Source organism: Somniosus microcephalus, unplaced genomic scaffold (genome assembly GCF_052327205.1).
Source record: "Somniosus microcephalus isolate GS21.2 unplaced genomic scaffold, FLI_Smic_1.0 unresolved_chr2, whole genome shotgun sequence".
Classification (NCBI taxonomy): Eukaryota; Metazoa; Chordata; class Chondrichthyes; order Squaliformes; family Somniosidae; genus Somniosus; species Somniosus microcephalus.
The window spans coordinates 90,507,975-90,579,286 of record NW_028225180.1 but is presented as its reverse complement, the minus strand read 5'-3'; the positions used below and the strand labels follow the sequence as shown (position 1 = coordinate 90,579,286).

Here is a 71,312-nt window from a genome sequence, read left to right as displayed (position 1 = left end):
TAAATGCGAGGTTATCCACTTTGGGGGTAAAAACAGGAGGGTAGATTATTATCTAAATGGCAATAGATTGGGAGATGGGGAAGTGCAGAGGGACCTGGGTGTTCTTGTGCACCAGTCACTGAAGGAGAGCATGCAGGTGCAACAGGCGATTAAGAAGGCAAATGGTATGTTGGCCTTCATATCAAGGGGGTTCGAGTATAGGAATAGGGATACCTTACTACAGCTGTACAAGGTGCTGGTGAGACCGCATCTGGAGTATTGTGTACAGTTTTGGTCGCCCCATCTGCCGAAGGATGTTCTTGCCATGGAAAGAGTGCAACGGCGATTCACCAGGCTGATACCTGGAATGGCGGGAATGACCTACGAAGAGAGATGAAATAGTTTGGGCTTGTACTCACTGGAGTTTAGAAGATTGAGAGGGGATCTCATCGAAACATATAAAATTATGGCAGGCCTGGACAGGCTGAATTCAGAGAGAATGTTTCCAATGGCCGGGGAGCACAGAACCAGGGGCCACAGTCTAAAAATAGCGGGCAAATCATTTAAAACAGAGATGAGGAAGAATTTCTTCACTCAAAGAGTGGTGAGCCTGTGGAATTCCCTGCCACAGAGGGCTGTGAAGGCTAATTCAATAAATATTTTCAAGAGAGAATTGGATATATTTCTGAAGGCTAAGGGGATTAAGGGTTACGGAGAAAAGGCGGGGACGGGGTACTGAACTGGTAAGATCAGCTATGATCTCAGACGAAGATCAGCCATGATCTCATTGAATGGCGGAGCAGGCTCGAAGGGCCGAATGGCCTACTCCTGTTCCTATCTCTATGTTTTTCTATGTTTATTACCATCGCCGAATCCCCCACCATCAACATCCTGGGGGGTCACCATTGACCAGAAAGTTAACTGGACCAGCCACATAAATACTGTGGCTACAAGAGCAGGTCACAGGCTGGGTATTCTGTGGCGAGTGTCTCACCTCCTGACTCCCCAAAGCCTTTCCACCATCTACAAGGCACAAGTCAGGAGTGTGATGGAATACTCTCCACTTACCTGGATGAGTGCAGCTCCAACAACACTCAAGAAGCTCGATACCATCCAGGACAAAGCAGCCCGCTTGATCGACACCCCATCCACCACCTTAAACATTCACTCCCTCCACCACCGGCGCACCGTGGCTGCAGTGTGGACCGTCTACAAGATGGACTGCAGCAACTCGCCAAGGCTTCTTTGGCAGCACCTCCCAAACCCGCGACCTCTTCCACCTAGAAGGACAAGGGCAGCAGGCGCATGGGAACACCACCACCTCCAAGTTCCCCATCAGTTCACACACCATCCTGACTTGGAAATATATCGCCGATCCTTCATCGCCGCTGGGTCAAAATCCTGGAACTCCCTCCCTAACAGCACTGTGGGAGCACCTTCACCACACGGACTGCAGCGGTTCAAGAAGGCGGCTCACCACCACCTTCTCAAGGGCAACTAGGGATGGGCAATAAATGCTGGCCTTGCCAGCGATGCCCACAGCCCATGAATGAGTAATAAAAAAAGGGATGGTGGAAAACAAGTGTGACAAATCCGAGGGAGTGGAGATTAAACTTGCCCTGCCCGCTTAAAGTTACATTGTCCAACTGCCTTAAACAAGCCAAGGAGGAAGCAGTCAGATTCTCCTTGCTATCAACCAGACCGAGATCAGGGACTCGCTGTGCAATGAATGGGGAGCCAGTGACTTGCTGTACAACCCTGTGATGGAATGCCAAAACAACGTGTACATAGAATGACATAGAATCTACAGCACAGAAACAGGCCATTCGGCCCATCTGCTCCGTGCCAGTGTTTCTGCTCCACACGAGCCTCCTCCCAACTCTCTTCATCTCCCCCATCAGTATATCCTTCTATTCCTTTCTCCCTCGTGTTTATCCAGCCTCCCCTTAAATGCATCTCTGCTATTCGCCTCAACCACTCCCTGTGGCAGCGAGTTCCACATTCTCACCACTCTCTGGGTAAAGACGTTTCTCCTCAATTCCCATCAGCCTTCTCTGTTCTAGAGAAAAGAGCCCCGGCTTGTTCAGTCACAATTCACAATTCACAATTCAAATCGCTTTATTGGCATGATAAGTTACATCTTATGTTGCCAAAGCATCAAAATACATTTATGGTTTAGCACATAAACGCAGTTCTATTCATACAGTGTATAAACAGGTATATCCCTGAGTGTATAAATATACATTCGCATTGTTTATATATATTCTTTTCTTAGTTTACTGGTTGTCCCTCTGTCTCTCCTGATAGTTAGAACCTCTCAGTTCTGGTATCCTCCTAGTAAATGTTTTGCACCTTGCCCAGTGCCTCTATAATCGTGTAGCCAGAACTCTGTTACTGTACAGATCAGGGGCTCAGCTCTAACTCCAGCTCTGTTTCCATTCTCTAGCTGGACAAATCCAGCAGCAGGTTTCCAAAGGGAGTCAGGAGCACAGTGTTACAGCCGCACTCTCCTGCGATGAGAACAGTATAACTGCTAATGAAGAGCGCAGCCAGACAAACAGGTATAGCATCAAACTGTCGGCTGGTAAAACACGGGGTGGGGGCAGGGGAGGGGGGACCAGAGTCAGAGGGGGAAGGGGGGGACGAATGGGGGAGGGGGAGACGGATGGGGGAGGGGGAGATGGATGGGGGGAGGGGGAAACGGATGGGGAGATAGATGGGGGAGGGGAGACGAATGGGGAGACAGATGGGGGGAGGGAGGACGGGGGAACGGACGGGGGAGGGGGTGGACGAAGGGGTGAGGGGGGAGGGGGGGACGGAGACGGACGGGGAGGGGGGACGGGGGCGGGAGATGGATGGGGGGAGGACGGACGGGGGAGGGGCGACAGACGGGGATGTGGGGATGGGAGGGGGGACAGACGGGGGGGGAAGGGGGGACGGACGGGGGGGGAGGGGGATGGGAGGGGGAGGGGGAGGGGGGATGGACGGGGAGGGGGGACGGACGGGGGGGGGGACGAGTTTCTGTCTGATCCACTTATGTTTCACTCCCTCCTCCAGCCGTGACCCGGCGATTCTTCGCCTTTGGGGAGACGGCCGTTTTGCCAGCCAGGTGCCAGCCGCCTCGCCCAGCGGAGATCACAACTACAGCCTGGTGAGGGCGGGCGAGTGGGAGCTCTGGCCCCCGGCGGCCAGCGACCGGGAAAGGCAGGGCACCGTCTCCGCGAAGCTCGACTGCGAGGAGGACGACGAGGACAGCGAGGGTTTCCTGAGCGGTGGCGAGTGGGAGATGGACGACAGTTCGGAGGACGAGGGGGCCGAGGACTCGCTGGCGGACAGCGGCTACGTCCCCCTGAGCCTCCGGGACCCCCCGGCTGTGGAGGGGTCAGAGGGCAGCCCGTGCCCCGGGCGGCGGGCGGCGTTGGGTTTCTCGGACATTGACGAGGAGTTGAAGGAGGCGGCGGGATCCCTGCTCAACCTGGCTGGAATTTGCAGCTGAAGGGAGCTCGGGCTGAGCGTTGTGGTGTGGGGGGAGCGGGTGAGGCTCACCGTTTCCCCCCGGGGCTCACAGCGGTGCCAACTCTTCCCCCTCCCTTCCTGCCCTGGACTTGCCGCGACTCCATGGATCAGTCGGCAAAGGCCGGGTGTTACTGAGCCACACTGGACCAGGAACGGTCCCGGCTCTGTGGGGCTCAGTGCCACACCGGGCGGTGCACTCGCCCACTGAGCCTTGTTATTCCAGCTCACACTACCTTGTAGTATTTCACTTTGCAGTGAATCGCAAACAGAGACTAATCTGGGAAAGCTTTTAAACTTCTGATAAATCATTGTTTTCAGGGTCTCATGTTTCCTTCTAGCTGTGGCCTCCTGGCTGAGGAGAACGGACATGTGGGAGGGAGTATGAAGGAGATTAGATACACACACATGTGATCAGACACATACATACATGTACACACGGACAGACATACACCTACATGTACAGAGACACGTACACACATGTAGAAACACACACATGTAGTTTCATGGGCATTCAGTGGACACACTGAGTGATCAAGAGATTCCTGAATGTCCTGTAGCTTTACATTCGGATTGAGCGCGAGGCTCCATAGATATCCTGCTTTTAGTTCAACTGAATGATCTAACCAGTCAGACAGGCACAAAGCGAGACGCCTCTCACAGTGTAAAAGCAAAAGGTGCCATCTTTGGGCCAATTGGTATTTCTGTTTATTAAAGTATTCATGTTCCTGAAATGAATGAAAGATTTTTGACTGCTAGCTCCCTCTGTGTGTGTGTTAACCAGGGGTAGTGGGAGTCCTGTCACTGTAAATCTGCACACACTGCTGTCACTGGTCAGTGAGGAAGGAGGTGAAATGACTTGCTGCAACAAAACAAGGCAGTGGTCAATTGTTTTATACACCTATGGGTAGCTGATTGGCTTATAGAATCATAAATGATGAGACATTAAACCGAGGCCCCGTCTGCCCTCTCAGGTGGATGTAAAAGATCCCACAGCCACTATTGGAAGAAGAGCAGGGGAGTTCTCCCCGGGGTCCTGGGGCCAATATTTATCCCTCAACCAACATCACTAAAACAGATGATCCGGTCATTATCACATTGCTGTTTGTGGGAGCTTGCTGTGCGCAAATTGGCTGCTGCGTTTCCTACATTGCAACAGTGACCACACTTCAAAAACTGCTTCATTGGCTGTGATATGCTTTGGGACGTCCGGAGGTGGAGAAAGGCGTGGGAGAAATGCGAGTCTGTCTTTCCTTTGCTCCTGGGACAGATTGCCCACTTGTCCCTCTGGCTGCTGATGTGGGTGTTTGGCGGGTGGGCCGCCCCCGCCCCGCCCAGAGCCTCCGGCCTGCTCACCATTCCCTCTGTTGGTCTTTCTCCTCTTCCTACGAAAGCGCAAGTACAGGGAAATCCCCATTGGAAACCTACTGCGACACCTCCTCAAGAAAATCTGCTTGGGAGGTGAGCTGTGCAGCCCTCTTAAAGACAAATCCTTTTCATTCAACTGACCAAGCTGGGTGACACGTGTGTCCAATGGGATCAACTCTTTTGGCGTCAATCAACAACAACTTGCATTTATCGTTCAATCATAGAATGGTTACAGCACAGGAAGAGGCCATTCGGCCCATTGAGCCTGTGCCGGCTCTCTGCAAGAGCACTTCAGCTAGTCCCACTCACCCCGCCCTCTCCCTGTAGCCCTGCAATTTTTTTCCTTCAGGTACTGATCCAACTCCCTTTTGAAAGCTGTGATTGAGTCTGCCTCCACCACTCTTTCAGACCGTGAATTCCAGATCCGAACCACTCGCTGCGGAAAAAAGTTTTTCCTCATGTCGCCTTTGGTTCTTCTGCCAATCACCTTAAATCTGTGTCCTCTGGTTCTCGACCCTTCCGCCAATGGGAACGGTTTCCCTCTATCTACTCTGTCCCGACCCCTCATGATTTTGAACACCTCTATCAAATCTCCTCTCAATCTTCTCTGCTCCAAGGAGAACAACCCCAGCTTCTCCAGTCTCTCCACGTAACTGAAGTCCCTCATCCCCGGAACCATTCTCGTAAATCTTTTCTGCACCCTCTCTAAGGCCTTCACATCCTTCCTAAAGTGCGGTGCCCAGAATTGGACACAATACTCCAGTTGGGGCTGAACCAGTGTTTTATAAAGGTTCATCATAACTTCCCTGCTTTTGTACTCTCTGCCTCTATTTATGAAGCCCAGGTTCCCGTAAGCCTTTTTAACCATTTTCTCAACCTGCCCTGCCACCTTCAATGATTTGTGCACATATACCCCCAGGTCTCTCTGTTCATGCACCCCCTTTAGGATTGTACCCTTTAGTTTATATTGCCTCTCCTCGTTCTTCCTACCAAAATGTATCACTTCACACTTTTCTGCGTTAAATGTCATCTGCCACGTGCCCGCCCATTCCACCAGCCTGTCTGTCCTGTTGAAGTCTATCACTCTCCTCCTCACTGTTCACTATACTGCCAAGTTTTGTGTCATCTGCAGATTTTGAAATTGTGCCCTGTATTCCCGAGTCCGAGGCCTAGAAACTTGTCTCAGGCGGTGGTGAAAGACGGGCGCTATCGGACCGGCCGCCTGTTATACGCCGCGGCTGAAATTCACTTCCACTGACTGCAATAGAACTGAATATCAGGTGTTGCGTATAACGGGCGGCTGGTCCGATACCGCTCGTTTTCACCACTGCCCGATATGAATTTCTCGCCCCAAGTCATTAATATACAGCGCCTTTAACATAGTGAAACATCCCAAGTTCTCACCATTCCATAAGTCTTCAAATTTAGTGAGGCGGAATCCTGAGACATGCCGAGCTCGACTTTTTGAGCTCTCCTCCCTACCTTTCAAATCTTCCTGTTCAGACAGGACCCGATAACATCAGACCTCAATATTCGGGTCATATCACTGGGAAGGAATGTTCGGTTCCAATAATCATCCTCCTAGCTTTCAGTTTTATCAATGGATTCCATGTTGTGGGGCCGCTTTTGAGCCGAAACTCCATTTTGTGAATGTATTTGAGTGATTTACTGGGCACTTACTCTGCAAATGCTCCCATCAATCTTCATCCCAGGCTCTTTAAACCCACTTCTGCAAAAACTGCTCAGTCCAGCACAGAGGCAGGCCATTCGGCCCAACTGGTCCGTTCCTGCTCCACACGAGCCTCCTCCCACCCTGCTTCATCTTACACTATCAGCATAAGTATCTGTCATAGAGTCATAACGGCACAGGAGGAGGCCATTCGGCCCATCGAGTCCCATAAACAAATAAAAAAACATGATCTGGTCATTTATTTCATTGTTGTTTGTGGGATCTTGCTGTGTGCAAATTGGTTGCTGCGTTTCCCACATTACAACAGTGACTCCACTTCAAAAGTACTTCATTGACTGTAAAGCGCTTTGGACATCCTGAGGTGGGGGAAGGCGCTGTAGAAATTGGAGTTCTTCCTTCTCAAAGTGAAGGATACATTGAGGACGGACTTGCTTGTGCCTCGGGACCACAGGAATGTGCATCACCCCGAGGGGAGGGAGACGACGGGGGTAGATGGAGTTCGGAGTCCCCTAGACTTCACCCACAGGACACCTCAATCCTGACTACAGATCAACATCTCACCAACGCCTGTGTGAGTTGTTCCCTATTCCACACACCAGTCACCGTGGCTTCTTCCCTGAATGAAAGCTGCCCGTTTAATGCAGGAGCCATTAGCTTGTTCTTGAAGGCACAGATTTCCCTGGGAATTTCCTTAGGAAATGCAAAGTTGTTTGGAAAAAACTGATTGTCCCTGAGATTACTGGGACAGGTGGAACTGAGGATTATGGGGATCAGACCGCTGTACCGTCACTGGTCACTGGAGGGCAGCAGTGAGCCTGGCCCAGAGCAGCAGCTGATCGCAATGGCCAGGTGAGTTGAACAACAACAACTTGTATTTATACAGCGCCTTTAACGTAGTAAAACATCCCAAGGCGTTTTTAGGGAGGGAGTTCCAGAGCTCAGGGCCCAGGCAGCTGAAGGCACGGCCGCCAATGGTGGAGCGATGGAAATCGAGGGATGCGCAAGAGGCCAGAATTGGAGGAGCGCAGAGATCTCGGAGGGGTTGTAGGGCCGGAGGAGGTTACAGAGATAGGGAGGGTTGTAGGGACTGGAGGAGGTTACAGAGATAGGGAGGGTTGTAGGGCTGGAGGAGGTTACAGAGATAGGGAGGGTTGTAGGGCTGGAGGAGGTTACAGAGATAGGGAGGGTTGTAGGGGCTGGAGGAGGTTACAGAGATAGGGAGGGTTGTGGGGCTGGAGGAGGTTACAGAGATCGGGAGGGTTGTAGGGGCTGGAGGAGGGTACAGAGATAGGGAGGGTTGTAGGGGCTGGAGGAGGTTACAGAGATAGGGAGGGTTGTAGGGGCCGGAGGAGGTTACACAGATCGGGATGGTTATAGGGCTGGAGGAGGTTACAGAGATAGGGAGGGTTGTAGGGCTGGAGGAGGTTACAGAGATAGGGAGGGTTATAGGGCTGGAGGAGGTTACAGAGATAGGGAGGGTTGTAGGGCTGGAGGAGGTTACAGAGATAGGGAGGGTTGTAGGGCTGGAGGAGGCTACAGAGATAGGGAGGGTTGTGGGGCTTGAGGAGGTTACAGAGATAGGGAGGGTTGTAGGGCTGGAGGAGGTTACAGAGATAGGGAGGGTTGTAGGGGCTGGAGGAGGTTACAGAGATAGGGAGGGTTGTAGGGGCTGGAGGAGGTTACAGAGATAGGGAGGGTTGTAGGGGCCGGAGGAGGTTACACAGATCGGGATGGTTATAGGGCTGGAGGAGGTTACAGAGATAGGGAGGGTTGCAGGGGCTGGTGGAGGTTACAGAGATAGGGAGGGTTGTGGGGCTGGAGGGGGTTACAGAGATAGGGAGGGGTGTAGGGGCTGGAGGAGGTTACAGAGATAGGGAGGGTTGTAGGGACTGGAGGAGGTTACAGAGATAGGGAGGGGTGTAGGGGCTGGAGGAGGTTACAGAGACAGGGAGGGTTGTAGGGACTGGAGGAGTTTACAGAGATAGGGAGGGTTGTAGGGGCGGGAGGAGGTTACAGAGATAGGGAGGGTTGTAGGGGCGGGAGGAGGTTACAGAGATAGGGAGGGTTGTGGGGCTGGAGGAGGTTACAGAGATAGGGAGGGTTGTAGGGGCGGGAGGAGGTTACAGAGATAGGGAGGGTTGTAGGGGCGGGAGGAGGTTACAGAGATAGGGAGGGTTGTAGGGGCTGGAGGAGGTTACAGAGATAGGGAGGGTTGTAGGGCTGGAGGAGGTTACAGAGATAGGGAGGGTTGTAGGGGCTGGAGGAGGTTACAGAGATAGGGAGGGTTGTAGGGGCGGGAGGAGGTTACAGAGATAGGGAGGGTTGTAGGGGCTGGAGGAGGTTACAGAGATAGGGAGGGTTGTAGGGGCTGGAGGAGGTTACAGAGATAGGGAGGGTTGTAGAGGCTGGAGGAGGTTACAGATATAGGGAGGGTTGTAGAGGCTGGAGGAGGTTACAGAGATAGGGAGGGTTGTGGGGCTGGAGGAGGTTACAGAGATAGGGAGGGTTGTAGGGGCTGGAGGAGGTTACAGAGATAGGGAGGGGGACGAGGAGGCCATGGAGGGATTTGAACACCAGGATGAGAATTTTAAAATCGAGGCGTTGCCGGACCGGGAGCCAATGTAGGTCAGTGAGCACAGGGGGTGATGGGTGAACGGGACTGGGTGTGAGTTAGGACACGGGGCAGTGAGCACAGTGGGTGATGGGTGAACGGGACTGGGTGTGAGTTAGGACACGGGGCAGTGAGCACAGGGGGTGATGGGTGAACGGGACTGGGTGCGAGTTAGGACACGGGGCAGTGAGCACAGGGGGTGATGGGTGAACGGGACTGGGTGTGAGTTAGGACACGGGGCAGTGAGCACAGGGGGTGATGGGTGAACGGGACTGGGTGTGAGTTAGGACACGGGGCAGTGAGCACAGGGGGTGATGGGTGAACGGGACTGGGTGTGAGTTAGGACACGGGGCAGAGGCAGAGTTGAGGTGAATCATCCTTGTTGAAGAAAAATTATCATCAGATTAGAAACTAATTAGAAGCATCATCGACTGAGTGTAGAGCTCTTTCAAAGAGCCGGCACAGGCACGATGAGCCGAATGGCCTCCTCCTGTGCTGTGTGATTCTGTGAGAATGGAATTAATTTGTTACACCTTGCTCATCCATCTATCAATACCTACACAAGCCCCTGGTAGCTAACTGTTTGAGGTTTTATTCTGTGAGCCTGAAGTCCAGCCCAGGGAGTCAGCATTCCGTCTTGTGAAGTGCTTCCTGAGCTCTGTTCTAAACCCACTGTGTTAGCTTCTGCCTCCTTTTCTCTTTTACTGGTTTCTCCCTGTGTCCCAGTGTCCTGCAGTTGTATTGTGAGTTAATGGTGTTCAGGATTCAGCTTTCCTATTGCCCGCTCGATCCTTCTATCCCTCCTTGTGCTGCACTGACGACACAAGGGTAGACTCGGTGTGAAGTGATCTGGCTTCGGAAACTCCCTAACTGGAGCGTATCAGGAGCTGGGAACCTTATCGGAGCCCCGGGAACCGTATCGGAGCCCCGGGAACCATATCGGAGCCCCGGGAATCGTATTGGAGTCTGCGAACCGTATCGGAGCCCCGGGAACCGTATCGGAGCCCCGAGAACCGTATCAAAGCCCCGCAAACCGTATCAGGAACCTGGGAACCGTATCAGAGCCAGGAACCATATCGGAGCCCCGTGAACCATATCGGAGCCCCGGGAACCGTATCGGAGCCCCGAGAACCGTATCGGAGCCCGGGAACCGTATCAGAGCCCCGGGAACCGCATCAGAGCCCTGGGAACCGTATTGGAGCCCCGGGAACCGTATCAGAGCCCGGGAACCGTATCGGAGCCCGGGAACCGTATCAGAGCCCCGGGAACCGTATCAGAGCCCGGGAACCGTATCGGAGCCCCGGGAAACGTATCAGAGCCTGCGAACCCTATCGGAGCCCCGGGAACCGTATCGGAGCTCCGCGAACCTTATCGGAGCCCGGGAACCATATCGGAGCCCAAGAACCGTATCGGAGCCCCGGGAACCGTATCGGAGCCCCGGGAACCGTATCGGAGCCCCGGGAACCGTATCGGGGCCCCGGGAACTGTATCGGAGCCCCGGGAACCGTATCGGGGTCCCGGGAACTGTATCGGGGCCTGAGGGAAGTTGCCACATTTCCCACATTATAACAGTGACTAATCTTCAAAAGTACTTCATTGGCTGTAAAGCGCTTTGGAACGTCCTGAGGTCATGGAAGGCGCTGTAGAAATACAAATCTTTGTTTTGTTTAATGGAGATAATTTAACGAAATTCTTTAGTTTAATGAATGATTGCAGAGAATGTAGATTGAGAGAGATACATCACAGCACGTGGTTTCTGCTCCAGTGGTTTCATTAATCACATCTTCAAGATGCAAAATTCTTTCAATGGCGCAACAGCCGGGCAATTAATCCAACAGCAACACCAGCTGGAACAGTAACAGCTGGAATAGCAACAATACCAATAGCAACTACCACAGCAACAGAAAGAACAGCACCAACATTCAGAATGTCTTCCTCGACCTGTGGAGAGAGATTGTATCAGTCAGAGATAGAAACAGACACGGCAGTGAAGATGTTTCAGTCACTCTGAGATCCCAGCTGCAGATACTCTGCCGCCTCATTGATTGAATGACCTCTGGTGACCTTCCCAATGTGCCTTTGTATCCTCTTCCATTGAACATGTACCTCGGTCTCCATTCTCATTGCATGGAATAACCAAGGAATTCTGGCCTAACCCCCTCCCCCCAGTAGTGTTCCCCGACTCTCTCACTGCCAAACCGATAGAATGCCCCCATTGACCCCCCCCCCCCCACAACACCTTGTGTCAACCTGCCTCAGACACTTGGAGGGACACCTGCTGGCAGGGAGGCCAAAGGCACATCAGATCTCCCCAGTGTATCATTACCTGTTCATCATGGGATGTACTCACCTGGGGCGATTCTCTTTCACCGTACCGAAGCTCATTGACAAAGTGTTCACTGTTTGCTGTTAGTTTGTAGTTCACTTCGTCTCCAACCTTTTTATTATCTGCTCAATCTCTGAATGTTTCAATTTCTTGTCAGATCTGTTGTTGACACGGTAGCGATCACTTCCAACTACCTCAGAGAGACGCTCTCTTCTAACCTCACCATTTATCGTAGAGCTGGACAATGCACGGCTCAAGCCCACACCAGAGCCTCCATCTAGAAAATATATTAAAGGGACGGTTTATTGAGGCTGATGGAATACGCAGGGTGGATACAGTTAAAGGGATGGAACCTGGGTTAGGTACAGTTAAAGGGATGGGTTATTCAGGCTAATAGAATACAATTAAAGGGATTGCTTACTGAGGCTGATACGAAACCTGGTTAGGTACAGGGTTACAGAGGCTGATAAAATACCTCCGATATACAACTTACAATTCTCTGGCACCGTTAACAGTGTGCCAAGGTGCTTCAGAGAGGAGTGAAGTGAGCAGCAGCGGTTATAGAGTTCGGGGGACTGACCTTAGCTTTGGTCACAGAGGGCTTGAGACAGCTTTTGAAGTTGGGGAGAGAATGTCAGGCAGTGGCAGGGCTAGGGTAGAAGGAATGGAGGGGTTGTGTCCGGCTGGTCCCTCAGTTTTGGCCAATTTAGCCTATAAGAAGTCCAAATTTGGCTGACCTCCAAATGATTGGGGGTGAGGGGTCATGACCCCCACTGGCTCCGCCACTGGTGGCGGGTGTGCGGGTTTAGGGAGGGAATTCCAGCGCTTGGTGCCAAAACGTCTGCTACCAACGGTGGAGCAAGGGGATCATCAGGAATCTGGGTTCAGAACGGTGCCACGCTGTCATTACACCCTCCTGCCAGTGGTGACACTGCAGCACCCCCACTGGTGAAAGGTTGTAATTACAGCGTGACGTTTACATAGGCAGTCTCCATTGTGAATAATGGACCGTGGGCAGACTTCAGATTGATACCTTTATTGCCTTAATAACTTTATTCTGTCAATATAAAAACATTGAATCTAAGTACTAACACCTGGTAGCACTTACCTGAAGTTAAGTGGATGACATCTCCATCTCCGTCATAGATGGCCCAGTGTGAAAACCCAAATCGGAATCATTCAATCAAATCTCCAGGCTCGGGACAACGGGATGACTGGAAACAAGACAGGTTTTACATTAGAAGTCAGCATGGCCGTTTGAACGTATTTATTGAAAGTTCCTTGGGTTCTAGTGTTTAGGCCATGGAATAACAAGAACAACTTGCATTTATATAGTGCCTTTATTAGTGTCAGCTGTAGCTCAGTTGGAAGCACAGTCACATCTGAGTCAGAAGATTGTGAGTTCAAGTCCCCACTCCAGAGATTGAGCACAAAAATCTAGGCTGACACTCAAGTGCAGTACTGAGGGAGCGCCGCACTGTCGGAGGGGCGGTACTGAGGGAGCGCCGCACTGTCGGAGGGGCAGTACTGAGGGAGCGCCACACTGTCGGAGGGGCAGTACTGAGGGAGCGCCGCACTGTCGGAGGGGCAGTAGTGAGGGAGCGCCGCACTGTCGGAGGGGCAGTACTGAGGGAGCGCCGCACTGTCGGAGGGGCAGTACTGAGGGAGCGCCGCACTGTCGGAGGGGCAGTACTGAGGGAGCGCCGCACTGTCGGAGGGGCAGTACTGAGGGAGCGCCGCACTGTCGGAGGGGCAGTACTGAGGGAGCGCCGCACTGTCGGAGGGGCAGTACTGAGGGAGCGCCGCACTGTCGGAGGGGCAGTACTGAGGGAGCGCCGCACTGTCGGAGGGGCAGTACTGAGGGAGCGCCGCACTGTCGGAGGGGTAGTACTGAGGGAGCGCCGCACTGTCGGAGGGGCAGTACTGAGGGAGCGCCGCACTGTCGGAGGGGCAGTACTGAGGGAGCGCTGCACTGTCGGAGGGGCAGTACTGAGGGATCGCCGCACTGTCGAAGGGGCAGTACTGAGGGAGCGCCGCACTGTCGGAGGGGCAGTACTGAGGGAGCGTCGCACTGTGAGAGGGGCAGTAGAGAGGGAGCGCCACACTGTTTGAGGGGCAGTACTGAGGGAGCACTGGACTGTCGGAGGGGCAGTACTGAGGGAGCAATGGACTGTCGGAGGGACAGTACTGAGGGAGCGCCGCACTGTCGGAAGGGAAGTACTGAGGGAGCGGCGCACTATCAGAGGGGCAGTACTGAGGGAGCGTCGCACTGTCAGAGGGGCAGTACAGAGGGAGCGCCACACTGTTTGAGGGGCAGTACTGAGGGAGCACTGGACTGTTGGAGGGACAGTACTGAGGGAGGACGGGACTTTCGGAAGGACCGTAATGAGGGAGCGCTGCACTGTCCGAGGGGCAGTACTGAGGGAGCAATGGACTGTCGGAGGGACAGTACTGAGAGAGCGCCGCACTGTCGGAGGGGAAGTACTGAGGGAGCGGCGCACTGTTGGAGGGGTAGTACTGAGGGAGGGTCGCACTGTCGGAGGGACAGTACTGAGGGAGCACTGGACTGTGGGAGAGGCAGTACTGAGGGAGCGCCGCACTGTCGGAGGGGCAGTACTGAGGGAGCGCCGCACTGTTGGAGGAATAGTACTGAGGGAGCAATGGACTGTCGGAGGGACAGTACTGAGGGAGCACCGCACTGTCGGAGGGGCAGTACTGAGGGAGCGCTGCACTATCAGAGGGGTAGTACTGAGGGAGCGCCGCACTGTCGGAGGGGCAGTACAGAGGGAGCGCCGCACTGTTTGAGGGGCAGTACTGAGAGAGCACTGGACTGTTGGAGGGACAGTACTGAGGAAGCGCCGCACTGTTGGAGGGGTAGTACTGAGGGAGGGTCGCACTGTCGGAGGGACAGGACTGAGGGAGCATTGGACTGTCAGAGAGGCAGTACTGAGGGAGCGCCGCACTGTCGGAGGGGCAGTACTGAGGGAGCGCCGCACTGTTGGAGGAACAGTACTGAGGGAGCGCTGCACTGTAGGAGGGATAGTACTGAGGGAGCGCCGCACTGTTGGAGGGGCAGTACAGCGGGAGCGCCACACTGTTTGAGGGGCAGTACTGAGGGAGCACTGGACTGTCGGAGGGACAGTACTGAGGGAGGACGGGACTTTCGGAAGGACCGTACTGAGGGAGCGCTGCACTGTCGGAGGGGCAGTACTGAGGGAGCAATGGACTGTCGGAGGGACAGTACTGAGGGATCGCTGCACTGTTGGAGGGGCAGTACTGAGGGAGCGCCGCACTGTCAGAGGGGCAGTACTGAGGGAGAGCCGCACTGTCGGAGGGGCAGTACTGAGGGAGCGCCGCACTGTCAGAGGGGCAGTACTGAGGGAGAGCCACACTGTCGGAGGGGCAGTACTGAGGGAGCGCCGCACTGTCGGAGGGGCAGTACTGAGGGAGCGCCGCACTGTTGGAGGAACAGTACTGAGGGAGCGCTGCACTGTAGGAGGGATAGTACTGAGGGAGCGCCGCACTGTTGGAGTGGCAGTACAGCGGGAGCGCCGCACAGTTTGAGGGGCAGTACTGAGGGAGCACTGGACTGTCGGAGGGACAGTACTGAGGGAGGACGGGACTTTCGGAAGGACCGTACTGAGGGAGCGCTGCACTGTCGGAGGGGCAGTACTGAGGGAGCAATGGACTGTCGGAGGGACAGTACTGAGGGATCGCTGCACTGTTGGAGGGGCAGTACTGAGGGAGCGCCGCACTGTCGGAGGGGCGGTATTGAGGGAGCACCGCACTGTCGGAGGGGCAGTACTGAGGGAGCGCCGCACTGTCGGAGGGGTAGTACTGAGGGAGCGCCGCACTGTCGGAGGGGCAGTACAGAGGGAGTGCCGCACTGTCGGAGGGACAGCACTGAGACAGCGCCGCACTGTCGGAGGGACAGTACTGAGGGAGCGCCGCACTGTCGGAGGGGCAGTACTGAGGGAGCGGCGCACTATCAGAGGGGTAGTACTGAGGGAGCGCCGCACTGTCGGAGGGGCAATACTGAGGGAGCGCTGCACTGTAGGAGGGATAGTGCTGAGGGAGCGCCGCACTGTTGGAGGGGCAGTACAGAGGGAGTGCTGCACTGTTTGAGGGGCAGTACTGAGGGAGCACTGGACTGTCAGAGTGACAGTACTGAGGGAGGACGGGACTTTCGGAAGGACCGTACTGAGGGAGCGCTGCACTGTCGGAGGGGCAGTACTGAGGGAGCAATGGACTGTCGGAGGGACAGTACTGAGGGAGCGCCGCACTGTCGGAGGGGCAGTACAGAGGGAGCGCCGCATTGTTTGAGGGCCAGTACTGAGAGAGCACTGGACTGTCGCAGGGACAGTACTGAGGGAGCGCCGCACTGTCGGAGGGACAGTACTGAGGGAGGGTCGCACTGTCGGAGGGACAGTACTGAGGGAGCACTGGACTGTCGGAGGGGCGGTACTGAGGGAGCGCCGCACTGTCGGAGGGGCAGTTCTGAGGGTGCCTTGCACTGTCGGAGGGGCAGTACTGAGGGAGCGCCGCACTGTCGGAGGGGCAGTACAGAGGGAGCGCCGCACTGTTTGAGGGGCAGTACTGAGGGAGCACTGGACTGTCGGAGGGACAGTACTGAGGGAGCAGTGAACTTTCGGAGGGACAGTACTGAGGGAGCGCCGCACTGTCGGAGGGGCAGTATAGAGGGAGCGCCGCACTGTTTGAGGGGCAGTACTGAGGGAGCACTGGACTGTTGGAGGGACAGTACTGAGGGAGCAGTGGACTTTCGGAGGGGCAGTACTGAGGGAGCGCCGCACTGTCGGAGGGGCAGTACTGAGGGAGGGTCGCACTGTTGGAGGGACAGTACTGAGGGAGCACTGGACTGTGGGAGAGGCAGTACTGAGGGAGCGCCGCACTGTCGGAGGGGCAGTACTGAGGGAGCGCCGCACTGTTGGAGGAATAGTACTGAGGGAGCAATGGACTGTCGGAGGGACAGTACTGAGGGAGCACCGCACTGTCGGAGGGGCAGTACTGAGGGAGCGCTGCACTATCAGAGGGGTAGTACTGAGGGAGCGCCGCACTGTCGGAGGGGCAGTACAGAGGGAGCGCCGCACTGTTTGAGGGGCAGTACTGAGAGAGCACTGGACTGTTGGAGGGACAGTACTGAGGGAGCGCCGGACTGTTGGAGGGGTAGTACTGAGGGAGGGTCGCACTGTCGGAGGGACAGTACTGAGGGAGCATTGGACTGTCGGAGAGGCAGTACTGAGGGAGCGCCGCACTGTCGGAGCGGCAGTACTGAGGGAGCGCCGCACTGTTGGAGGAACAGTACTGAGGGAGCGCCGCACTGTTGGAGGAACAGTACTGAGACAGCGCCGCACTGTCGGAGGGACAGTACTGAGGGAGCGCCGCACTGTCGGAGGGGCAGTACTGAGGGAGCGCTGCACTGTAGGAGGGGCAATACTGAGGGAGCGCTGCACTGTAGGAGGGATAGTGCTGAGGGAGCGCCGCACTGTTTGAGGGGCAGTACAGAGGGAGTGCTGCACTGTTTGAGGGGCAGTACTGAGGGAGCACTGGACTGTCAGAGTGACAGTACTGAGGGAGGACGGGACTTTCGGAAGGACCGTACTGAGGGAGCGCTGCACTGTCGGAGGGGCAGTAATGAGGGAGCAATGGACTGTCGGAGGGACAGTACTGAGGGAGCGCCGCACTGTCGGAGGGACAGTACTGAGGGAGCGGCTCACTGTCGGAGGGGCAGTACAGAGGGAGCGCCGCATTGTTTGAGGGCCAGTACTGAGAGAGCACTGGACTGTCGCAGGGACAGTACTGAGGGAGCGCCGCACTGTCGGAGGGACAGTACTGAGGGAGGGTCGCACTGTCGGAGGGACAGTACTGAGGGAGCACTGGACTGTCGGAGGGGCGGTACTGAGGGAGCGCCGCACTGTCGGAGGGGCAGTTCTGAGGGTGCCTTGCACTGTCGGAGGGGCAGTACTGAGGGAGCGCCGCACTGTCGGAGGGGCAGTACAGAGGGAGCGCCGCACTGTTTGAGGGGCAGTACTGAGGGAGCACTGGACTGTCGGAGGGACAGTACTGAGGGAGCAGTGAACTTTCGGAGGGACAGTACTGAGGGAGCGCCGCACTGTCGGTGGGGCAGTACAGAGGGAGCGCCGCACTGTTTGAGGGGCAGTACTGAGGGAGCACTGGACTGTTGGAGGGACAGTACTGAGGGAGCAGTGGACTTTCGGAGGGACAGTACTGAGGGAGCGCCGCACTGTCGGAGGGGCAGTACTGAGGGAGCACTGGACTGTCGGAGGGACAGTACTGAGGGAGCAGTGAACTTTCGGAGGGACAGTACTGAGGGAGCAGTGAACTTTCGGAGGGACAGTACTGAGGGAGCGCCGCACTGTCGGAGGGGCAGTACAGAGGGAGCGCCGCACTGTTTGAGGGGCAGTACTGAGGGAGCACTGGACTGTTGGAGGGACAGTACTGAGGGAGCAGTGGACTTTCGGAGGGACAGTACTGAGGGAGCGCCGCACTGTCGGAGGGGCAGTACTGAGGGAGCGCCGCACTGTCAGAGGGGCAGTACTAAGGGAGCGGCACACTATCAGAGGGGCAGTACTGAGGGAGCGCCGCACTGTCGGAGGGGCAGTACAGAGGGAGCGCCGCACTGTTTGAGGGGCAGTACTGAGAGCACTGGACTGTCGGAGGTGTTGTGTATGTGCCTTTAAGAGAAGAACTGATTCTATACTGCAGTACCGGCAGTGACCACCCCTGTATATAAAGCCATAGCAGGCTTCTGTATTTCAGACTTGAATTACTCTCTGTTCAGTAAATACCTGTTTTATTGTTCTCCTGCAGTCTGAGTATTAATTATACTCGGACATTACACTGGCGACGGGCAGGTTTGAACTCACCTGCAGTACTGCATTACCTCACAGGGATCTTTTGCCTAAAGAGAAGCTTCTTGGAGGTCGAAGTCAGAACGGCGGGCGTCGACCGCTGGCAACCGCCCAGGGATCCATCGGGGAGTTGCAGGGGAGGCTGTGGAGAGCTGGGCCTGGCTCCCCAGTCGAGGTGTTCCAGCAAGTCGTGCTGGTAGCAGGTAGTGCGCTGACCCTTCCGGACTGCGGCGGGCTTGGGCTCGATCGAGCGGTTCTGCAAAGGGGCTGTGCAGCGTTGTCGGGAGGAAGAGAGAGAGAGAGGGTGGAGCGCACAGGGCGCGGTCGGTGCTCAAGAACAGGGCAGCGTGGAGAGTCTGGAGCGTTCGGGTGTGCTGTCCAAGGTGGACTGGAGCGAGTGGGCCACACCCATCGTTCCTGTAATGAAGAAATCATTGAGCAGCACGCCTGGGGAACCGAAGAAGGTTTGCATTTGTGGGGACTTCAAGGTAACTGTGAACCCAGTCCTGCACACAGTACAATATCCACTTCCACGGATAGAAGATATTTTCGCCTCACTATCTGGAGGGAAACGCTTTACAAAGATTGATCTGGCCCAAGCGTATCTACAAATGGAGGTGGAAGAAGCGTCTAGGAAATACCTCATGATAAACACTCACAAAGGCCTTTACCAGTACAATCGACTGGTATTCGGGGTAGCATCAGCCCCGGCTATTCGGCAGAGGGCAATGGAACAAGTCCTGCAAGGGATCCCGGGGACCCAGTGTTATTTGGACGACATCCTGGTTACGGGCGAAAATGACAGTGAACACCTTGCCAACCTGGAGCAGGTGCTCACGAGATTACAGGAATATGGGCTACGAGCCAACCGCCCCAAATGCGAGTTCTTCAGGAGACAAATCTCGTATTGTGGCCACATGATTGATGAGGAAGGGTTGCATAAGTCGCCGGACAAGATTGAGGCTGTAGTCAAGGCTCCAGCACCAGAAAATGTATCGCAACTGAGGTCGTTCCTCGGGTTGGTGAACTACTACCATAAGTTCTTGCCGAATTTATCCACAATTCTGCACCCACTGAACGCCCTACTGCAAACTGGAGTAACATGGAAATGGAGTGATGAGTGTAAGCGTGCCTTTCAGAAATGTAAATGCCTAATCACTTCAAAAGAAGTATTGGCCCACTACAATCCAACACTACCGATTCGGTTAGCATGTGATGCGTCTCCCTACGGCATCAGAGCGGTTCTGTCACACAAATTCCCTGACGGTTCAGAGAGGCCAATAGCCTTTGCGTCGCGCTCGTTAACCTCAGCCGAGCGTAACTACGCCCAGATTGACAGGGAGGCCCTCAGCCTGGTGTGGGGGGTGAAGAAGTTCAATCACTATCTGCACGGGCAGAAATTCACCCTACTGACTGATCATCAGCCCCTGGTCTCCATTTTTAACCCAAAGAAGGGCGTTCCGGTGATGACGGCGCAACGGCTGCAAGATGGTCACTTTTTCTAGGGGCACATCAGTATGACATAGAGTACAAGGGTACGAAACAGCATGGAAACGCTGATGGGCTGTCGTGCCTACCGTTGCCTACGGTAGAGGAAGCACCTGCAGTGGACCCTGTTGAGATATTCCATGCGACCATAGTCGAATGTCTACCTGTTACAAACTCAAGTATAGAGAAGGAAACCCGAAATGACCCGACACTCTCTCGGGTCTATGATTTGACGGTGAAGGGATGGCCAGCACATGGCGACTCACTGTTGCCAGCATTCTCGCCAAGGAGAGAACAGCTGTCAGTGTGCTGGGGGACCTTGATGTGTGGATCCCGAGTGGTAATTCCACCCAAGTTGAGAGATAGAGTGCTCAATGAGCTTCATGAGGGTCATCTGGGAGGGGTAAAAATGAAGAGCCTAGCCAGGGCGTTTGTGTGGTGGCCGGGAATCGATAAAGAAATCGAGGATATGACCAAGAGATGCACAGGATGCCAGAAGGTCCAAAACGCTCCACCACAGGCCCCGCTACATCCATGGGAGTGGCCCTCATCTCCATGGCAACGGGTACACATTGATTTTGCTGGTCCATTTATGGACTCAATGTTCCTAATCGCTGTGGACGCCCATTCGAAATGGCCAGAGGTCATCAAAATGTCCTCCACCACCACGGAGAAAACTATTGCAGTCCTACGGACCATCTTCACCAGGAATGGCTTGCCAGAACAGATTTGCACCGACAATGGGCCACAGTTTGTGTCCGAGGATTTCCGGAGGTTCCTGAAGAATAATGGGGTGAAGCATTACACATCTGCCCTGATATACCTATCAATTCGTCCAATAAAAGGCGACGAGTTAGGAACGTAACTAAAGGTTTTTATTGACTAAATAACAGAGCCCACCCTCGTGGGTGATCGGGTCCAACAAGGAGGAATACCAGCCAGTCGACCACCTTTATACCTGGGCAGGTAGGTGGAGCCATGGGCGGAGTCGGAGGTGGTCAGCCCAGGTATAACAGCGCGACAAGAGGCGACCTCGTATAGTGATACAACAGTGAGAACAGTGATAACAATACAACAGTGATAACTATAGTGTAACGATAGTGAACGATAAAAGTGGTTTACCACATTCACCCCTTGTTTAGATTTGAGTCCGGCGGGGTGAAGTGTACTACCAGTTCTGGTATGTCAGTCTGTCCGGAGGCCTCGTAAGCCTCTCCGATCGTCGCAGCGGCGGTGCTGCATTATCCGGTGTTAATGCTGGTGTCTGCGTGGTCGGCGAAGGCTCGTGGGGTTCCGGCATGCCGTCTACCTGGGCTGGAATTGGGGGGGTGGTGGGGGGGGGTAAAGGTGGTGTCTCCGGAGTGCCCGAGGGTGCGAGGTCTCGTAAGGAGACAGTGTCCTCCCGCCCGTCTGGGTAAGCCACGTAGGCGTACTGGGGGTTGGCGTGCAGGAGGTTCACCCTCTCGACCAGGGGGTCCGTTTTATGGGCCCTCACGTGCTTTCGCAGCAAGACGGGCCCCGGAGAGGTCAGCCAGGTTGGTAGAGTGGTTCCCGTAGTCGACTTCCTGGGGAAAACAAACATTCGTTCATGGGGGGTGGCGTTAACGGCAGTGCAAAGTAGTGACCGGATGGAGTGCAGCGCTGTCGGGAGGACTTCCTGCCAGCGGGAGGTTGGGAGGCCCTTAGACTTTAAGGCTAAGAGGACGGCCTTCCATACCGTCGCGTTCTCTCTTTCCACCTGGCCGTTCCCTCGGGGGTTGTAGCTGGTGGTCCTACTTGCTGCAATACCTCTCGCTAGTAGGAACTGACGGAGTTCCTCGCTCATGAAGGAGGAGCCCCGGTCACTATGTATATAGTTCGGGAACCCGAACAAGGCGAAGAGGTCGTTCAGGCACTTGATGACCGTGGTACTGGTCATGTCTGGGCAGGGGAAGGCAAAAGGGAAACGGGAGTACTCATCAACGATGTTGAGGAAGTACACATTGCGGTCAGATGACGGTAGAGGCCCCTTAAAGTCGATGCTCAGGTGCTCGAAGGGGCGGGTGGCCTTGATCAGGCTTGCTCTGTCCGGCCTATAGAAGTGCGGTTTGCACTCGGCGCAGGTCTGGCAGTTCCTGGTCATGGTCCTGACCTCCTCGATGGAGTAGGTCAGGTTGCGGGCCTTAATGAAATGGTAAAGTCTGGTGACCCCGGGGTGGCAGAGGTCGTTGTGGAGGGTCTGAAGTCTATCAATATGCGCGCTGGCGCATGTAATTCGTGAAAGAGCATCAGGGGGTTCGTTCAGCTTACCTGGCCGGTACAAGATATCATAATCGTAGGTGGATAGCTCGATTCTCCACCTCAAGATCTTGTCATTCTTGATTTTGCCCCTCAGCTTGTTATTAAACATGAAAGCAACCGAACGTTGGTCGGTGAGGAGGGTAAATCGTTTGCCTGCCAGGTAATGCCTCCAGCGCCGTACCGCCTCCACAATTGCCTGGGCTTCCTTCTCGACCGACGAGTGTCGGATCTCGGGGCCCTGTAGGGTCCTTGAGAAGAAGGCCACCGGCCTCCCCTCCTGGTTAAGGGTAGCGGCTAGGTCGAAGTCGGATGCATCGCTCTCCACTTGGAAGGGGATGGACTCATCCACTGCGTGCATTGTGGCCTTGGCTATGTCTCCCTTGATGAGGGAGAAGGCCGCGCACGCTTCCTCCGTGAGGGGGAAGGATGTGGACTTCATGAGGGGTCTGGCTTTGTCCGCATAATTGGGCACCCATTGGGCATAGTAGGCGAAGAGCCCCAGGGTTCTCTTAAGTGCCTTAGGGCAGTGGGGGAGGGGTAGCTCCATGAGGGGGCGCATTCTTTCGGGGTCGGGGCCGATGAGTCCGTTCTCTACTACACAGCCAAGGATGGCAAGGCGCGAGGTGTTAAACACACATTTCTCCTTATTGTAGGTGAGGTTCAGCCGTTGGGCCGTACGGAGGAATTTCTCCAGATTCACGTCATGGTCCTGCCGGTCGCGGCCGCAGATGGTGACGTTATCTAGATAGGGGAATGTGGCCTGCAGTCCGTTCTGGTCAACCATCCGGTCCATCTCCCTTTGGAAGACCGAGACCCCGTTGGTGACACCGAAGGGGACCCTAAGGAAGTGGTATAGGTGCCCATTCGCCTCGAAGGCGGTGTACTGGCGGTCCTCGGGGTGGATAGGGAGTTGGTGGTAGGCCGACTTAAGGTCGATGGTCGAGAATACGCGGTATTGTGCAATCTGATTGACCATGTCAGATATGCGGGGAAGGGGGTATGCGTCCAGCTGGGTGTATCTGTTTATGGTCTGGCTGTAGTCGATGACCAGGCGATTTTTATCGCCGGTCTTAACGACCACGACCTGGGCACGCCAGGGGCTGTTGCTCCCCTCGATAATGCCCTCTTTCAGGAGGCGCCGCACCTCAGAGCTAATGAAGGCTCTGTCCCCAGCGCTGTACCGCCTGCTCTTGGTAGCGACGGGTTTGCAGTCGGGGGTGAGGTTAGCAAACAGGGAAGGTGGCGGCACCTTGAAGGTGGATAGGCTGCAGGTGTTACGCGGTGGGCGGTTTAACATTCGCTGGTTGTCGACTGTGAGTGGGGGGAGGGGTCCACCGTATGCTAGGGTTACACTTTGGAGGTGGGATTGGAAGTCCAGCCCTAGTAGGACGGCAGCGCAGAGCTGGGGGAGGACGAGGAGTTTAAAATTTTTATACTCCGTACCCTTAACCGACAAGGTCACAACACAGTAGCCGCTAATGTCCGTGGCGTGGGACCTCGATGCCATCGAGATTCGGTTGTGCGTTGGCAGGACAGGGAGGGAGTAGTGGCTCACCGTGTCTGGGTGGATGAAGTTCTCCGTGCTTCCGCTGTCAAACAGGCAGGTCGTGGCGTGGCCGTTTACTTTGATGTCCATCATCGACTTGGACAGGTGGTGTGGGCGGGCTTGATCCAGAGTGACGGAGGCTAGTGTGTAGGTAAGCGAGTCGTTGTCGTCTGTGGGCGAGGCGGTCGTCGGGTCCGGGGGCCCGGTGGCAGTCGGGCGTGGTGGGTAAAATGGCGTCTCCCACGAGGTAGGACAAAATGGCGGAGAAGATGGCTGCCCCCATAACTCACATGAGGCACTATTGGGGTCAGTTGCCTTGATCAAAGATGGCCGCCCCCATGACTCACGTGTGGGGATGCTGGCCTCAGTTGCCTTGAAAGAAGATGGCCGCCCCCACAGTTCGCATGAGGCACTGCTGGCCTCTGAAGATCCGCTCCTGCAGGCCTTAGAGAAGTGGCCTTTCTTCCTGCAGGTTGAGCAGGTAGAGTTCCTGGCTGGGCAGCGCGACCTCGGGTGCTTCTCCTGGCCGCAAAAGAAGCAGCCGGCGGCCCGATCGCGGGTGCCCGATGTCGGAGCCGGTACCGGGGGTGGCGGTCCCGGTCGGGTCCGGGACGCCGACGCTGAGGTAGGTCCCGGGGGCGGCGCTGTGAAGGGTATTGCGGTAGGGGTCGGGCCCGAGTCCCAGGGTCGCGAGCAGTACCTGGAAAACGCCTCCTGGTCCTGATGGGCCACCTCTAGGGAGAGAGCGAGGGCTTCAGCTTTGTCCAGGTCGAGGCCTTTAGCTTCAAGCAGTCTTTGCCGTGAGTAGTCGGACCGTAGGCCTTTCACAAAGGCATCGCGGATATTATCTTCCGTATTTTCAACAGCCGTCACCGCTTTAAAGTCACAGTTCCTGCCGAGTGCTCTTAGCGCCCGTAAAAATTCAGCTACAGACTCTCCTGGCTGTTGCGGGCGGGATCTCAGGAGGTGCCTGGTGTACATGTAATTTACCGGGCTCCGGTACTGCTGTTTCAGTAGGTTGATAGCGGCCTCGTATGTAGTCGTGTCCTGGATGAGTGCGTATACTCTCGGGCTCGCTTTGGCGTTCAGAACTCTTAGTTTGGATCTCTGAGGGACGCCGGATTCTTCCAGGTAGGATTCGAAGCAGTCCAGCCAGTGTTTGAAGTTGAGGGCTGAGTTTGCTGCCTGTGGGTTTAGATCCAGGTATGGTGGTTTGAGGGCTTGCAGCCAAGCCGGCTGGTGTGGCTGGTGTAGCCCGGTGTCTGAAAGCTGCTGTGGCTGTGCTTCTGGGAGGGCTTCTGGCTGGCCAGTAGTAGACATCTTTAAAATTTAGTCAATAAAATTGATATACCTATCAATTCGGCCAATAAAAGGCGACGAGTTAGGAACGTAACTAAAGGTTTTTATTGACTAAATAACAGAGCCCACCCTCGTGGGTGATCGGGTCCAACAAGGAGGAATACCAGCCAGTCGACTACCTTTATACCCGGGCAGGTAGGTGGAGCCATGGGCGGGGTCGGAGGTGGTCAGCCCAGGTATAACAGCGCGACAAGAGGCGACCTCGTATAGTGATACAACAGTGAGAACGGTGATAACAATACAACAGTGATAACTATAGTGTAACGATAGTGAACGATAAAAGTGGTTTACCACATGCCCCATATCATCCAGCCACAAATGGATTGGCTGAGAGGTTTGTTCAGACCTTTAAAAAGGCCATAAAGGCAATGCATAATGACGACATACCACTACAACACAAGGTGGATAATTTCTTGTTTGCTTACCGGAATGCGACACATGCAGTCACCAACCAAACTCCAGCCATAATGTTTTTCAACCGAAGGCTAAGATGTCGCCTGGATTTGCTCAAACCAAACATAAGACGAGATGTTGAGTCCAAAGATGTGCGGGTTAGGTTGATTGGCTATGATAAATTGACCCTTAGTGTTAGGGGGATTAAATATGTGGGGTTACGGGGATAGAGTGGGATATGTGTTGGTGTAGGGGTTACGGGGATCGGGTGGGATATGTGTCGGTGCAGGCTCGATGGGCCGAAATGGCCTCTATCTGCACTGTGGGGTTTCTGTGATTCTGTGATAAGCAATTCCAGCACATCAATGAGAAGCCAACCAGGGGCTTCAAGATAGGGCAACCAGTCTTGGCCCGTGACTACCGAACAGAAAAATGGCAGCCAGGAACGATATGCACACAGCAGGGATCACTAATGTACACAGTGGACGTTGGAGAGAGCATCGTGAGACGCCATGCTGACCAGACTCTAGAGTCACAGGAACAAGCCAAACCTGTACCACAAGCATGTGCACCTGGTAATCAATCTGAAGTACAGATTGTGTCTACCTCAGAAGCAGGGGTATTGGAAGCTGACGAACCAACCAATGACAATGAGCCAGAATCAACTCCGCCGCAAGAACAGGATACTCGAGAAAGGCGCTATCCAGTCAGGATCAGGAAGCCTCCTCAAAGACTGAACTTATAAATGATTATTTCAGTTGATGTATATAGTACAGAGAAAATTGTAATTGTAATTAGTTATTATTTAGTTGTTGAATGAATGTTATGTACTGTTTATCTAAAAGGGGAGGAATTGTTGTGTATGTGCCTTTAAGAGAAGAACTGATTCTATACTGCAGTACCGGCAGTGACCACCCCTGTATATAAAGCCATAGCAGGCTTCTGTATTTCAGTCTTGAATTACTCTCTGTTCAGTAAATACCTGTTTTATTGTTCTCCTGCAGTCTGAGTATTATATATACTCGGACATTACAGGAGGGATAGTACTGAGGTAGCACCGCACTGTCAGAGGGGCAGTACTGAGGGAGCGTCGCACTGTCAGAGGGGCAGTACTGAGGGAGCGCCGCACTTTCGGAGGGGAAGTACTGAGGGAGCGCCGCACTGTCGGAGGGGCAGTACTGAGGGAGCGCCGCACTGTCGGAGGGGGAGTATTGTGGGAGCGCCGCACTGTCGGAAGGGCAGTACAGCGGGGGCGTCGCACTGTCAGAGGGGCAGTACTGAGGGGGCGCCGCACTGTCAGAGGGGCAGTACTGAGGGAGCGCCGCACTGTCGGAGGGGCGGTACTGAGGGAGCGCCGCACTGTCGGAGGGGCAGTACTGAGGGAGCGCCGCACTGTCGGAGGGGCAGTACTGAGGGAGCGCCGCACTGTCGGAGGGGGAGTATTGTGGGAGCGCCGCACTGTCGGAAGGGCAGTACAGCGGGGGCGTCGCACTGTCGGAGGGGCAGTACTGAGGGGGCGCCGCACTGTCAGAGGGGCAGTACTGAGGGAGCGCCGCACTGTCGGAGGGGCGGTACTGAGGGAGCGCCGCACTGTCGGAGGGGCAGTACTGAGGGAGCGCCGCACTGTCGGAGGGGCAGTACTGAGGGAGTTCAGCACTGTCACAGGGGCATTACTGAGGGAGCGCCGCACTGTCAGAGGGGCAGTGGTGAGGGAGCGCTGCACTGTCGGAGGGGCAGTACTGAGGGAGCGCCGCACTGTCGGAGGGGCAGTACTGAGGGAGGGCCGCACTGTCGGAGGGACATTACTGAGGGAGCACTGGACTGTCAGAGGGGCAGTACTGAGGGTGCCTTGCACTGTCGGAGGGGCAGTACTGAGGGAGCGCCACACTGTCAGAGGGATAGTACTGAGGGAGCGCCGCACTGTCGGAGGGGCAGTACAGAGGGAGCGCCGCACTGTTTGAGGGGCAGTACTGAGAGCACTGGACTGTCGGAGGGACAGTACTGAGGGAGCAGTGGACTTTCGTAGGGACAGTACTGAGACAGCGCCGCACTGTCGGAGGGGCAGTACTGAGGGAGCACTGGACTGTCGGAGGGACAGTACTGAGGGAGCGCCGCATTGTCAGAGGGGCAGTACTGAGGGAGCGGCACACTATCAGAGGAGCAGTACTGAGGGAGCGCCGCATTGTCGGAGGGCAGTACAGAGGGAGCGCCACACTGTTTGAGGGGCAGTACTGAGAGCACTGGACTGTCGGAGGGGCAGTACTGAGGGAGCGGCGCACTATCAGAGGGGCAGTACTGAGGGAGCACCACACTCTCGGAGGGGCAGTACAGAGGGAGCGCTGTATTGATTTCCTTGTGGGTTCAATGATGAGACATTTAGAAAAAAGAATAACTTTTAATCTAAGGTTTGTTCAAGACTTTATACCGCTTTTCAGGAGACACCATGCTTCAGCTCCAGCTAAAGTGAAACTAAAAACTCTCAGCCTGCTTGTCTGGTCACATGACCTCTGCTGGTCAGGCACAAGCAATCAATACCTGCAATCATGCTATTAAGGCATCATAATCGAACAGGCAAATAACATCACTATTTGCTGATATCATTACATCTCCCTTTCTTAAAACAAAAGTATTTTACTTTTAACTAACAACATGTTTTCTTTGTATTAATCTGCATTTTAACTGTAACACTTAATGAACTTACATTATCATTATCATGATCAAGGTTTTTTAACATTGCTTTGTGTGTTCACATGAAATATGTCAATACACTAGAACTTGAAGAAAGAATAAGATAACATTACTTCCTTCTATAACAATAGTCCTTAAATTTGCTCAATGAGTCTCTCAGGAGGCTTCACGTGTCTTGAGGATTTTCTGATTGATTGTCCTTGAATCTGAGTTGTTGCCTCAGATGATGTGTTCTCAGCTGTGTGATCAGGTTGTTCAACAGTATCAGTCTCTTGACCTGCTGTGGCTGGTTCCATGAGAAGATCTCGACGATTTCTTCTCAGAACAGCACCCTCATCTGTCTGAATGGTGTATGATCTTGGTTTAACTTCACTCAGGACAGTTCCCTTCTCAGTCCATGTGTCTGTTTTGTCTTTGAACCTTACTTGGTCACCAGTGTGGAGTTCAGGTAGGTTTTGTGTTCCTCTGTCATAATAGTACTTTTGCTTTTCTTTCTGTTGTTCTTTGAACTTCCTCACTTTCTCCCCCTCTTTTGTTTTCAGGAGGTTCTCCGGGATGGGTAGGTTTGACCTTAGCCGACGTCCCATCAGGAGTTGGGCTGGTGACATACCACACTCGAGCGGCGTTGTGCGGTATACAAGCATGCTTTGGTAGAAGTCAGTTCCACTGTCTTTTGCCTTGTACATCAGTCTTTTCACTGTCTGGACCAATTTTTCCACTAGTCCATTGGACTGTGGATAGTTAGGACTTGACGTTGTGTGGACAAAGTCCCACTCTTTGGCAAAGTGTCGGAAATTTGCATTGTTAAACTGGGGTCCGTTGTCTGTGAAGACCTCGCTTGCCACGCCATGTCTGGAGAATATGGCTTTCATACTTCTTATCACAGCTTCTGCTGTGGTGGTGTACAGTCTACAAACCTCTGGATACAGGGAGTAATAGTCTGTGATGACAAGATAGTCCTTCCCTTGACATACGAATAGGTCAGCGCCTACCTTCTGGTAAGGTCTGTCTGGTGCTGGGTGTGGCTTTAGTGGTTCTACCGGATTGCTTGCTCGATATTTCAGGCATATTGTGCAGTTTGACACCTCATTTGTCACATCTTGGGTGATTCGTGGCCAGTACATCACCTCTCATGCTCTTTTCTTACACTTTTCGATTCCCAGATGTCCTCCATGGATCTTTTTTAGCATCTCTTTTCTCAGGCTCTTTGGGATAACTATTTTACTTCCTTTGTAGATGATGTCTTCGACCACTGATAGTTCCGCCCTGCAGTTCCAGTACTCTGCTATGTCAGGTGAGCAGTCTTGCTTCATGTTGGGCCATCCATCCAAGGTGCTTTTCTTCAGTCGTCTCATTGTTTCATCTTTGTTTGTCTCAGTCTTTATGAGCTCCATTTTTGCATCTGCTATGGGCAGTGCACTTGTGATCATGTCCACGTAGGCGTTCACTTTTTCATCCATTGTGGTGTTTGCGGGCTCACTTGGGTCAACAGCTCTGGACAACGTGTCTGCTGTATACATCAGCTTACCCGGTGTGTACGCAACATTCAGTGTATAGCGTTGCAGCCTGATCATCATTCTTTGTATTCTAAGCGGACAGCTACTCAGTGGCTTTTGGAACAATGCAATCAAGGGCTTATGGTCAGTCTCTACACTGATTGCTTGTCCTGCCACAAACTGGTGAAATCTTTCACAGGCGTATGTGATGCTGAGCAGCTCCTTTTCTATTTGAGCATATCGCGTCTCCGCGTCTGTCATTGAGCGCGATGCATATGCAATAGGTTGCCAGTAGTCATATTGTTGCAGAAGAACGGCACCGAGCCCACTCTGTGATGCATCTGATGATATCTTGATGGGTCTCGCTGGATCATAAAACCTCAGAACTGATTCCTCTGTGAGCAGTTTCTTTAGATCGCTCCATGACTTCTCATGCTCATGATTCCATTCCCATTCTATGTTCTTTTCAGTTAGTCTTCTCAGTGGCGCTATTTTTTCTGAGAGGTTGGATATGAATTTACCCATGTAGTTGATCATTCCATTAAACCTCTGCACGTCCTTTTTGCATTGTGGCCTTGGCATATTCTCAATGGCGGACACCTTTCTGGGATCTGGTCTGATGCCCTCACTGCTAAGGATATCTCCCACGAATGTCAGTTCTGTCACCCCGAGCTGGCATTTCTCTCTATTCAGCTTCAGGTTTGTTTTCCTTGTTGCTTCCAGCACTTTTTTCAGTCTCTCGTCATGCTCAGTTCTCGTGGTTCCCCATACTATGATGTCATCCATTGATGTATCAACTCCCTCCAGGTGCTCATAGATCATATGGATAGTCTTGTGATACACTTCAGGAGCTGAGGCAATGCCAAATGGTAACCTTAGGAATCTGTATCTGCCATATAGAGTGTTGAACGTGCACAGTCTTGAACTTGCTTCGTCCAGCTTCATCTGCCAAAATCCTGAGGATGCATCTAACTTGCTGAAATATTTTGCATTTGCAAACTGTGCCATGATTTCCTCACGTGTAGGAAGCTTGAAGTGCTCTCTCTTTATTGCTCTGTTTAGATCTCTTGGATCCAGGCAAATTCTGAGCTTTCCATTCTTTTTGTCCACTACGACGAGGGAACTCACCCACTCAGTTGGCTCATCTATCTTCTGAATAACGTTCAGGCTTTCCATCCTGTCCAACTCTGCCTTCAGTTGCTTTTGAAGAGCAAACGGAACTTTTCTGCATGGATGTATGACCGGTGTCATACTTTTATCTACTCTGATCGTGTGTTCTCCTGGAATGCAGCCTAGACCCTTAAATAGGTCTTTGTACTCTTTCATGAGTTCATCATAGACTGTCTCTCCTTCGCTTTCCACAACGAGGACTCTCTTTACCAGGTTCAGTCTCTCACAGGCTTTTAAACCTAGTATGGCTTGCACATCCTTTGGCACCATGATTAATGCTAGCGTGTGCTCTCTGTCCTTGTGTGTTACTTTGACAATGCATTTTCCTTTCACTGGTATATCAGTACCTGAGTATCCGGTCACTTTCACTTGTATTCCATGTAACTTTGGTCTGGGTCTAATTCTCTTAAAATCGGTCTCTGATATCACATTAACTTGTGCTCCAGTATCCAATTTAAATGGAATGTGTGTGTCATTCACTTTTAGTGTCAACATCCAGTCTCTTTCTTCTTTTTTGTTTTCAGACACAACATCTACATTGAATTCCTCTATCTCGCTTTCATCTACTGTATGGACCTTGCTTTGTTGCGCTTGGTTCTTACAGCAACGGGCATAATGGTTGTTTTTGTTGCATCTATTGCATGTTTTACCATATGCTGGACACTTTCTTGGTGGATGCTGTGTACCGCATCGATTACATGACTTCCGATTGTCCCTTTCATTTTCGTTTGCTGGCCACGTCTCTTTTTTCACATTGGCGCTCTCTTTGTTAAACGGTTTGTATCCGTTCTTTCTCACTGCATCCACGTTGCAGCTACTGTCACTGAACAGCTCCTTTGCCTGCAACTTCACAGTCTCTGTAGCCCTACACAGTGCTATGGCTTTTCCCAGGTCTAGATCTTGCTCTCATAGCAGTCTTTCCCTTAGACCATTATCTGGAATACCACACACCAGTCTGTCTTTTATCAGCGAGTCTGTGAGTCCCCCAAATTCACACGATTTGCTTCGGTTTCTCAGTTCAGTCACATACTGATCAATAGTCTCGCCGATTTTCTGTACACATGTGAAAAATTTGTGCCTCTCAAAGGTCACGTTGCGTTTAGGTATGCAGTAGGCCTCAAACTGTTCCATTATTTTATCTAGCTTCATTTTGTCTCCATCAACATCAAATGTGAAGTTATTATACACCTCGAGCGCTTCATCACCCACGACATGTAAGAACACGGACGATTTCTGTTTATCACTTTTCTCGTCAGCTCCGATTGCCGCTAAATACAACCCCAAACGCTGTTTGAACTTTCTCCAATTTTCAGCCACATTACCTGACAACTGAAGCGTCACTGGTGGGTGTAATCCTTCCATTTTTTCACTTCGTTAGCTATTCTCCAAGGTAAGTAACGATTTTCTCTTTTGGCTTGCTAATATGTGGAGAGCTGATTTAACTTCCGATTTTTTTTTTCCGATTTTTTTTTTCCGATTCTCTTTCAGCCACTTCTGACACCATGTATTGATTTCCTTGTGGGTTCAATGATGAGACATTTATAAAAAAGAATAACTTTTAATCTAAGGTTTGTTCAAGACTTTATACCGCTTTTCAGGAGACACCATGCTTCAGCTCCAGCTAAAGTGAAACTAAAAACTCTCAGCCTGCTTGTCTGGTCACATGAGCTCTGCTGGTCAGGCACAAGCAATCAATACCTGCAATCATGCTATTAAGGCATCATAATCGAACAGTCAAATAACATCACTATTTGCTGATATCATTACAAGCGCCACACTGTTTGAGGGGCAGTACTGAGAGAGCACTGGACTGTCGGAGGGACAGTACTGAGGGAGCGCCGCACTGTTGGAGGGGCAGTACTGAGGGAGGGTCGCACTGTCGGAGGGACAGTACTAAGGGTGCCCTGCACTGTCGGAGGGGCAGTACTGCGGGAGCGCCGCACTGTCGGAGGGATAGTACTGAGGGAGCGCCGCACTGTCGGAGGGGCAGTACAGAGGGAGCGCCGCACTGTTTGAGGGGCAGTACTGAGAGCACTGGACTGTCGGAGGGACAGTACTGAGGGAGCGCCGCACTGTCGGAGGGGCAGTACTGAGGGAGCGCCGCACTGTCAGAGGGGCAGTTCTGAGGGAGTGCCGCACTGTCGGAAGGGCAGTACTGAGGGGGTGCCGCACTGTCGGAGGGGCAGTACTGAGGGAGCGCCGCACTGTTGGAGGGACAGTACTGAGGGAGCGCCGCACTGTCGGAGGGGGAGTATTGTGGGAGCGTCGCACTGTCGGAAGGGCAGTACAGCGGGGGCGTCGCACTGTCGGAGGGGCAGTACTGAGGGGGCGCCGCACTGTCAGAGGGGCAGTACTGAGGGAGCGCCGCACTGTTGGAGGGGCGGTACTGAGGGAGCGCCGCACTGTCGGAGGGGCAGTACTGAGGGAGCGCCGCACTGTCGGAGGGGCAGTACTGAGGGAGTTCAGCACTGTCACAGGGGCATTACTGAGGGAGCGCCGCACTGTCAGAGGGGCAGTGGTGAGGGAGTGCTGCACTGTCGGAGGGGCAGTACTGAGGGAGCGCCGCACTGTCGGAGGGGCAGTACTGAGGGAGGGCCGCACTGTCGGAGGGACATTACTGAGGGAGCACTGGACTGTCAGAGGGGCAGTACTGAGGGTGCCTTGCACTGTCGGAGGGGCAGTACTGAGGGAGCGCCGCACTGTCAGAGGGATAGTACTGAGGGAGCGCCGCACTGTTGGAGGGGCAGTACAGAGGGAGCGCCGCACTGTTTGAGGGGCAGTACTGAGAGCACTGGACTGTCGGAGGGACAGTACTGAGGGAGCAGTGGACTTTCGTAGGGACAGTACTGAGACAGCGCCGCACTGTCGGAGGGGCAGTACTGAGGGAGCACTGGACTGTCGGAGGGACAGTACTGAGGGAGCGCCGCATTGTCAGAGGGGCAGTACTGAGGGAGCGGCACACTATCAGAGGAGCAGTACTGAGGGAGCGCCGCATTGTCGGAGGGCAGTACAGAGGGAGCGCCACACTGTTTGAGGGGCAGTACTGAGAGCACTGGACTGTCGGAGGGGCAGTACTGAGGGAGCGGCGCACTATCAGAGGGGCAGTACTGAGGGAGCACCGCACTCTCGGAGGGGCAGTACAGAGGGAGCGCTGTATTGATTTCCTTGTGGGTTCAATGATGAGACATTTAGAAAAAAGAATAACTTTTAATCTAAGGTTTGTTCAAGACTTTATACAGCTTTTCGGGAGACACCATGCTTCAGCTCCAGCTAAAGTGAAACTAAAAACTCTCAGCCTGCTTGTCTGGTCACATGACCTCTGCTGGTCAGGCACAAGCAATCAATACCTGCAATCATGCTATTAAGGCATCATAATCGAACAGGCAAATAACATCACTATTTGCTGATATCATTACATCTCCCTTTCTTAAAACAAAAGTATTTTACTTTTAACTAACAACATGTTTTCTTTGTATTAATCTGCATTTTAACTGTAACACTTAATGAACTTACATTATCATTATCATGATCAAGGTTTTTTAACCTTGCTTTGTGTGTTCACATGAAATATGTCAATACACTAGAACTTGAAGAAAGAATAAGATAACATTACTTCCTTCTATAACAATAGTCCTTAAATTTGCTCAATGAGTCTCTCAGGAGGCTTCACGTGTCTTGAGGATTTTCTGATTGATTGTCCTTGAATCTGAGTTGTTGCCTCAGATGATGTGTTCTCAGCTGTGTGATCAGGTTGTTCAACAGTATCAGTCTCTTGACCTGCTGTGGCTGGTTCCATGAGAAGATCTCGACGATTTCTTCTCAGAACAGCACCCTCATCTGTCTGAATGGTGTATGATCTTGGTTTAACTTCACTCAGGACAGTTCCCTTCTCAGTCCATGTGTTTGTTTTGTCTTTGAACCTTACTTGGTCACCAGTGTGGAGTTCAGGTAGGTTTTGTGTTCCTCTGTCATAATAGTACTTTTGCTTTTCTTTCTGTTGTTCTTTGAACTTCCTCACTTTCTCCCCCTCTTTTGTTTTCAGGAGGTTCTCCGGGATGGGTAGGTTTGACCTTAGCCGACGTCCCATCAGGAGTTGGGCTGGTGACATACCACACTCGAGCGGCGTTGTGCGGTATACAAGCATGCTTTGGTAGAAGTCAGTTCCACTGTCTTTTGCCTTGTACATCAGTCTTTTCACTGTCTGGACCAATTTTTCCACTAGTCCATTGGACTGTGGATAGTGAGGACTTGACGTTGTGTGGACAAAGTCCCACTCTTTGGCAAAGTGTCGGAAATTTGCATTGTTAAACTGGGGTCCGTTGTCTGTGAAGACCTCGCTTGCCACGCCATGTCTGGAGAATATGGCTTTCATACTTCTTATCACAGCTTCTGCTGTGGTGGTGTACAGTCTACAAACCTCTGGATACAGGGAGTAATAGTCTGTGATGACAAGATAGTCCTTCCCTTGACATACGAATAGGTCAGCGCCTACCTTCTGGTAAGGTCTGTCTGGTGCTGGGTGTGGCTTTAGTGGTTCTACCGGATTGCTTGCTCGATATTTCAGGCATATTGTGCAGTTTGACACCTCATTTGTCACATCTTGGGTGATTCGTGGCCAGTACATCACCTCTCATGCTCTTTTCTTACACTTTTCGATTCCCAGATGTCCTCCATGGATCTTTTTTAGCATCTCTTTTCTCAGGCTCTTTGGGATAACTATTTTACTTCCTTTGTAGATGATGTCTTCGACCACTGATAGTTCCGCCCTGCAGTTCCAGTACTCTGCTATGTCAGGTGAGCAGTCTTGCTTCATGTTGGGCCATCCATCCAAGGTGCTTTTCTTCAGTCGTCTCATTGTTTCATCTTTGTTTGTCTCAGTCTTTATGAGCTCCATTTTTGCATCTGCTATGGGCAGTGCACTTGTGATCATGTCCACGTAGGCGTTCACTTTTTCATCCATTGTGGTGTTTGCGGGCTCACTTGGGTCAACAGCTCTGGACAACGTGTCTGCTGTATACATCAGCTTACCCGGTGTGTACGCAACATTCAGTGTATAGCGTTGCAGCCTGATCATCATTCTTTGTATTCTAAGCGGACAGCTACTCAGTGGCTTTTGGAACAATGCAATCAAGGGCTTATGGTCAGTCTCTACACTGATTGCTTGTCCTGCCACAAACTGGTGAAATCTTTCACAGGCGTATGTGATGCTGAGCAGCTCCTTTTCTATTTGAGCATATCGCGTCTCCGCGTCTGTCATTGAGCGCGATGCATATGCAATAGGTTGCCAGTAGTCATATTGTTGCAGAAGAACGGCACCGAGCCCACTCTGTGATGCATCTGATGATATCTTGATGGGTCTCGCTGGATCATAAAACCTCAGAACTGATTCCTCTGTGAGCAGTTTCTTTAGATCGCTCCATGACTTCTCATGCTCATGATTCCATTCCCATTCTATGTTCTTTTCAGTTAGTCTTCTCAGTGGCGCTATTTTTTCTGAGAGGTTGGATATGAATTTACCCATGTAGTTGATCATTCCATTAAACCTCTGCACGTCCTTTTTGCATTGTGGCCTTGGCATATTCTCAATGGCGGACACCTTTCTGGGATCTGGTCTGATGCCCTCACTGCTAAGGATATCTCCCACGAATGTCAGTTCTGTCACCCCGAGCTGGCATTTCTCTCTATTCAGCTTCAGGTTTGTTTTCCTTGTTGCTTCCAGCACTTTTTTCAGTCTCTCGTCATGCTCAGTTCTCGTGGTTCCCCATACTATGATGTCATCCATTGATGTATCAACTCCCTCCAGGTGCTCATAGATCATATGGATAGTCTTGTGATACACTTCAGGAGCTGAGGCAATGCCAAATGGTAACCTTAGGAATCTGTATCTGCCATATAGAGTGTTGAACGTGCACAGTCTTGAACTTGCTTCGTCCAGCTTCATCTGCCAAAATCCTGAGGATGCATCTAACTTGCTGAAATATTTTGCATTTGCAAACTGTGCCATGATTTCCTCACGTGTAGGAAGCTTGAAGTGCTCTCTCTTTATTGCTCTGTTTAGATCTCTTGGATCCAGGCAAATTCTGAGCTTTCCATTCTTTTTGTCCACTACGACGAGGGAACTCACCCACTCAGTTGGCTCATCTATCTTCTGAATAACGTTCAGGCTTTCCATCCTGTCCAACTCTGCCTTCAGTTGCTTTTGAAGAGCAAACGGAACTTTTCTGCATGGATGTATGACCGGTGTCATACTTTTATCTACTCTGATCGTGTGTTCTCCTGGAATGCAGCCTAGACCCTTAAATAGGTCTTTGTACTCTTTCATGAGTTCATCATAGACTGTCTCTCCTTCGCTTTCCACAACGAGGACTCTCTTTACCAGGTTCAGTCTCTCACAGGCTTTTAAACCTAGTATGGCTTGCACATCCTTTGGCACCATGATTAATGCTAGCGTGTGCTCTCTGTCCTTGTGTGTTACTTTGACAATGCATTTTCCTTTCACTGGTATATCAGTACCTGAGTATCCGGTCACTTTCACTTGTATTCCATGTAACTTTGGTCTGGGTCTAATTCTCTTAAAATCGGTCTCTGATATCACATTAACTTGTGCTCCAGTATCCAATTTAAATGGAATGTGTGTGTCATTCACTTTTAGTGTCAACATCCAGTCTCTTTCTTCTTTTTTGTTTTCAGACACAACATCTACATTGAATTCCTCTATCTCGCTTTCATCTACTGTATGGACCTTGCTTTGTTGCGCTTGGTTCTTACAGCAACGGGCATAATGGTTGTTTTTGTTGCATCTATTGCATGTTTTACCATATGCTGGACACTTTCTTGGTGGATGCTGTGTACCGCATCGATTACATGACTTCCGATTGTCCCTTTCATTTTCGTTTGCTGGCCACGTCTCTTTTTTCACATTGGCGCTCTCTTTGTTAAACGGTTTGTATCCGTTCTTTCTCACTGCATCCACGTTGCAGCTACTGTCACTGAACAGCTCCTTTGCCTGCAACTTCACAGTCTCTGTAGCCCTACACAGTGCTATGGCTTTTCCCAGGTCTAGATCTTGCTCTCATAGCAGTCTTTCCCTTAGACCATTATCTGGAATACCACACACCAGTCTGTCTTTTATCAGCGAGTCTGTGAGTCCCCCAAATTCACACGATTTGCTTCGGTTTCTCAGTTCAGTCACATACTGATCAATAGTCTCGCCGATTTTCTGTACACATGTGAAAAATTTGTGCCTCTCAAAGGTCACGTTGCGTTTAGGTATGCAGTAGGCCTCAAACTGTTCCATTATTTTATCTAGCTTCATTTTGTCTCCATCAACATCAAATGTGAAGTTATTATACACCTCGAGCGCTTCATCACCCACGACATGTAAGAACACGGACGATTTCTGTTTATCACTTTTCTCGTCAGCTCCGATTGCCGCTAAATACAACCCCAAACGCTGTTTGAACTTTCTCCAATTTTCAGCCACATTACCTGACAACTGAAGCGTCGCTGGTGGGTGTAATCCTTCCATTTTTTCACTTCGTTAGCTATTCTCCAAGGTAAGTAACGATTTTCTCTTTTGGCTTGCTAATATGTGGAGAGCTGATTTAACTTCCGATTTTTTTTTTCCGATTTTTTTTTTTTCCGATTCTCTTTCAGCCACTTCTGACACCATGTATTGATTTCCTTGTGGGTTCAATGATGAGACATTTATAAAAAAGAATAACTTTTAATCTAAGGTTTGTTCAAGACTTTATACTGCTTTTCAGGAGACACCATGCTTCAGCTCCAGCTAAAGTGAAACTAAAAACTCTCAGCCGGCTTGTCTGGTCACATGAGCTCTGCTGGTCAGGCACAAGCAATCAATACCTGCAATCATGCTATTAAGGCATCAGAATCGAACAGTCAAATAACATCACTATTTGCTGATATCATTACAAGCGCCACACTATTTGAGGGGCAGTACTGAGAGAGTACTGGACTGTCGGAGGTACAGTACTGAGGGAGCGCCGCACTGTTGGAGGGGCAGTACTGAGGGAGGGTCGCACTGTCGGAGGGACAGTACTAAGGGTGCCCTGCACTGTCGGAGGGGCAGTACTGCGGGAGCGCCGCACTGTCGGAGGGATAGTACTGAGGGAGTGCCGCACTGTCGGAGGGGCAGTACAGAGGGAGCGCCGCACTGTTTGAGGGGCAGTACTGAGAGCACTGGACTGTCGGAGGGACAGTACTGAGGGAGCGCCGCACTGTCGGAGGGGCAGTACTGAGGTAGCGCCGCACTGTCAGAGGGGCAGTTCTGAGGGAGTGCCGCACTGTCGGAAGGGCAGTACTGAGGGGGTGCCGCACTGTCGGAGGGGCAGTACTGAGGGAGCGCCGCACTGTTGGAGGGACAGTACTGAGGGAGCGCCGCACTGTCGGAGGGGGAGTATTGTGGGAGCGCCGCACTGTCGGAAGGGCAGTACAGCGGGGGCGTCGCACTGTCGGAGGGGCGGTACTGAGGGAGCGCCGCACTGTCGGAGGGGCAGTACTGAGGGAGCGCCGCACTGTCAGAGGGGCAGTACTGAGGGAGTTCAGCACTGTCGGAGGGGCAGTACTGAGGGAGCGACGCACTGTCGGAGGGGCGGTACTGAGGGAGCCCTGCACTGTCGGAGGGGCGGTACTGAGGGAGCGTCGCACTGTCGGAGGGGCAGTACTGAGGGAGCGCCGCACTGTCGGAGGGGCAGTACTGAGGGAGCGCCGCACTGTCAGAGGGGCAGTTCTGAGGGAGCGCCGCACTGTCGGAAGGGCAGTACTGAGGGGGTGCCGCACTGTTGGAGGGGCAGTACTGAGGGAGCGCCGCACTGTTGGAGGGACAGTACTGAGGGAGCGCTGCATGTCGGTGGGGCAGTACTGAGGGCTCACCGCACGGTCGGAGAGGCAGTACTGAGGGAGCATCGCACTGTCGTAGGGGCAGCACTGAGGGAGCACCGCACTGTCGGAGGGGCAGTGGTGAGGGAGCGCTGCACTGTTGCAGAGGCAGTACTGAGGGAGCGCCGCACTGTCGGAGGCGCAGTACTGAGGGAGTGCCGCACTGTCGGAGGGGCAATACTGAGGGAGCGCCGCATTGTCGGAGAGGCAGTACTGAGGGAGCGCCGCACTGTTGGAGGGGCAGTACTGAGGGAGCGCCGCACTGTCGGAGGGACAGTACTGAGGGAGCGCTGCACTGTCGGAGGGGCAGTACTGAGGGAGCGCCGCACTGTCGGAGGGGCAGTACTGAGGGAGCGCCGCACTGTCGGAGGGGCAGTACTCAAGGAGCGCCGCACTGTTGGAGGAACAGTACTGAGGGAGCGCTGCACTGTAGGAGGTATAGTACTGAGGGAGCGCCGCACTGTTGGAGGGGCAGTACAGAGGGAGCGCCGCACTGTTTGAGGGGCAGTACTGAGGGAGCACTGGACTGTCAGAGGGACAGTACTGAGGGGGGACGGGACTTTTGGAAGGACCGTACAGAGGGAGCGCTGCACTGTCGGAGGGGCAGTACTGAGGGAGCAATGGACTGTCGGACGGACAGTACTGAGGGAGCGCCGCACTGTCGGAGGGGCTGTACAGAGGGAGCGCCACACTGTCGGAGGGGCAGTACAGAGGGAGCGCCGCACTGTCGGAGGGTCAGTACAGAGGGAGCGCCGCACTGTCAGAGGGGCAGTACTGAGGGAGCGCCGCACTGTCGGAGGGGCAGTACTGAGGGAGCGACGCACTGTCGGAGGTGCGGTACTGAGGGAGCCCTGCACTGTCGGAGGGGCGGTACTGAGGGAGCGTTGCACTGTCGGAGGGGCAGCACTGAGGGAGCGCCGCACTGTCGGAGGGGCAGTACTGAGGGAGCGCCGCACTGTTGGAGGGGCAGTACTGAGGCAGCGCTGCACTGTCGCAGGGGCAGTACTGAGGCAGCGCCGCACTGTCGGAGGCGCAGTACTGAGGGACCGCCGCACTGTCGGAGAGGCAGTACTGAGGGAGCGCCGCACTGTCGGAGGGGCAGTACTGAGGGAGCGCCGCACTGTCGGAGGGGCAGTACTGAGGGAGCGCTGCACTGTCGGAGGGGCAGTACTGAGGGAGCACCGCACTGTCGGAGGGGCAGTACTGAGGGAGCGCAGCACTGTCGGAGAGGCAGTACTGAGGGAGCACCGCACTGTCGGAGGGGCAGTGGTGAGGGAGTGCTGCACTGTCAGAGAGGCAGTACTGAGGGAGCACCGCACTGTCGGAGGCGCAGTACTGAGGGACCGCCGCACTGTCGGAGAGGCAGTACTGAGGGAGCGCCGCACTGTTGGAGAGGCAGTACTGAGGGAGCGCCGCACTGTCGGAGGCGCAGTACTGAGGGACCGCCGCACTGTCGGAGAGGCAGTACTGAGGGAGCGCCGCACTGTTGGAGAGGCAGTACTGAGGGAGCGCCGCACTGTCGGAGAGGCAGTACTGAGGGAGCACTGCACTGTCGGAGGGGCAGTGGTGAGGGAGTGCTGCACTGTCGGAGAGGCAGTACTGAGGGAGCACCGCACTGTTGGAGGCGCAGTACTGAGGGACCGCCGCACTGTCGGAGAGGCAGTACTGAGGGAGCGCCGCACTGTTGGAGAGGCAGTACTGAGGGAGCGCCGCACTGTCGGAAGGACAGTACTGAGGGAGCGCTGCACTGTCGGAGGGGCAGTACTGAAGGAGCGCCGCACTGTCGGAGGGGCAGTACTGAGAGAGTGCCGCACTGTCGGAGGGACAGTACTGAGGGAGCACTGGACTGTTGAAGGGGCGGTACTGAGGGAGCGCCGCACTGTCGGAGGGGCAGTACTGAGGGTGCCTTGCACTGTCGGAGGGGCAGTACTGAGGGAGCGCCGCACTGTCGGAGGGATAGTACTGAGGGAGCGCCGCACTGTCGGATGGGCAGTACAGAGGGAGCACCGCACTGTTTGAGGGGCAGTACTGAGGAAGCACTGGACTGTCGGAGGGACAGTACTGAGGGAGCAGTGGACTTTCGTAGGGACAGTACTGAGGCAGCGCCGCACTGTCGGAGGGGCAGTACTGAGGGAGCACTGGACTGTCGGAGGGACAGTACTGAGGGAGCGCCGCACTGTCGGAGGGCAGTACAGAGGGAGCGCCACACTGTTTGGGGGGCAGTACTGGGAGCACTGGATTGTCGGAGGGACAGTACTGAGGGAGCGCCGCACTGTCGGAGGGGCAGTACTGAGGTAGCGCCGCACTGTCGGAGGGGCAGTACTGAGGGAGCGCCGCACTGTCGGAGGGGCAGTACTGAGGGGGCGTCGCACTGTCGGAGGGGCAGTACTGCGGGGGCGCAGCACTGTCGGAGGGGCAGTACTGAGGGGGCGCTGCACTGTCGGAGGGGCAGTACTGAGGGGGCGCCGCACTGTCGGAGGGGCAGTACTGAGGGAGCGCTGCACTGTCGGAGGGGGCGGTACTGAGGGAGCGCCGCACTGTTGGAGGGGCAGTACTGCGGGAGCGCCGCACTGTCGGAGGGGCAGTACTGATGGAGCGCTGCAATGTCCGAGAGACAGTACTGAGTGAGCGCCGCACTGTCAGATGAGACATTAAACCGAGGTCCTGTTTGCCCTTTCAGGTAGATGTTACAGATCCCACACTATTGGAAGAAGAGCGGGGGCGTTCTCCCCGGTGTCCTGGGGCCAATATTCATCCCTCAACCAACATCACTAAAACAGATGATCTGGTCATTATCACATTGCTGTTTGTGTGAGCTTGCTGTGCACCAATTGGCTGCTGCGTTTCCTATATTACAACAGTGACCACACTTCAAAAAAGTGCTTCATTGCCTGTAAAGCGCTTTGAGATGTCCTGAGGCTGTGAAAGGCGCTATATCACAGAATCACAGAAACCCCACAGTGCAGATAGAGGCCATTTCGGCCCATCGAGCCTGCACCGACACATATCCCACCCTATCCCCGTAACCCCACGTATTTAATCCCCCTAACACTAAGGGTCAATTTATCATAGCCAATCAACCTAACCCGCACATCTTTGGACTGTGGGAGGAAACCGGAGCACCCGGAGGAAACCCACGCAAACACGGGGAGAATGAGCAAACTACACACAGACAGTTACCCGAGGCCGGATTCGAACCCGGGTCCCTGGCGCTGTGAGGCAACAGTGCTAACCACTATGCCACTATAAATGCAAGTTCTTTCTTTCTCATCACACCTATAAGATGGAGTTGCTGTTGTCAGACAAGAGGAGCCACCAGCAGGTCAGGAATGTCACCCGGTGTTAACCTGGACTGTTAGGCTGTTTGGACAAAGGCTCTGTCACAAGAACCTCTGTATCTGAGACATATTGAAACTGAAACAAACCATAAACATGCTAATGGCTGATTTGTCAATTTCAGCGACACATATGTACACAGCCTGTCATGGATTAGTGCACAGAACACACAATACAGTGACTGAGGACTTTTAAAATAAAGCCACATCATTTCTTGATTCCAGTCCGCAAGTGTCCTGAAACTCCGAGGGAGAGAGACCGTTTACTGCCGTCTGTAGTGTATGTACCCGTCTATCTTTAAGGGAACTATTGAATGTAACCGTTCACCTTTAAGGGAACTACTTTAGGTGTGGCACTATTTGTTTGGCTTCTGTATACTGTAATACCGATAGTGACCACACCAGTATATAAGTGTTGTAGCAGGATTGCTGGGGCAGATTTGCCCGGACCTTCGAATAGTAAAGACCTGTTTGTTTGTTACTTCTGAAGTCTGTGTATTTATTAACTGCACAACCCACAGACTTTACAGTGGCGACGAGTCCGATCGTACCCTGTGGCAAGACTACCAAAAGCAACGAAGAGCGTCGAAGAGAGACAACCGCCCTCGTCGTGCTACCAAAAGAAAACACGAGGCTGCAACAACAGAAAGCAGGAAGACTAACAACAAAAGCTGTATCAGCAACAGGCACTGACTACCCTTCTGCCACGGTGCGGAGTGAGCCGACCAGCAAGAAACCAGGCGGCCGAAGAGACTGTGAGTAGGGGAAGGGGTAGAAGTATCCGGAGGATAAGGGCAGAGCACTCGACCTCGGTCGAGGGGGAGCTGTGCCGGCCAAAAGTCGGGTCCAACGGCGTCGGGTGACAGCCGGACCGCGATCGGCGGAAAAAAAAATCCGGGCAGCGACCGCAGCCACGAACCGCTGAGCCTGCGAGTAGGCGCGGGAAGAGAAACCCAGCCGCAGCCGGGGAGGGAAACACCGGTCTGCGAGAGGGCTGGGGAGGCGAACGGGAACCGTGCGGGTGAGAGCCGGGTGCGGAGAGAGAGACTGCGAGGAGCCAGTCCAGCGGCTGAGCTGTTCTCCACCAACGGGGTACTCAGAGCCGGCAAAACCGAATGTGCGGGAGTGGGTGAGAGACACAGCCGAAAACGGGGTGAGAGACTGCGCGAGAGCCAGTCCAGCGGCTGAACTGTTCTCCACCAACGGGGTACCCAGGGCCGGTAGCACCGAACGTGCGGGTGAGAGAGCGACAGAGCCGGGTATGGAGAGAGAGACTGCGCGAAAGCCAGTCCAGCGGCTGAACTGTCCTCCGTTAACGGGGTGTACCCAGCGCCGGTAGAGCTGTGCGGGCGGGCGGAAAAGACATAGCCGAGTAAGGGGAGCTGTGCAGTAGCCAGCCAGCGGCTGAACCTGTCCGCTGTGGGGGAAGCGTACCCCTTCCACCGGGAAGAAACGCGGGAAGCCGCCATTAGGCGGAGAAGATGCCAGAAGCGGGAGACCGCCATTGAAGGGGGCGGGGCGAGAAAGGAAGAGCGGGAAACCGCCATTTTCGCGGGAAAACCGCCATCTTGATTGACATACCGCCATTGAAGTGGGCGGGGAGAGAAGGAAAGAGCGGGAAACCGCCGATTTTGCGGGAAAACCGCCATCTTAGAAACAAACAAGTAAATAAGAATACTTAAAGAAATACTGGTGCTGCTCCCAAGGGAAAAAAAATGCCTAAGCGAGGGAATATTAACGACTTTAATTCTGAAATAGAAGACTGGGCCACGTACGTGGAACGCATAGAGATCTATTGCGAAGCCAACAAAATAGAGGAAGACGACAAGGCGATAACATTGCTAAACTCGATGGGGGCAAAAACATACGGGCTCTTGAAGCATCTAATAGCACCAAATAAACCAGCGGATCAGACCTTCGAAGAGATTGTGGCTGTGCTGAAGGACCACTTGAACCCCACACCGCTGATGCTGGCTGAACGATTCAAATTCTACGCAAGAACGCAGAAGAAAGACGAAAGCAATGCGGAATACTTGGTCGAACTGCGTAGGCTAGCGAAGTACTGCCAGTTCGGAGGGAATCTGACAGAAGCGTGTAGTCTATAGGCCTCCGAACAGTTGCAACTCTGTTGGACGGAGTATTAATCAGGAAATAGTTGAGGCTTGTAATAAGGGAACAGCTATAATTATGGGGGATTTTAATTATCATATTAACTGGACAAATCAAATTGGGCAGAGCAGCCTTGAGGAAGAGTTCATTGAGTGTATTAGGGATGGGTTTCTTGAGCAGTATGTAACTGAACCGACCAGGGGGCAAGCAACCTTAGATTTGGTCCTGTGTAATGAGACAGGGTTAATTAAAAATGTCCTAGTAAAGGATCCCCTTGGAATGAGTGACCATAACATGGTTGAGTTCCATATTCAATTAGAGGGTGAGAAGGTTGGATCTCAAACAAGCGTGCTGAGCTTGAATAAAGGAGACTATGAAGGTATGAGAGCGGAATTAATTAGAGTGGACTGGGAAAATAGATTAAAGGGTAAGACGGTACATGACCAGCGGTGTACATTTAAGGAGTTATTTTACAACTTCCAAAAAATATATATTCCACTGAGGAAAAAAGGGTGTAAAAGAAAAGATAGCCATCCGTGGCTAAGTAAAGTAATTAAGGATAGTATCCGACTAAAAACAAGGGCATATAAGGTAGCCAAATCTAGTGGGAGGATGGAAGATTGGGAAGTCTTTAAAAGACAGCAAAAAATAACAAAAAGATTGATTAAGAAAGGGAAGATAGATTATGAAAGTAAATTAGCAAAAAATATAAAAACAGACAGTAAGTTTCTATAGTTATATAAAAAGAAAAAGGGTGGCTAAAGTAAATGTTGGTCCCTTAGAGGATGAGACCGGGAAATTAATGGTGGGAAACATGGAGATGGCAAAAACACTGAACAATTATTTTGTATCAGTCTTTACAGTAGAGGACACTAAGAATATCCCAACACTGGACAAACAGGGGGCTCTAGAGGGGGAGGAACTAAATACAATTAAAATCACTAAGGAAGTGGTACTTGGTAAAATAATGGGACTCAAGGCGGATAAATCCCCTGGACCTGATGGCTTGCATCCCAGGGTCTTGAGGGAAGTAGCGGTAGGGATTGTGGATGCATTGGTAATAATTTTCCAAAACTCACTGGACTCAGCAAAGGTCCCGGCAGATTGGAAAACTGCTAATGTAACACCCTTATTTAAAAAGGGTAGTAGGCAGAAGGCTGGAAACTATAGACCTGTTAGCCTAACATCTGTGGTTGGTAAAATGTTAGAGTCCATTATTAAGGAGACAGTAACGGGACATTTGGATAAACATAATTTAATAGGGCAAACTCAGCATGGTTTCATGAAGGGGAAGTCATGTTTAACAAATTTGCTTGAGTTTTTTGAGGAAGTAACATACAGGGTGGATAAAGGGGAACCAGTGGACGTAGTGTATTTAGACTTCCAAAAGGCATTTGACAAGGTGCCACACAAAAGATTATTGCTCAAGATAAAAAATCACGGGATTGGGGGTAATATTCTGGCGTGGGTGGAGGATTGGCTCTCTAACAGAAAGCAGAGAGTTGGGATAAATGGTTCGTTCTCAGATTGGCAACCAGTAACTAGTGGTGTTCCGCAGGGGTCAGTGCTGGGTCCCCAACTCTTTACAATCTATATTAACGATTTGGAGGAGGGGGCCAAGTGTAACATATCAAAGTTTGCAGATGATACAAAGATGGGACGGAAAGTAGTGAGTGAGGAGGACATAAAAAACCTGCAAAGGGACATAGACAGGCTAAGTAAGTGGGCAGAGATTTGGCAGATGGAATACAATACTGGAAAGTGTGAGGTTATGCACTTTGGCAGGAAAAATCATAGAGCAAGTTATTATCTTAATGGCAAGAAACTGGAAAGTACTGTAGTACAAAGGGATCTGGGGGTCCTGGTGCACGAAACTCAAAAAGTTAGTATGCAGGTGCAGCAAGTGATTAAGAAGGCCAATGGAATGTTGGCTTTTATTGCTAGGGGGTTGGAATATAAAAACAGGGAGGTATTGCTGCAGTTGTACAAGGTATTGGTGAGGCCGCACCTGGAATACTGCATACCGTTTTGGTGTCCATACTTAAGAAAAGACATACTTGCTCTCGAGTCAGTACAAAGAAGGTTCACTCGGTTAATCCCGGGGATGAGGGGGTGGTCATATGAGGAGAGGTTGAGTAGATTGGGACTCTACTCATTGGAGTTCAGAAGAATGAGAGGCGATCTTATTGAAACATATAAGATTGTGAAGGGGCTTGATTGGGTGGATGCGGTGAGGATGTTCCCAATGATGGGTGAAACTAGAACTAGGGGGCATAATCTTAAAATAAGGGGCTGCTCATTCAAAACTGAGATGAGGAGAAACTTCTTCACTCAGAGGGTGGTAGGTTTGTGGAATTTGCTGCCCCAGAAAGCTGTGGAAGCTACATCATTAAATAAATTTAAAACAGAAATAGATAGTTTCCTAGAAGTAAAGGGAATAAAGGGTTACGGGGAGCGGGCAGGAAATTGGACATGAGTCTGGGTTCGGAATGGTCATGGCCCTGTGGGTAGTGGAGCGGGCCGTGTAGCCTTGTTCTGCTCCTACTGTGTTCTAATTCTGTTAGATTTCAGGAGATGGTTTTATTCCTGTTCCTGGCTGGGGTGGAGATCGCCTTTACAGAAGGTAAGTACTGTAGAAAATATAGGGACAGAGTGATCTCCTGGAAGAATTTCGATCGCCTAGATGGGTCGGAGAGGAATTTCCCAGATTTTTTTCTCCCAAATTGGCCATTGGGTCTTTATCTGGTTTTTCGCCTCTCCCGGGAGATCACATGGGTTCGGGTGGATGCAGAGTGATAGAAGATTTGAGGTTAGGATCAGATCAGCCATGATCTTATTGAATGGTGGAGCAGGCTCGAGGGGCCGATTGGCCTACTCCTGCTCCTATTTCTTATGTTCTTATGTTCTTATGTTCTTATAAGCGCTGCGGGACAAGTTCGTATGCGGATTGTCCAAAGAAGGGACGCAGAAGCGACTACTGGAAGAGAACGACCTCACACTGGACAGGGCTGTCCTTATAGCTGCATCGCACGAAGCCGCAGCGAAAGGAATGGCGGAAATGCAACTAAAGGCGGCGGCACTCGGAGTGGACCAAATTACTTCAAGCACAACAAAATGCTACCGTTGTGGGAAGACAACGCATGACCAGAATCAATGCTGGTTTAAGAACCAAGAGTGTAGGAAGTGTGGCAAACTGGGTCACATCGCGAAGGTATGCCGGTCCGGGAAAAAGACCAATAATCAAAGGAAGCCACCACCAGAAAAGTACAACAAGGTACACAAGGTGGCTGAGAAGAGTTCAGACGAACAGAATTCAGACTCAGACCCAAACAACCAGGAGCTGGGTAGTCTGAGAATCCACAATGTGGGTAAAGCAACGGATCTACAGGCCATCTGGGTCATACTTAAAATAGCTGGAGTCCAAGTAAGAATGGAGCTGGACACTGGATCAGCTCTATCAGTCATCAACCAAAGGGACTACCACCGGCTATTCTCTCACATACCTTTAAGAAATACCAAGTTCGTATTACAGACATACACGGGGCATAACGTATACCCCGTGGGGAAAATAAGAGTCAAGGTGAGAGATAGGGGTAAAGAACACCCAAGAATGAACTTGTACGTATTATCTGAGGGAGGACCACCACTTCTAGGATGGGAGTGGATTAAGAAAATAGACATGGAATGGCATTACCTAAAAGCCATAATGAGGGAGGACTCGGTGCAAGCTATTAGCTCAGATTCTGAAATGGATGATGATAAGACCAAGTCGGAAATGGAAGACAAGGCTAAAAGGGACTTGCCGACGATGGGAAAGAAAACGGAGACATGCAGAAGGACTTATGGTACCAAGAAGAATAAAGCTGCAGAGCAGAACTCCAGGTTGACAGAGAATTCTGAGCCTGTTCAAGCAAAGGATTCATCCATGACGGAAGAACACCGAGCTCGGACGCAAACTTATGTCAAAGTACGACAACAATTAGAACAGTTGAGTGACCGTCTCGTACAGGAGATGAAAAATATGGAAAAGTTCTGGGACACCGAATGGGGGAACCTGGAAAGACTACAGAGACAGCTAGCTCAAGCAGAGAGCGACCATAGAGCCATCATGGTCAAATACCAATCACATTCCCCTGATGCTGTTCAGGAACTAGAATATTTACAGAATGAACCAAAGGAAGAGGAATCTTCAGGGAGCCAGGATTTTATTCCAGTTCTTCTCTACGACTCCTTACAAGCAGAGTGTGAGAAGTTGAAAGAACAGTATGAACAGGCCCAGGCTACAATTCTGGAGGGGGTTAACTCGGCAGCCTCCGAAAAGCTAGTTTCAGTAGAAGCATATGAACAACTAAAGGTTGAACATGAGCAAGAAGTCCAAAGGCTGCAGGAAATTCTTGATGAACTCAAGGCCAAGACAGACTCATCGATAGAAGCTCCATCCATAGATGAGCAATTAGAGGTGAAAATCATGGCAGAGCATGAAAGACAGGATGTCCAAGAACTTATAAAAACATTGAAGGACACCCAAGACAAGTATGAGGCAGCAATGACCGAGGTTCAACAACTTGAAGAACAGATTCAACTGGGAATTCTTTCAGTGGAAGAACAGGACACTGTAAGAATGGTCCCTGAACATGAACTAGAGAGCATCAGGGCGCAACTTTGCCGAGTGCTGAAAGCCAAAGTTCAAGAGGAACGTAAGGTGGCAGTATTGGAGAAAGAGGTGGATGAAATGGAGAAGACTCTGATCCACCGTGTTCCCAGGGAAGAGTTAACGGTCGGCCAACTCCTTCATATGCTGAAGGACAAGACTCGGCAAGGGGATCAATCTGAACACGAGCTTCAATCTTCAGGGGGGACGAGTTCGGAGCTCTCAAAAGTCACGGAGATAGCTGAGGTGGCAACACAAATTTTACAAGGATGCCAAAAGTACATTGAATCACGTCAAGGTGAACAGAAGAATGTGGAAACCGTTATTTCAGTAGAAGGGTTAAATAGCCTGATAACGCAATTACCAATGGAAAGGAAGGTATTGAACTCACAAATGAGGTCCGTCGTGAAGGAATGGCAGATAACCCAGGAAGAGCGGGATGAATATGAATGCATGAAGAAGGCTTTTCAAGAAAGATGTTTAGGGAAGGAACCACCATCAGCTAACGTCCAGACGGGTGAGGAGGAAGAAGAAGTCTCTCTCGCTGGCCTAACTCAGGACGAACCTGAATATTACCATGACCTGTTGAGTGACACTGAATATTACGAGGATGTGGTCTGCCCAGCTTGTGATGAAAACTCTCAAAGTGCTGAAATCCGGATGAAGCACTTAAGGTCTAAGGAACATAGAGAGTTGGTGGCGCTACAGCTGGCAGCCGAGAAAGGAGCTCCGAGAGTTTCAAAAAGGCAGAAAAGAAAAAGAAGAAGCAGAAGATAATAACTGTCTAAAATATTAGCACTTCTACCATTCCAGGCGGGACATTACGAAAGGAGCTAAATTAGTTGAAAAACTGGAAAATGTCAAGACAGCCAGTTGGTTGTAAAAGTCCGCACTGCTGGTTCAACAGGACGAAAGTTCAAGCTGTTACGTCAAGAAAAAAGCTATGGAGGAGTCACGCTAGCCAGGTGAACCGGCTACACCAAAGAAATGTTGTTCGGAACGAGTCAAGATCAGAGACTGAATCTATGAACTGTTTCCGCAGAGACTGAACCTGTGAACTGTTTCCACCGAGATTATATTTGTAAATTGTTTTATATGACATTGACTCCACCGAGATTATATCTGTAATTTGTTTTATAGGAATTTGAAGATATGTATGTTTAACGGGGACTCTGTAAGTAATAAGCTAAAAAGGGAGGATTGTAGTGTATGTACCCGTCTATCTTTAAGGGAACTATTGAATGTAACCGTTCACCTTTAAGGGAACTACTTTAGGTGTGGCACTATTTGTTTGGCTTCTGTATACTGTAATACTGATAGTGACCACACCAGTATATAAGTGTTGTAGCAGGATTGCTGGGGCAGATTCGCCCGGACCTTCGAATAGTAAAGACCTGTTTGTTTGTTACTTCTGAAGTCTGTGTATTTATTAACTGCACAACCCACAGACTTTACACCGTCTAGCTCTTGATCTCAGTTCAGAATCACAAACCGAAAATGGATCATCTAAATGTAAGTTTGTTCTAACACTTTAAAGCTCAACTCGGGTGTGTCTAACAGGCTTCCTGTGAACGATGGCTGCTCTATGTTGGCCCCAGGTGTTTAACTCTATAAATAGTATCGCTACTCCAATATCACAGACCACATTCACTTATTGAAACAGGAGTAGATTAAGCATATTGGAACTTACTTTTCGATTTTATTTACTGCCTTGGTTTAGCTTCGTGTTTTCCGAGACTCCTCGATCCCTTTTAGCTTCATCCTGGGCTCTGCTGCTCAGCTAGTTCTCCTTCCTATGGGCAGCACTTTTCACTTCTCTGCCTTAAATTCCATCCGCCATCGCTCTGTTCACTCACAAACCTTGCCCAACTCATTCTGTAGTTCCTGGACTGCCTCTTCTGATTCCACTCACCCTCCGAGTCACTTCCTCAAAGTGTTTGAGATTAATACAAGATTTCATTGTTCTAAATGGCGAGAAGCTGGGAACTGTGGAGGAGCAGAGAGACTTAGGGCTCCAAGTACAGAAATCACTAAAACCTAATGTTCAGGGTCAAAAAATAATTAGAGGCTAATGGAATGTTGGCCTTTATCTCAGGGGGCTGGAATACAAATGGTGGAAGTGATGTTACAGTTTATATAAAGCTCTGGTTAGACCCCATCTGGAGTAACTGTGTTCAGTTCTGGGCCCCGCACCTCAGGAAGGATAGAGCCATAGAGTTATACAGCACAGAAAGAGGCCCTTCGGCCCATCGTGTCCGCACCGGCCATCAAGCCCTGTCAATTCTAATCCCATTTTCCAGCACTTGGTCCGTAGCCTTGTATGCTATGGCGTTTCAAGTGCTCATTTAAATGCTTCTTGAATGTTGTGAGGGTTCCTGCCTCTACCACCCTTTCAGGCAGTGAGTTCCAGATTCCAACCACCCTCTGGGTGAAAAAGTTTTTCCTCAAATCCCCTCTAAACCTCCTGCCCCTTACCGTGAAACTATGCCCCCTGGTTATTGACCCCTCTACTAAGGGGAAAAGTTCCTTTCTATCTACCCTATCTATGCCCCTCATAATTTTGTACACCTCAATCAGGTCCCCCCTCAGCCTTCTCTGCTCTAAGGAAAACAACCCCAGCCTGTCCAGTCTCTCTTCGTAGCTGAAGCGCTCCAGCCCAGGTAACATCCTGGTGAATCTCCTTTGCACCCTCTCCAATGCAATCACATCCTTCCTATAGTGTGGCGACCAGAACTGCACACCGTATTCCAGCTGTGGCCTAACTAGCGTTTAGTACAGTTCCATCATAACCTCCCTGCTCTTGTATTCTATGCCTCAGCTAATGAAGGCAAGTATCCCATATGCCTTTTTAACCACCTTATCTACCTGTCCTGCTGCCTTCAGGGATCTATCTACATGCACACCAAGGTCCCTCTGATCCTCTGTCCTTCCAAGGGTCCTACCATTCATTGTGTATTCCCTTGCCTTGTTAGTCCTCCCAAAATGCATCACCTCACACTTTTCAGGGTTAACATAGAAACATAGAAGATAGGAGCAGGAGTAGGCCATTTGGCCCTTCGAGCCTGCTCCGCCATTCAATGAGATCATGGCTGATCATCCAAATTCAGTACCCGGTCCCTGCCTTCTCCCCATATCCCTTGATCCCTTTAGCCTTAAGAAATATATCCAACTCCTTCTTGAATATACTTAATGAACTGGCCTCCACCGCCCTCTGTGGCAGAGAATTCCACAGGTTCACCACTCTCTGGGTGAAGAAATTTCTCCTCATTTCAGTCCTAAATGGCTTACCCCTTATCCTTAGACTATGACCCCTGGTTCTGGATTCCCCGGCCATCAGAAACATCCTTCCTGCATCTAGTCTGTCCAGGCCTGACAGAATTTTATAGGTTTCGATGAGATCCCCTCTCAATCTTCTAAACTCCAGTGAGTATAAGCCCAATCGACACAATCTCTCCTCATACGTCATTCCTGCCATCCCAGGTATCAGCCTGGTGAATCTTCGCTGCACTCCTTCCATGGCAAGAACGTCCTTCCTGAGGTAAGGTGACCAAAACTGCACACAATACTCAAGGTGTGGTCTCACCAAGGCCCTGTACAACTGCAGCAAGACATCCTTGTTCTTGTACTCGAACCCTCTTGCTACGAAGGCCAACATACCATTTGCCTTCTTAACCGCCTGCTGCACCTGCATGCTTACCTTCAGCAACTGGTGCACAAGAACACCCAGGTCTCTTAAATTCCATTTGCCACTGTTCTGCCCATCTGACCAGCCCGTCTATATTGTCCTGTAGCTTGAGGCTTCCCTCCTCGCTATTTACCACTCCACCAATTTTCGTGTCATCTGCGAACTTACTGATCATACCTCCTACATTCATATCTAAATCATGAATGTACACTACAAACAGCAAAGGACCCAGCACCGATCCCTGCGGTACACCACTGGACACAGGCTTCCAGTCACAAAAACAACCTTCGACCATCACCCTCTGCCTCCTGCCACTAAGCCAATTTTGGATCCAATGTGCCAAATTGCCCTGGATCCCATGGGCTCTTACCTTCTTGATCAGTCTCCCATGTGGGACTTTGTCAAAAGCCTTACTGAAGTCCATGTAGACTACATCAACTGCACTACCCTCATCCACACACCTAGTCACCACCTCAAAAAATTCAATCAAATCAAATTGGTTAGACATGAGCTCCCCCTGACAAAGCCATGCTGACTATCCTTGATTAATCCTTGCCTCTCCAAGTGGAGACTAATTCTGTCCCACAGAATTTTTTGCAGTAATTTCCCTACCACTGATGTTAGGCTCACTGGCCTGTAATTCCCTGGTTCATCCCTACTACCCTTCTTGAATAATGGTCCTGCGTTAGCTGTTCTCCAGTCCTCTGGCACCTCCCTTGTGGTTGTGTCAGAGCCCCTGCAATCTCCTCCCTTGCCTCACACAGCAGCCTGGGATACATCTTGTCTGGGCCTGGGGATTTATCAACTTTTAAGCCTGCTAAAACCGCTAGTACCTCCTCACTCTCAATACTAATTTGTTCAAGTATATCACAATCCCCCTGCCTGATTTCTATGCCTACATCGTCCTTCTCCATAGTGAACACAGATGCAAAATATTCATTTAAAACCTTACCTGCATCTTCTGGCTCTACACACAGATTGCCACTTTGGTCCCTAATGCGCCCTACTCTTTCCCTGGTTATCCTCTTGCCCGTAATATACTTATAAAACACCTTGGGATTTTTCTTTATTTTCCCCTCCAGTGTTTTTTCATGCCCCCTCTTCGCTCTCCAAATTTATTTTTTAAGTACCCCCCTGCACTTTCTATACTCCTCTAGGGCTTCCACTGTTTTTAGTCCTTTGTATCTGCCAAAAGCCTCCCTTTTTTTCCTAATCCATTCTTGTATGTCCCTTGACATCCAGGGTTCCCATTACCATCTCATCTGGCTTCGCATACCTTTTATTGTCTCCTTTTCTTCTTTTGTTCAATTGCAGCTTTGCCTTCGATCTTTTTATTTTCTTTCCAGTTTTGAAGAAGGGTTTCAACCCAAAACGTCAACTCAAATTTCTCTCCACGGATGTTGCCTGACCTGCTGAGTTTTTCCAGCATTCTCTGTTGTTATTTTGGATTTCCAGCATCTGCAGTATTTTGCTATCGTTCCCTGGGCTTGTTGGTCCCACCCTTGACCTTTATGGGAACATGTTGGTGTTGTACTCTCTCTATATTGGCCTTGGAGGGGGTGCAGCGCAGATTGACCAGAATGATACCTGGGGCTAAAAGGGTTAAATTACAAAGACTGGGCTTGTATTCCCTCGAGTGTAGAAGATTAAGGGGTGATCTAATCGAGGTTAATGGGTAATCTGAGCATGGTGCTGAAGATGATTAAAGGATTCGATAGGGTAGAAGGAGAGAAACTATTTCCTCCGGTGGGTGGCGGGGGAGGGGTTCCAGAACAAGGGGGCAGAACCTTAAAATTAGAGCCAGGCCGTTCAGGGGTGATGTCAGGAAGCACTTCTTCACACAAAGGGTGGTGGAAATCTGGAACTCTCCCCCAAAAAGCTGTTGAGCCTGGGTCTGGAATTCCCTCCCTAAACCTCTCCGCCTCTCAGACGCTCCTTAAAACTTTCCTCTTTCACCAAATGTTTGATCACCTGTCCCAATATCTCCTAATGAGGCTCAGTGTCAAATTTTGTCTGATTTACGCTCTTGTGAAGCACCTTGGGACATTTTACTACGTTAAAGGCGCCTTGTAAATACAATTTACACAAGAACATAAGAACATAAGAAATAGGAGCAGGAGTAGGCCAATCGCCCCTCGAGCCTGCTCCGCCATTCAATAAGATCATGGCTGATCTGATCCTAACCGCCAATCCACTATCACAGAACCATCTCCTGAATCTAACAGAATTAGACACACGAAATAGGAGCAGGATCAGGCTACACGGCCCCTGGGCCCGCTCCACTACCCACAGGGCCATGACCGATCCGAACCTAGACTCATGTCCAAATTCCTGCCCGCTCCCCGTAACCCTTAATTCCCTTTAATTCTAGGAAACTGTCTATTTCTGTTTTAAATTTATGTAATGATGTAGCTTCTACAGCTTTTTGGGGCAGCATATTCCATGGACCTACCACCCTCTGAGTGAAGTAGTTCCTCCTCATCTCAGTTTTGAAAGAGCAGCCCCTTATTCTAAGACTATGCCCCCTAGTTCTAGTTTCACCCATCATCGGGAACATCCTCCCCGCATCCACCCGATCCAACCCCTTCACAATCTTATATGTTTCAATAAGATCGCCTCTCATTCTTCTGAACTCCAATGAGTAGAGTCCCAATCTACTCAACCTCTCCTCATATGTCCATCCCCTCATCCCCGGGATTAACCGAGTGAACCTTCTTTGTACTGACTCGAGAGCAAGTATGTCTTTTCTTAAGTATGGACACCAAAACTGTATGCAATATTCCAGGTGCGGTCTCACCAATACCTTGTACAACTGAAGCAATACCTCCCTATTTTTATATTCTATCCCCCTAGCAATGAAAGCCAACATTCCATTGGCCTTCTTAATCACTTGCTTCACCTGCATACTAATCTTTTGAGTTTCGTGCACCAGGACCCCCAGATCCCTTTGTACTTCAGTACTTTCCAGTTTCTTGCCATTAAGATAATAACTTGCTCTACGATTTTTCCTGCCAAAGTGCATAACCTCACACTTTCCAGTATTGTATTCCATCTGCCAAATCTCTGCCCATTTACTTAGCCTGTCTATGTCCCCTTGCAGGTTTTTTATGTCCTCCTCACTCACTACTTTCCCTCCCATCTTTGTATCATCTGCAAATTTTGATATGTTACACTCGGTCCCCTCCTCCAAATCGTTAATATAGATTGTAAAGAGCTGGGGACCCAGCACTGACCCCTGCGGAACACCACTAGTTACTGATTGCCAGTCTGAGAATGAACCATTTATCCCAACTCTCTGCCTTCTGTGAGATAGCCAATCCTCTATCCATGCCAGAATATTACCCCCAATCCCGTGATTTTTTATCTTAAGCAATAATCTTTTGTGTGGCACCTTGTCAAATGCCTTTTGGAAGTCTAAATACACTACGTCCATTGGTTCCCCTTTATCCACCCTATATGTTACTTCCTCAAAGAACTCCAGCAAATTTGTCAAACATGACTTCCCCTTCATAAAACCATACTGACTTTGTCCTATTAAATTATGATTATCCAAATGTCCTGTTACTGTCTCCTTAATAATGGACTCCAACATTTTACCTACCACAGATGTTAGGCTAACCGGTCTATAGTTTCCAGCCTTCTGTCTACTGCCCTTTTTAAATAAGGGTGTTACATTAGCAGTTTTCCAGTCTGCCGGGACCTTTGCTGAGTCCAGGGAGTTTTGGAAAATTATTACCAATGCATCCACAATCCCTACCACCACTTCCCTCAAGACCCTAGGATGTAAGCCATCAGGTCCAGGTGATTTATCCGCCTTGAGTCCCATTATTTTACCGAGTACCACTTCCTTAGTGATTTTGATCGTGTTCAGCACCTCCCCCCCTATAGCCCCCTGTTTGTCCAGTGTTGGGATATTCTTAGTGTCCTCTACTGTAAAGACTGATACAAAATACTCATTCAGTGTTTTTGCCATCTCCATATTTCCCACCATTAATTTCCCGGTCTCATCCTCTAAGGGACCAACATTTACTTTAGCCACCCTTTTTCTTTTTATATAACTATAAAAACTCTTACTATCTGTTTTTATATTTTTTGCTAATTTACTTTCATAATCTATCTTCCCTTTCTTAATCAATCTTTTTGTTATATTTTGCTGTCTTTTAAAGTTTTCCCAATCCTCTATCCTCCCACTAGATTTGGCTACCTTATATGCCCTTGTTTTTAGTCGAATACTATCCTTAATTTCTTTACTTAGCCACGGATGGCTGTCTTTTCTTTTACACCCTTTTCTTCTCAGTGGAATATATATTTTTTGGAAGTTGTAAAATAACTCCTTAAATGTACACCTCTGATCATGTATCATCTTACCCTTTAATCTATTTTCCCAATCCACTCTACTCAATTCCGCTCTCATACCTTCATAGTCTCCTTTATTCAAGCTTAGCACGCTTGTTTGAGATCCAACCTTCTCACCCTCTAATTGAATATGGAATTCAACCATGTTATGGTCACTCATTCCAAGGGGATCCTTTACTAGGACATTCTTAATTAATCCTGTCTCGTTACACAGGACCAGTTGTTCTTGTTATTCCATGGCCTAAATGCTAGAACCCAAGGAACTATCAATAAATACTATCAAACGGCTGCGCTGACTTCGAATGTAAAACCTGTTGTGTTTCCAGCCATCCCGTTGTCCCGAGCCTGGAGATTTGATCGAAATATTCCGAGAAGGGTATCAACACTGGGCCATCTATGACGGAGATGGAGATGTCATCCACTTAACTTCAGGTAAGTGCTACCAGGCGTTAGTACTTAGATTCAATGTTTTTATATTGACAGAATAAAGTTATTAAGGTAATAAAGGTATCAATCTGTAGTCTACCCACGTTCCATTATTCACAATGGAGACTGCCTATGTAAACGTCACGCTGTAATTACAACCTTTCACCAGTGGGGGTGCTGCAGTGTCACCACTGGCAGGAGGGTGTAATGACAGCGTGGCACCGTTCTGAGCCCAGATTCCTGATGATCCCCTTGCTCCACCGTTGGTGGCAGACGTTTTGGCACCAAGCGCTGGAATTCCCTCCCTAAACCCGCACACCCGCCACCAGTGGCGGAGCCAGTGGGGGTCATGACCCCTCACCCCCAATCATTTGGAGGTCAGCCAAATTTGGACTTCTTATAGGCTAAATTGGCCAAAACTGAGGGACCAGCCGGACACGACCCCTCCATTCCTTCTACCCTAGCCCTGCCACTGCCTGACATTCTCTCCCCAACTTCAAAAGCTGCCTCAAGCCCTCTGTGAATGTTAAGGTCAGTCCCCCGAACTCTATAACCGCTGCTGCTCACTTCACTCCTCTCTGAAGCACCTTGGCACAGTTACTGTTAACGGTGCCAGAGAATTGTAAGTTGTATATCGGAGGTATTTTATCAGCCTCTGTAACCCTGTACCTAACCCAGGTTTCGTATCAGCCTCAGTAAGCTATCCCTTTAATTGTATTCTATTAGCCTGAATAACCCATCCCTTTAACTGTACCTAACCCAGGTTCCATCCCTTTAACTGTATCCACCCTGCGTATTCCATCAGCCTCAATAAACCGTACCTTTAATATATTTTCTAGATGGAGGATCTGGTGTGGGATCGAGCCATGCATTGTCCAGCTCTACAATAACTGATGTGGTTAAAATAGAGCGTTTCTCTGAGGTAGTTGGAAGTAATCGCTACCGTGTCAACAACGATTCTGACAAGAAATGGAAACCGTTTCCTGTTGAGCAGATAATAAAAAATGCTAAAGCAAAGCGTGGAAAAAAAGTGGAGTACAATCCAGCAACAGCAAACAGTGAACACTTTGTCAATGAGCTTCGGTACGGTGAAAGAGAATCGCCTCAGGTGAGTACATCCCATGATGAACAGGTAATGATACACTGGGGAGATCTGATGTGCCTTTGGCCTCTCTGCCAGCAGGTGTCCCTCCAAGTGTCTGAGGCAGGTTGATAAAAGGGGCTGGATTTTGTCAGCCCCAAGGAGGCGGGTATGGAGGCGAGACTGCCGGTAAAGTTGCAGAATTTGGGGGCGGCTGGTAAACCCACCCCCAACCCGCCTCCGTGCCCTCTTGTCAGGAGGCGGGAAGCTGTCCTGCCCTGGGTCCCGTCTCCTAACAGGTAGTTAACAGGCAGAAAATAGGATTATCCCCATTTTTAGCTCCAAAGTGCAGGCTTCCTGACCTCGGGGAACCCCGCCAGGGTGTAGGAAACGAGAAGGAGGTCTGCGGAGGTCGGAGGGGCCTGAAAGTGTGATGTAGAGGTGAGTGATGGGTGCAAGTGTGGAGTGTTAAGTATGTAAGTTGAGTGTTAAGTGTTCTAAAATGTTCACTTACCTTTGTTTCTGCCTGCAGCCTTCAGCCGCTGTGGAGCCGGAGTCCCGACATCTCCATTGTAGAGATCACAGACTGGCTGTAGGATCCTCCAAACCAACAGCCAGGCGATTTCTGCAAAGTAGAAAGGTTTAATGAGTCGTGAACACAAGGACTCATCAAACTACACAGAATGTTAGTGTTTGACAGCTTCACAGAGCTGTCAAATGATGACATTTCTTCTTTCAAAAGTTCTTGACAGATGACACGTCAGACGTTGACGTGCTCTGTCAGAGACTTCCCCCTAATTGGCCTGCTGAGCCCGCTGGGCGGGCTTAACAAGGTCAATCAGGGGAAAATCCCGCTGGTTGGCCAGAAGCTGATAGAGGCGGAATTGAAAGCCGGCAAGCAGCAGTCCCACCTCCAGAAACTTCCCATTGAGAAAATCCAGCTCAAGGTGTTGTGTGTGTGTGGTGGGGGGGGTCAATGGGGGCATTCTATCGGTTTGGCAGTGAGAGAGTCGGGGAACACTACTGGGGGGAGGGGGTTAGGCCAGAATTCCTTGGTTATTCCATGCAATGAGAATGGAGACCGAGGTACATGTTCAATGGAAGAGGATACAAAGGCACATTGGGAAGGTCACCAGAGGTCATTCAATCAATGAGGCGGCAGAGTATCTACAGCTGGGATCTCAGAGTGACTGAAACATCTTCACTGCCGTGTCTGTTTCTATCTCTGACTGATACAATCTCTCTCCACAGGTCGAGGGAATCCAGAATGCTGTTGTTGGTGCTGCTGCTGGTGTTGTTGGTAGTGTTGGTGCTGGTGCTGTTGCACTTGTAGCTTTTTCACAGATGCGCCACTGAAAGTATTTTGCATCTTGAAGATATGAGTAATGAAACCACTGACAGAGTAACATTGTGTATTGGGCTGGTGCAGAAACCACGTGCTGTGATGTGTTTCTCTAAATTTACGTTTGCAATCATTCATTAAACTAAAGAATTTAATTAAATGATCTCCATTAATTGAGGTGTAGTCACTGTTATAATGTCGAAATCGAGGCAGCTTCCTTCAGGCTGCGATACAGTTCCCGGGCTCTGATACGGTTCCCGGGGCCCCGATACGGTTCCCGGGGCTCTGATACAGTTCCTGGGACTCCGATACGGTTCAGGGGCTCCGATACAGTTCCTGGGACTCCGATACAGTTCACAGGCTCTGATACGTTTCCTGGGGCTCCGATATGGTTCCCGGGGCTCCGATACAGTTCCCGGGTTCCGATACGGTTCCCGGGCTCCGATACGGTTCCCGGGGTTCCGATGCGGTTCCTGGGGCTTCGATACAGTTCCTGGCTCCGATACCGTTCCCGGGGCTCTGATACGGTTCCCGGGGCTCCGATACGGTTCGGGGGCTCCGATACGGTTCCCGGGGCTCCGATACGGTTCCCGGGGCTCCGTTACGGTTCCTGGGGCACCGATACGGTTCCTGGCTCCGATACGGTTCCCGGGGCTCTGATACGGTTCCCGGGGCTCCGATACGGTTCCTGGGGCTTCGATACAGTTCCTGGCTCCGATACCGTTCCCGGGGCTCTGATACGGTTCCCGGGGCTCCGATACGGTTCGGGGGCTCCGATACGGTTCCCGGGGCTCCGATACGGTTCCCGGGGCTCCGTTACGGTTCCTGGGGCACCGATACGGTTCCTGGCTCCGATACGGTTCCCGGGGCTCCGATACGGTTCCTGGGGCTCCAATACGGTTTGCGGGGCTCAGATACGGTTCCCGGGCTCCGATACGATTCCCGGGGCTCCGATACGGTTCCCGGGGCTCCGATACAATTCCCATGCTCCGATACGGTTCACGGGGCTCCGATACGGTTCCTGGCTCCGATACGGTTCCCGGGGCTCCGATACGGTTCCCGGGGCTCGGATACGGTTCCCGGGGCTCCGATACAATTCCCGGGCTCTGATACGGTTCACGGGGCTCCGATACGGTTCCCGAGGCTCCGATACGGTTCCCGGGGCTCCGATACGGTTCCCGGGGTTCCAATACGGTTCCCAGGGTTCCGATACAGATCCTGAGGCTCCGATACGGTTCCCGGGGTTCTGATACGGTTCCTGGGGCTCCGATACGGTTCCCGGGGCTCCGATACGGTTCCTGGCTCCAATACCGTTCCCGGGGCTCCAATACGGTTCCCGGGTCTCTGATACGGTTCCCGGGGCTCCGATACGGTTCGGGGGCTCCGATACAGTTCCTGGGGCTCCGATACGGTTCCCGGGGCTCCAATATGGTTCCCAGGGCTCCGATACGGTTCCCGGGGCTCCGATACGGTTCCTGGCTCCGATACGGTCCCCGGGGCTCCGATACGGTTCCCGGGGCTCCGATACTGTTCCCGGGACTCCGATACGGTTCCCGGGGCTCCGATACGGTTCCCGGGGCTCCGATACGGTTCCTGGCTCCGATACGGTTCCCGGGGCTCCGATACGGTTCCCGGTGCACCGATACGGTTCCCGGGTCTCCGATACGGTTCCCGGGGCTCCGATATGGTTCCCGGGCTCCGATACAGTTCCTGGGGCTCCAATACGGTTCCTGGGGCTCCAATACAGTTCCCAGGGCTCTGATACGGTTCCTGGGGCTCCGATACGGATCCTGAGGCTCCGATACGGTTCCCGGGGTTCCGATACGGTTCCTGGGGCTCCGATACGGTTCCCGGGGCTCCGATATGGTTCCTGGCTCCAATACCATTCCCGGGGCTCCGATACGGTTCCCGGGTCTCTGATACGGTTCCCGGGGCTCCGATACGGTTCGGGGGCTCCGATACAGTTCCTGGGGCTCCGATACGGTTCCCGGGGCTCCAATACGGTTCCCAGGGCTCCGATACGGTTCCCGGGGCTCCGATACGGTTCCTGGCTCTGATACGGTCCCCGGGGCTCCGATACGGTTCCCGGGGCTCCGATACGGTTCCCGGTGCACCGATACGGTTCCCGGGGCACCGATACGGTTCCTGGCTCCGATACGGTTCCCGGGGCTCCGATACGGTTACCGGGTCTCCGATACGGTTCCCGGGGCTCCGATACGGTTCCCGGGCTCCGATACAGTTCCTGGGGCTCCAATACGGTTCCTGGGGCTCCAATACAGTTCCCAGGGCTCTGATACGGTTCCCGGGGCTCCGATACGGTTCCCGGGGCTCCGATACGGTTCCCGGAGCTCCGATACAGTTCCCGGGGTTCCGATACGGTTCCCGGGGTTCCGATATGGTTCCCGGGGCTCCGATACGGTTCCCGGGGCTCCGATACAATTCCCGGGGCTCCGATACGGTTCCCGGGGCTCCGATACGGTTCGCGGGGCTCCGATACGGTTGCCGGGCTCCGATACGGTTCCCGGGGCTCCGATACGCTTCCTGGGCTCCGATACGGTTCCCAGCTCCTGATACGGTACCTGGGGCTCCGATACGTTTCCCGGGGCTCTGATACGGGGAGTTTCCGAAGCCAGATCACTTCACACAGAGTCTACCCTTGTGTCGTCAGTGCAGCACAAGGAGGGATAGAAGGATCGAGCGGGCAATAGGAAAGCTGAATCCTGAACACCATTAACTCACAATACAACTGCAGGACACTGGGACACAGGGAGAAACCAGTAAAAGAGAAAAGAAGGCAGAAGCTAACACAGTGGGTTTAGAACAGAGCTCAGGAAGCACTTCACAAGACGGAATGCTGACTCCCTGGGCTGGACTTCAGGCTCACAGAATAAAACCTCAAACAGTTAGCTACCAGGGGCTTGTGTAGGTATTGATAGATGGATGAGCAAGGTGTAACAAATTAATTCCATTCTCACAGAATCACACAGCACAGAAAGAGGCCATTCGGCCCAACGTGCCTGCTCTTTGAAAGAGCTCTCAAATTAATCCCACTCCCCCCTGCTCTTTACCCACAGCCCTACAAATTTCTCCTTTTCAAGTATTTATCCAATTCCCTTTTGAAAGTTACTATTGAATCTGCTTCCACCGCCCTTTCAGGCAGCGCATTCCAGATGACAACAACTCGCTGCGGAAAAACATTCTCCTCATCTACCCTCTGGTTCTTTTACCGATTATCTTCAATCTGTGTCCTCTGGTTACCGACCCTCCTGCCACTGGAAACACTTTCTCCTTATTTACTCCATCAAAACCCTGCATGATTTTGAACACCTCTATTAAATTTCCTCTTAACCTTCTCTGCTGTAAGGAGAACAATCCCAGCTTCTCCAGTCTATCCACATAACTGAAGTTCCTCACCCCTGGGACCATTCTAGTAAATCTCCTCCGCACCCTCTCCAAGGCCTCGACATCCTTCCTAAACTGCGGTGCCCAGAATTGGACACAATACTCCAGCTGAGGTCTAATTTTCTTGGTATTTATTGTAATTATATTTACACAATCACTCAGATTTACACTCAGTCGATGATGCTTCTAATTCAGTTTCTAATCTGATGATAATTTGTCTTTAACAAGGATGATTCACTGTGGTGTATGTAACCTGTTCCACCTTAAGAGAACTTAAGCCTGTTCCACCTTAAGAGATGTACTACTTTCTCTGGCTGCTGTATACGTAATACCGGTGGTGACCACCGGTATATAAGTACTGTGTAGTGATATTCTATTTAGTATAGTCCTGACCTCCAACTAGTAAAGACCTGTTGAACTTTATTCTTGTAGTCTGTGTCAGTAATTAATCTTAATACAACTGGAACACACAGACTTAACAGTGGCGACGAGTCCGATTCTTACCCTGCGGCAGTTTATATCCACGGGGGCTTCGTCCACAGAACGGGCGTCGAAGAGAGGCATCCACCCTCATCACCCTGCTGGAAGACACGTCGCGCGGCAGGCATCGAGAACCCGGAGTGCAGAAGACATCCTGAACTCGAAGCCTCCATCAGCGGCAGTCAGCTATCTTCTTTCTACCTCGGTGGTGGGTAAGCCGGTCAGCGACGCGAGCAGAAAGTCGGCCGCGTTGGCTGTACAGACGGGGGGGGGAGGAAGACGGAGGAATAAGGGCGGTGAGATCGATCGCGACTGGAGATAAGGGCCAGGCCGCATTCGGGCCGAAAGGCGCAGCGCGGGGACATCGATCGCGGCTGGTGATAAGGGCCGGGCCGCTTTCGGGCCAAAAAGGCGCAGCGTCTGGGGCGACTGAAGGCGCGAGAGCCACGGTGAAGGCGAACGCAGCCGGTGCTAATAACCGGGCTGCAAGAAGGGCTGCGAGGCGCGACATCGGGGAAGCGCGAATGCCCGAGGGAGCCGCGGTGAAGCGGAGACAGCGTTGGGGGAGTTACTAACCGCTGGGAAAGGGGAGCAGCAGCGGCACGCCAAATGCCATTGCAGCCAGTGGGTGAAGACCGCCAAGCACGGGAAAACCGCCATTTTGTAGGCGGAGGACGAAGACAAGAGCGGGAAGCCGCCATCTTGGGATAAAATAAATTGCAACGATGCCTAAACATGGGAACATTGATACCTTTGATGGCGACATCGAAGATTGGGCCATGTATGTAGAACGCATACAAAATTATTGTAAAGCAAATAAAATCCCAGATGCAGAGAAAGCACTAACGTTATTGAACTTAATGGGTGCAAAGACATACGGGCAATTGAAACACCTTTTATCACCAGATGAACCGGCGGATAAGACATTCGAGGAGATTGTTACTGTCCTGAAAAATCATCTAAACCCCACGCTGCTGATGCTAGCGGAACGATTTAAATTTTACAGCAGAAGGCAGCTGGAGGATGAAAGCAATGCTGAATATTTAATGGAATTGCGTAAGCTAGCAAAGTGCTGTCAGTTTGGAACGGGACTGACAGACGCGCTAAGAGATAAATTTGTGTGTGGATTATTAAAAGAGGATACACAAAGGCGACTGCTCGAGGAGAATGAGCTGACGCTTGAGAAAGCGGTCACTATGGCAGCAGCACACGAAGCCGCAGCGAGAGGCACGGCAGTAATGCAGCTACGGTCACCGGAACACAGTACAAATAAATTGGGTTTGAGTACTGTAAAATGTTATCGTTGTGGAAAGACAACACACGATCAGAACCAGTGTTGGTTTAAAAACCAAGAATGCAGAACGTGTGGCAGGCTTGGCCACATAGCTAAAGTATGCCGGTCAGGAAAGAAGACCAGCAACAAAAAGTCACCGCAAGGAAAATACATAAAGGTGCACAAGGTGACAAAGACCAGTTCGAACGAATAGAAGTCAGATTCAGACGCTAGCAGTAATGAACTGGGTAGCTTAAGAGTACACAACGTTGGTAAGGATGCAGATCTCCAGACAATTTGGGTCACTCTTCAGATAGCAGGAGTCCAAGTAAAGATGGAGTTGGACACTGGATCGGCATTGATGGTCATGAATAAGAAAGATTACAAAAGGTTATTCCAACATATTCCCCTACGGGATACGGAGATTATATTGAAAACATACACGGGGCAAAGAGTGTACCCCATCGGAAAGATAGAGGTAAAAGTGGTCCACAAGGGCGAAGAAAGCCAAGTAATGGACTTATATGTGCTACCTGAAGGAGGTCCACCACTACTGGGACGGGAGTGGATTAGGAAAATGAATATGGACTGGCACTCCTTAAAAGCACTAACGGTAGATTCCGGGGAAACAGATGTCAAACCTAAACGATTGTCCAAAATATTGGATGATGCTAAAGAGGTGTTCCAGCAAGGACTGGGAACACTGAAAGGAATTACGGCAAACATCAAGATTGATGAACATGCACAACCAAAATTTTTCAAAGCCAGACCGGTACCCTATGCAATACGACCTACTGTAGAAGCGGAACTGGAAGCGCTAGAACGTTCAGGTGTACTGTCTAAGGTAGATTGGAGTGAGTGGGCTACGCCCATTGTTCCCGTTATGAAACGTCCTTCGAGCAACAAGCCAGGAGAACCAGGGAAGGTTCGCATCTGTGGAGATTTCAAGATCACCGTTAATCCGGTGCTTCACACAGTGCAGTATCCGCTGCCGCGGATTGAGGATATTTTTGCTTCGTTGTCTGGCGGGAAACACTTCACCAAGATAGACCTGGCACAGGCGTACCTGCAGATGGAGGTTGATGAAGAGTCACGCCAGTACCTCACGATCAACACGCATAGAGGTTTGTACCGGTATAATAGGCTGGTTTTTGGAGTGGCATCGGCTCCGGCAATTTGGCAGAGGGCCATGGAGCAGGTATTACAGGGAATTCCAGGCACACAATGTTACCTGGACGATATTCTGATTACAGGTGATGGTGATGAAGAACACCTCGCAAACTTGGAACTGGTGCTCAACAGACTGAAAGAGTATGGACTTAGAGTTAATCGGCAGAAATGTGAGTTCTTTCAGAAGCGGATCTCGTACTGTGGTCATGTCATTGACCGGGAGGGGCTTCATAAGTCTCCTGACAAGATAGAGGCAGTTGTAAAGGCTCCCGCTCCGGATAATGTCTCTCAGTTGAGGTCGTTTCTGGGATTGATTAACTATTACCATAAGTTTCTACCGAATCTATCCACGGTACTGCACCCGCTGAACACTCTTTTACAGAAGGGGGTACCATAGGAATGGAGCGAAAACTGTAAGAAGGCATTTCGCAAAAGCAAAGAATTGATCACCTCAGAGGAAGTGTTGGCTCACTTCAACCCGACACTGCCTATTCGGTTGGCTTGTGATGCTTCTCCATATGGTATTGGGGCAGTACTCTCACACAAGTTGCCAAATGGCACGGAAAGGCCAGTCGCGTTTGCATCCAGATCATTGACCTCCGCTGAGCGCAACTATGCGCAGATCGATAGGGAGGCTCTCAGCCTTGTATGGGGAGTGAAGAAGTTTAATCATTACCTGCAGGGCCAAAAATTCACACTTCTGACAGACCATCAGCCGTTGGTATCCATTTTTAACCCTAAGAAGGGTGTTTCGGTGATGACAGCACAGCGACTCCAGAGATGGTCCCTTTTCCTAGGGGCACATCAATATCAAATAGAATTCAAAGGTACAAAGCAGCATGGCAATGCTGATGGGCTGTCGCACCTGCCACTACCTGAAGCAGAAGAGACGACGAAAGTTGACCCTGTTGAGTTATTTCATTCGACCATCATCGAGTGTTTACCAGTCACCAATGCAAGTATTGAAAGAGAAACCAGGAACGACCCGACACTGTCCCGAGTTTACGAGGTGACAGTGAAGGGATGGCCAACACATGGTGATCCTCTGTTACCGGCATTCTCGGCAAGGCGAGACCAGCTGTCCATCTGCCATGGTACTTTGATGTACGGGACAAGAGTGATTATTCCTCCCAAGTTACGGGAAAGAGTTCTAAAGGAACTGCATGAAGGTCATCTGGGGGGAGTTAAGATGAAAAGTCTTGCTAGGGCTTATGTATGGTGGCCGGGCATTGACCAACAGATAGAGGAGTTGACAAAAAGCTGCGCTGGGTGCCAAAAAGTGCAAAATGCACCTCCGATCGCACCGCTACACCCATGGGAATGGCCTTCAGCCCCATGGCAACGCGTACATATTGACTTTGCTGGTCCATTCATGGACTCCATGTTCCTAATTGCGGTGGACGCACATTCCAAATGGCCAGAAGTGATCAAGATGAATACCACTACTTCAGAAAAGACAATTGCGGTGTTAAGAACAAGATTCGCAAGGAACAGATTGCCAGAACAGATATGTTCGGACAACGGACCACAGTTCGTGTCGGAAGAATTCCAAAAATTCTTAAAGAAGAATGGGGTGAAACATTATACCTCTGCCCCATATCATCCGGCGACAAACAGGTTGGCCAAGAGATTTGTCCAAACATTCAAAAAGGCAATAAAGGCCATGAACGATGATCAGATTCTGTTACAACACAAGGTGGACAATTTCCTAATGGCATATCGAAACGCCGCTCATGCAGTGACTAACCAAAGTCCTGCCATGATGTTTTATAACAGGAGGTTGCGGTCCAGATTGGACTTGTTAAAACCAAATGTGCGGAGGGAAGTGGAAAACAAACAGTTCCGGCATATTAATAACAAGTCCACTCGAAGTTTCGGCGTAGGACAACCAGTGTTGGCAAGGGGCTATGGAAACGAAAAATGGCAGTCCGGAACAATTCGGGCCAGACAAGGACCTCTGATGTACACAGTAGATATTGGTAACAATGTGATAAGGCGTCATGCGGATCAACTGGTAGAATCAAGAGAAAGGGTCGAACCCATGGTTGCGACAGAGACAACTGTGGAAGACGTTAATGAACCTGAAGCATCTACCTCGGCAGGGACTGTACCTGATGATGATGTCCAATACATAGGAAACCAACAAGAAGAGTCACCTCAGCAACAAGAATCAGAGACCACTGAAAGGCGTTATCCAAACCGAATCAGAAGGCCTCCTGAGAGACTGAACCTTTGAACTGTTTATACCTGAAGTTATATATGTATATATGTTATGATGTTATGTTAAATGGGGATATGACTGTTAAGCTAAAAAGGGAGGATTGTGGTGTATGTAACCTGTTCCACCTTAAGAGAACTTAAGCCTGTTCCACCTTAAGAGATGTACTACTTTCTCTGGCTGCTGTATACGTAATACCGGTGGTGACCACCGGTATATAAGTACTGTGTAGTGATATTCTATTTAGTATAGTCCTGACCTCCAACTAGTAAAGACCTGTTGAACTTTATTCTTGTAGTCTGTGTCAGTAATTAATCTTAATACAACTGGAACACACAGACTTGACAATTCACCTCAACTCTGCTGCCCCATGTCCTAACTCGCACCCAATCCCGTTCACCCATCACCCCCTGTGCTCGCTGACCTACACTGGCTCCCGGTCCGGCAACGCCTCGATTTTAAAATTCTCATCCTGGTGTTCAAATCCCTCCATGGCCTTCTCGCCCCCCTCCCCATCTCTGTAACCTCCTCCAGCCCCTACAACCCTCCCTATCTCTGTAACCTCCTCTTGCCCTACAACCCTCCCTATCTCTGTAACCTCCTCCAGCCCCTACAACCCTCCCTATCTCTGTAACCTCCTCCAGCCCCTACAACCCTCCCTATCTCTGTAACCTCCTCCAGCCCCTACAAACCTCCCTATCTCTGTAACCTCCTCCAGCTCCTACAACCCTCCGTATCTCTGTAACCTCCTCCAGCCCTACAACCCTCCCTATCTCTGTAAACTCCTCCAGCCCCTACAACCCTCCCTATCTCTGTAACCTCCTCCAGCCCCTACAATCCCCCCAATCTCTGTAACCTCCTCCAGCCCTACAACCCTCTCTATCTTTGTAACCTCCTCCGGCCCTACAACCCTCCCTATCACTGTAACCTTCTCCAGCCCCTACAACCCTCCCTATCTCTGTAACCTCCTCTAGCCCCTACAACCCTCCATATCTCTGAAACCTCCTCCAGCCCCTACAACCCTCCCTATCTCTGTAACCTCCTCCGGCCCTACAACCCTCCCTATCACTGTAGCCTCCTCCAGCCCCTACAACCCTCCCGATCACTGTAACCTCCTCCAGCCCCTACAACCCTCCCTATCTCTGTAACCTCCTCCAGCCCCTGCAACCCTCCCTATCTCTGTAACCTCCTCCAGCCCCACAACCCTCCCTATCTCTGTAACCTACTCCAGCACCACAACCCTCCCTATCTCTGTAACCTCCTCCAGCCCTACAACCTCCCGCCTCTCTCCTCATAGAAGATAGGAGCTGGAGTAGGCCATTCGGCCCCTTGAGCCTGCTCCGCCATTCAATGCGATCATGGCTGATCATCCAAACTCAGTACCCTGTCCCTGCTTTCTCCCCATACTCCTTGATCCCGTTAGCCTTAAGAAATATATCCAACTCCTTCTTGAATATATTTAATGAATTGGCCTCTACTGCCTTCTGTGGTAGAGAATTCCACAGGTTCACCACTCTCTGGGTGAAGAAATTCCTCCTCATTTCTGTCCTAAATGGCCTACCCCTTATCCTTAGACTGTGACCCCTGGATCTGGACTCCCTGGCCATCGGGAACATATTCCTGCATCTAATCTGTCCAGTCCTGTCAGAATTTTATAAGTTTCAATGAGATTCCCTCTCATTCTTCTAAACTCCAGCGAGTACAAGCCCAATCGACCCAATCTCTCCTCATACGTCATTCCTGCCATCCCAGGTATCAGCCTGGTGAATCTTCGCTGCACTCCTTCCATGGCAAGAACATCCTTCCTCAGATAAGGCGACCAAAACTACACACAATACTCAAGATGTGGTCTCATCAAGGCCCTGTACAACTGCAGCAAGACATCCTTGTTCCTGTACTCAAACCCTCTCGCTACGAAGGCCAACATACCATTTGCTTTCTTAACCGCCTGCTGCACCTGCATGCTTACCTTCAGCGACTGGTGCACAAGGACACCCAGGTCTCGTTGCACTTCCCCTTCTCCCAATCTATTGCCATTCAGATAATAATCTGCCTTCCTGTTTTGGACACCAAAGTTGATTACCTC

The 71,312-nt window shown here is 51.3% G+C and overlaps 2 protein-coding genes and 1 pseudogene across 3 annotated transcripts in view; 2 read left to right on the top strand and 1 right to left on the bottom strand.

Moving 5' to 3' along the window:
• The window catches only part of LOC147093009 (forkhead box protein N3-like), a 41,066-nt gene extending 36,840 nt beyond the window's left edge, over positions 1-4,226 (top strand). The window contains exons 5-6 of the mRNA XM_085976338.1: positions 2,426-2,540; positions 3,037-4,226. Coding sequence (XP_085832464.1) covers positions 2,426-2,540; positions 3,037-3,475 — 554 coding nt within the window. The 3' untranslated portion in view covers positions 3,476-4,226. The remainder of the gene's footprint in view (positions 1-2,425; positions 2,541-3,036) is intronic.
• A 6,460-nt stretch (positions 4,227-10,686) lies between these two features.
• On the bottom strand, positions 10,687-43,132 carry LOC147093008 (phospholipase A and acyltransferase 4-like; annotated as a pseudogene). The gene is made up of 4 exons (XR_015075012.1): positions 43,124-43,132; positions 12,596-12,701; positions 11,512-11,609; positions 10,687-11,102 (listed from the first exon to the last, which is right to left on the bottom strand). The product of XR_015075012.1 is annotated as a phospholipase A and acyltransferase 4-like (transcript).
• Positions 43,133-51,290: 8,158 nt separating this feature from the next.
• LOC147093007 (phospholipase A and acyltransferase 3-like) lies at positions 51,291-60,697 on the top strand. Its single transcript, XM_085975715.1, has 4 exons — positions 51,291-51,305; positions 58,161-58,266; positions 59,100-59,368; positions 60,593-60,697. The coding sequence occupies exons 1-4, from the start codon at positions 51,291-51,293 to the stop codon at positions 60,695-60,697; spliced, it is 495 nt and encodes a 164-aa protein (XP_085831841.1).
• Positions 60,698-71,312: the final 10,615 nt, after the last annotated feature.

Bases quoted from the DNA above. Each gene is read 5' to 3' on its own strand.
- LOC147093007 (XM_085975715.1), top strand. The intron at 58,267-59,099 runs GTAAGTGCTACC...TATATTTTCTAG, and splicing joins TGTCATCCACTTAACTTCAG to ATGGAGGATCTGGTGTGGGA. The intron at 59,369-60,592 runs GTGAGTACATCC...CTCTCTCCACAG, and splicing joins GTGAAAGAGAATCGCCTCAG to GTCGAGGGAATCCAGAATGC.